The sequence below is a fragment of the Phyllostomus hastatus genome, unplaced genomic scaffold (genome assembly GCF_019186645.2).
Source record: "Phyllostomus hastatus isolate PE091 unplaced genomic scaffold, TTU_PhHast_1.1 phas_contig_29, whole genome shotgun sequence".
Taxonomy (NCBI): Eukaryota; Metazoa; Chordata; class Mammalia; order Chiroptera; family Phyllostomidae; genus Phyllostomus; species Phyllostomus hastatus.
Window position 1 is genome coordinate 10,572,940 of NW_025333835.1, and position 72,089 is coordinate 10,645,028.

A 72,089-nucleotide genomic window follows, 5' to 3' on the forward strand; every position below is an offset into this window, starting at 1 on the left:
CGACTTTGTAAGCTAGGCATCATGAAGGAAGGAAAGCCATGCCAGGACTGAGTTGTTAGAGATCTCATGGAACTAGGTGGACATTCCATCCTTATTTGGAAATCCAGATGATTTTATCAGAAAGTTAATCTCATTCTACACAATGTGGACCAAAATATCATTAAGGCTGAGCACCAGGGAAATTGACCATCATGAAAAATAGTCATTTGCTGTTGATTTAAATAACTGAGTTTGCGCACAATTTATTATGCAGACATAGATAACAGATACCCACACTCAAGTGTATGCTGTGCTCAAATTATTACATTGACTTCCCTTCTCACTCACAAATAAACCTGAAAGAATAAAAATAGCATCAAGTTTGTGCTGCCTGGAATACTTCAGGTAATATGCTTTCTTAAAAAATCAGGAAATATGTTTCCTGACCTTTTGAAAAACATTAAATTAATAGAATTTGAATGTATTAACAAACAGCAGAGCAAAGAGTGATGATTGAATAGTAACTCAAATTAAAAAAAATTGAAACTAACTATTGCAGGCAAGGAACATGCAGTAGAACAGCAACTATAAACACTAATAGATTTTTTAAAAGACTTTATTTATTTACTTTTAGTGAGAGATGAAGGGAGCAAGAAAGAGAGGGAGAGAAACATCAATGTGTAGTTACCTCTCATGTGTCCCCTCCTGGGGACCAGGCCTGAAACCCAGATATGTGCCCTAACTAGGAATGGAACCAGCAACCCTTTGGTTCACAGGATATCACTCAATCCACTAAGCCACACCAACCAGGGCAACACGGATAGATTTTAATTCCTTCCTGGTCTATTAAGATCTCATTTAGAAATCTTTTTGAGAATTGCATTTAATATTCCAAGATGCCAATTTAAGCAACAACTTTGCTATGTACCTTCAGGGCATGCACTATTAGGGGAGAGTGGAGGACTGTTTTGATTTTGTAACAGCTTAAACTCATTTGAAGATATATAATTTTTTCATCCAACTTTATACATGAAATATTGGGTTGACCTAGGTTTAGCTCTTTGGGGAATTGCATTTTCAAATTTAACCTTGACCAACTCTAAATTCAAGTGATTTTTATCATTTTCCTTTCATGTAAAATGTTTTGTCACTTGGTTCTGGGGTCAAATTTCACCTTTTCTTTCTGAAAGTTTCAGATGTTGTTTAAGGGGAAAAACATTTTAAGCAACTGTTCTGCTATCTAAAGATGTTTCTATGTTATAACAAATTTTCTGTATATTTCATTAATGAATTGTGAAGTTTAAAAATTATGATTACAAGGTATTCACTGAAAAATCAAGTTTTCATTTGGGTATGAAAAACAGTTACAAACAGATGGAGTAAGGAAGTATTTAACAGTATGTGTTCAGTGCATCCAACCTTAGTTCAAAGGTAAAAAATAAATTAAAAGCATCAAATACCTCAGACAAGAAGGAATATGACAAACAAAAATGATAAAAAGGCATTCTGATAAAGAGTTAAATAAATTATAACAATTTTATATCAACAATTTTAAGAATCTAAACAAGTGGACAGTCCATTTGAAAGGAACTTTTACCAAGTTTGTATCAGCTAAGAAGAAAATGTGAATAGTTTAATAACCATAAGGAAATTGAAAAAATAACCTAGTTTATTTAAAAAATCTCAAAAGGTCCATGGAGTTTACAGGCGTATGGAAAATCTTGAAGCAAGTAAGATGTAAATTCTGTTGTATAAAAATTATTCAGAGAAGAAAGAAAAAAAGAAAATCTGAAAACACATTAGATTCATGTGGTTAAAATAACTCAGAGAAAAACTGGAAGATTTATTGAGGATATGCAGTCCTACATTGCTTTGTTTATATTCTTAACAATAAAAGCCCATTAAATCTCGTCAATATGATAGTGTTTAAATAAAATATGATACATACAAACTATGGAAACTATGACAAGATTTAACAAAATGATGAAGACCTATAAATAATAACATGAAACAATACTCAGACATATTTTAAGAGTTAAAGTCCCAAGCAGCATATTTAGAATGAAAGCATTTGTATGAAGAAAAAGAATTATGAACATCTGCGATAATTGTATGTACATAAATTCACAGTAAGAAAACTCAAAGAAAAAAAGATAAGTGAAAAGGGAGTGAAGGAGAAACCTTTCTTCTTTGAATTATTATGTATTGGTTGATTATTTTATACTGACAATATGAGTAGGCAAAAGTAGGTTTACAGTTGCAATACAAATAATATAATAACTAATAAATACTATAAGCATAAACTTTTGCATATTCACAGCTATAACCCCATTTTACCCACACTTATAAATGTATGGGCAACCTGTATATAAAAGTTACTGAAATTAAAAGCAAGAGTACCAATTCTATATAAAATGACATTTATATCAACTTCTCTCAATAACAATATATTGATTTATACTAATCAGTTTTGAAGTGTGTCACAAAACAGTTATAGAATAAAAATTTTGAATAATCTGTTTTTTAAAAATGACATAAAAGTCTAGATTTTCTCTGTTGTAATGTTCCTCTTCCTCACTTCAGTTCAGTTACTTGTTTTTAAACATGAGAGAAACTGGTGGCATTACACCTAATATTTTAGAATGTTTCATGGGTTTGATATGTAAATGGAGTCTGTAATCATCAAAAGAGGCTACAGAAAACAACAACTCAAAAATATTAGTGGATTAAAATAATATAAAAAAGCTATTTTTTTCTAATTTATAGTAAGAATTTGACAATGGTTAGACAGAGGTTTCTGTTCAATTGTTGTCACTATGAAACAGGGACCTAGGGAGAAACTACCATCTTGAATGCTGTCAATCTTCAGTTTGCAAGGAAAAGAGAGCCCTAAGAGATCTTGCACTGACGATCAAATACAGTAGCTTGGAAATGACACATTTTGGTTTGTTCCCAAGCTCTTGGACATACCATATTCAAACATAAAGAGTCCAGGAATTGCACTTTTATTATTTGCCCAGAAGATAATATTTGTTAAATAATAATAACAGCATGTACTTGTATATTGTATTTGAAAGTTGGTAACTGCTGATCTGTATAATCCATAGACATTTAACCCAATATTTGGTGTGAACATTTGTATATATAATATTCAATTTGATTAACATTTTAATGGGATTAAATACTATATAATATAGAGATAGGCAGACTGGGAATTATAACTTTGACATTTTAATTTCATGATTTTGGACGATAGAACATTATAAATTAACAATGTTTTCTTTAAAGAGAGGTGAGTTTAAATAAAAAATACTGTTTACTACATTAATTTAATATGATTACTTCCATAAGGTCCTAAATATGATATGTGTCCAAAATTGTGATTATAGTGGTGAGAATGGCACCACTATGTGGACTGGTTTTACAAACATCTAATTGCCACATGTCTTTTATATTTGTCAAGTTCTTGGAAATATTTAAATTTAATAATTATCATCATGTGAGTTAAAATACAAATTGGATTATCACGTTTTTATGTGTAAAACAATTTAATCTCTGACTAACTTGTTCCAAGTCCCTTATAGTGACTCCGATGTCTCACGTTAAAGAAACAGAAGAATGTGGACTCAAAATCTGACCAATAGTTCTTACTACAGACTAAAAATGAAAACAAAAGAAGGGAAAAAAGGAAACTTGTGTAGAGCATAAATAGCTGAATCTTGAAAAAGCTTAAAAATACATTTTATTAATCAATATTGAAGTAAACAACATTCTGATTCCACATCAGTAATGTTCTGAAGACTTCCAATTTTTAAAGCATGAAGTGTGAGGATTTTGTGTTAACCTGGATTTACATGTAAATCATGTTGAAAATAACTAAAAATATCATACTGAGAGAACTGTATTCCTAATCTCATATTTTGTTTATTTCTTTGACCTTCCACATTATAAATGTACTTATGAATATTTCAGTTGAACTATAGTTGAATAGTTAATTGCATTTTCTCTCAAATTGATATTGATAGTGCTTTTTTCAATCCTATTCCTGGACTAGATTAACCTTACCAACGAATTGCCTACAGAAATTGCTCTTTACTGTGATTTCTTTAGACACAATGTTTCCCAGTGTGCCCACTACCTGTCTCACTGGAGTCCAGAGATGCCCAGAGTACTCATCTTTTTTTCTTTAAGGACTAAATGTTCTTGGCATGTCACTGCCAGTAGTCTCATTTCGATCTCTTGTTACTGTTTCATTGGCATTTCATAATGAGAACATCTTATAAAAAAAGAGACAGTACTCAAAGTTATATTCAAGATGTTGATTGAAAACCACCATTCCATGGCATTTCTAGCCTGAGGCAAACATTCAATCTATTTTTGAACAGTTTCCATGTCCCTGCCAGTAGGTGAGTGGATTCCATTTCTATATATCATATATTGAAACAGTAATTACTGTATATTTTAAATGGATAGGAGTTTGAAGCATATTTATTTAGATCATGATAAGGAAGGTATATTGAAATAAAATATCCTGAAGACATTTGTTAAAAATTTTATGATAAAACTCAAAGCCATAGGATGTCTGTGTAGATTTGCAGTTCAATACAAATCCTGGCTATGGCAGTTTCTGTTGTGCGTGGGTCACCGGCCAGCAGTGACCACAGAACGCTGCGGATGGCTCGCCGAAACACACGCGAGAAAAAACACCACATGCACAGAGACAAACTAGTTTCTGTGGGGAAGTAGGGACGGAATGGCCACCCCCCCTAGTGGGGAGCACGCCGATTTACAGTCCATACCTGATTTTATTGGGCTCATGCTGCATAATAATTCAGGTAAAGTACAGTACTCATTAGGGGAAGTAAGGAACTATAGAAAACAAAGAACTCTGCCGGTCTATCGAGTTGGGGGTCAAAGAGCTGTAAGACTGAGGAACAAACTAACTTCCTCCTAAGACCCTTCTCATTCAACTGAGAGCATTCTAAACAAAGAAGGTTTTCACAGTAATTTACATGTTCTTTCTTAGGCCTGATCACCCCGGGAAATCCGCACTTCTCAGTACCGAGCTGTACCACCCTGTCATTGTTTCAGGCTTAGGTGGAGCAAGGGAACTAAGGCCACCGAGAGATAAGGAGATTTTCTTCCAGACGCTGAGAACTCAGACTTTGTCAAAGCCGAGGAGTGAGGGTCCATCACCCCCCTTTTGCTGCAGCCCCCCAAGTCCTTCTTTTGGGGGGCCTCCCAAAGTGATCGTGCCTGTCTTAGGTCCTTCCCCCCGTGGGGAATCTTACCCGTCTTTGGCTAACCGACCAAGCTTTTTGGGGGTTCAGTTATGAATAAAGCAGCAGAAGCAGCATTCCTGCCAGGAAGATAAGCTTTTGTCTCCTTGCTGGCTTACAGTTCCAAGGGCGTTCCCTTAGCCTTAGCTAGGCGGGGGTTTCAGCTTCTGATACCAGTCAGGGCGGTTCCCAACAAGTTTCAGCCCAATCAATACTAACAACCCATTTCAGGTAGAACATCCTTAGCTCAAACTATGATACAGGTTCTGCTCTAGGATCCCATTTTATAGAGAAGGAAAATGAAACTCATCAAGTTTAGGTCATTTCTCTAGAGTGTGGCAAATTGAAGTCAGGCAGTCTATCTTCAGAGGCACCGGCAACCATTGCATCTATACAGCATGTCATTTCTCTTATTGCAAAAAAGCCATAAGAAGCAAAATACTGTGACTTTGTCTCAGTTTGCTCTAAAGTCTCCTAGCCAAGGCATATTGACATTTTGAACCAAACATTTTGCTCTAGATGGGGTATCTGTACTGTAGGATGTTTACAGTGTCTCTGGAAATGATTGATAGATGCTCATAGAAACCATCTGTGGTTGTGACAGCCAAAATTGTCTCCAGGCAAAATTACACTTGGTTGAGAATCATTGGGACCAGTTTAATAAAATCTACTATTGTATATAATTAATTTCAAATAGATATTTTCTTTGAAGAAAATACAGTATTGTTTCAGGATGTAATATAACAAAAAATAACAAATATTACATGTATATTCTTTCCTGACATATATAAGAAAAAATATAAAGGACTATAAAAGGAAGAAACTATGATTCATATTTATTATATGTACAAGATAATTTATCAGTCTGTTGCTTTTTTATTATAGATAATGTTAGTAAGTAACTGACTTTTTAACATTCTTTATTGAATGGATAACTTTCTCCCTGTGTTAAGATATATTTGTGATTTTGTCAGATGGTTAGTGACCCAGAATCCCTTTGAGTTTTGTATATTATGTGAAAATATATACCTAGAAAACAAAAATAATTATTGTGCTTATGTATGGTTTATTGAATTCTATATAATTCTTATAATTTTATGCTATATTAATATTCAACTTCTAAATATTTTGGTATTATTTTCTATTAATTCACAGTTAAGGTTTCTAGTAAAACAACCAATCCAATAAAAATTTAACAATGGAGAGCACTGTATATTAAGCATACATTTTAAACATGTTTTTTACCCTCTACCACCTGACAAATTAATGTGTTGACATATTTTTGTTTTATTCAGAGACTTTTTAATATCCATTCAGAAGTAGCTATTTCAGGTCTTTTCTTAGTAGAGATAGGAATATATGCAGACATGCAAGTACTAAACATATATAAGAGTAAACAATGTGTCATTTAGAATTATTGTGGTATGATTTAAATGAGCTAGAAATTTGGGTAAAGTGAGAATGAGAAAATAAAGTTGGCAGTCTGAATTTAAACTCCAAACTCTGTTCTTTTAGTTGCCAGCCACTGAAATCTCTGTCAAATTGTTACACCTTTAGCTGGGCTGCTTGGAATTCTATCCCCTATGTGGAAGGTTAGATTCTGCCAGATTATTGGGTATGTACACAGTTTATACTCATTGTACACCCAGGTTTTGGATTGCCTTTCTTGGCTCTGTTCTTTAAGGTTTCTCCTCCCTCAGTGTGCAGAGGCTGTGGGAACCTCAAATTCAGTGCTCTGGTTATTCAGGCTGGTAGGACTGCAGGTTTCTTCCTAAAGTTCAGTGTTCGTGATGTCAATTGGCACCATCCCTATAGACAAAAATCTATACAAAAGAAGAAAAAAACCCACCTTACCAAACTCACCAGTGCCTTCATTTTTTCCAGTTTCTATGGTTTTTGGTTGTTTTTCATTGCTTTAAGTAGTTTTTCTTTCTGCGTTTTCTTTTTAAATTTTTTCAGTTCCTCATTGTAATGACAGTGAGGGGTTTGTTTCTTAAAATTACTTCTTCCATGATCAAGAGCCTATCTATGAACACTTCAGGATTTTCAAGGTGAAGTACAGGCTCTAAATTTCAAGTTTTATAGTTTTTTTCAGTCTTGCTGATTTAAGAGCATATTTAACTCTCCTCAGTGTACTTACTTTTGGCTAATGGAATTGCATGCTTTACTGATCATAAGCTGTAGAGTGTATTTTATTTGTGCTAATTTGCATAATTTGCTGATTAAACTACATATTTAATCCATTGACCTTTACACTTCTACTTATACAGGCATATAATCAAGGCATATACTTGCTGGGTGACGTTTATATCTTATAAACTTATTTATTTCTTTTGACTTCCGAAATACTGGAGACAAAGCCCACATGCTCCCCACTAAGCAGGGGTCTAATGCAGTCTTCTTTGAAAAATGCATACTTTGGTTAGATTTGACAATTCCTCTGTTCTTTGCCTTAAGTTCTATTGCATTAGTCTTTTTTCCTATTTTTCTCTTAAAAAAAATATTTTTCTCTATATTTTAGATTATAATCTAATACTACTTCATTTTGTTGCTTAAATTATTACAGTTTGGGTATCCAGAGTTCTCAGCTCATGTGGATGGGTGTGTGTGTGCACATGCATGGTGTTATGATATTCTGTGTTTTTCTGGGTTTTTATAGCTTTTGCTTGGTCCTTTACTTCTTTAGTTACCTAAATGAACTAATTCTGTGAGATCTATTTCACCCTGCATTATGCAGCTGCTGATGTCTTCCTGAGGTTTTATCACTTCCCTTTTTTGACTAGATTTCTGGAGGATTCTCCACAGTCAACATAAGACACAATTGTCAAAATTTTGGTTGTGTTTGCTTCATCAGTCTTATTTTTTCCCTTTAGCATTTGATTTTTGTAGCTTAACTATACCTGTAAAAGATAAACTCATTTTTTTTCTAAGATTATTTTATGTTTTAGTTGTTGATGACTACAACATAATTAGAGTTAGAGAATTGTTCTTCAGTTATAGGCAAGAATTTGTTTACTTAGTCCAGGCTCTCTTGATCTTTATCTATTTCCTATTATTGGATTATAAATGTAATTTACAGATAAATAGAATTCTGTCCTTTCTTTTGTATGTAGTTGTATTCCTAGTATGTAGGAGAGTTCTCATTCATAACAGATGCTCAATTATCGTTGAGTGAGTGGGTTGGCATGTTTCATTATCCATTTCTACACTATTTTAATGCTGTGTGCTTCAGACACTTATTGAAAATTACTATATTCAGTAATTTAATTATTAATGTGATATTTCAAATACTAGACTTTAAACAATGTCTTTACCAAGTACAAAATACACTATATTTTTATTGTTGTTCAGTTACAGTCATATGACCTTTTTCTCTATTGCTCTCCCCTGCCTTGTGCCACCCACTCCTATAGCCAATCCCCCTCATTGTATTTTTGTGACTTCATTTTTTTAACTTCTAAAGAAAAGTATCTTAATATCAATGGCATAACATTTTTAGCCCTTTTAAGGTTCTATATACATGTGGATGTTTCAGTTCTTGGATAGCTGCCTTTTATGTCCTGGAGGAGCTGCTGTTTTGACTAATATGAGTTTTATTTGACAAGGAGAGTAAGCTGGTATAAACTATAATATGCCACCTGAATTTTCTTTAAGGGAAGGCCCTATCCAACTATTAGCCCTTACTGAAGATGTGTTTGGCTGAAGGAAAATTTCCTAACCAAACTCACACCTCTTTTCAAGGGGTGGCCCACATGCAAATGACTGACAAATGTAGGAATATAAGTCCTGCCCCCTGACCCCAGCTCAGGACTATTCTGAAGTGTTATCCAATCTCCATATGCCTGTGGGTTTAGTTAAGAACTTCATTTAAACTGCATCAACTTCTGCTTCTATTTAATCCTGTTCCATCCTCTTATGTTTTGTACATATTGAAGGCATATACCCAGATAAACATCCTGAATGACAACATGTGCCTTAGAGTGTTCAGGGTAACCCAACATTTGAAAATGCTCATTTATATAGTTAAAATTGGTTAAGTAAATATTTTCAATTTTATACATGTAATATTATGCAGATTTTAAAATTAATTATATATCTCCAACTTTATTGGTATATTTATTCACACACCTATATCTGTATAATATCTACATCTATCTGAATATTTATCTACATCTATGTACCAATATTTATTATCTAGGAAATGTAATTTTGATTAAAAAATAAAATACATGGTGTGATTACAACATAAATAAAATTATGAAACCATTGGTTAGCAAAGAAAGACCTGTCGGAATAAATATGTAAAAAAAACCGTTGGTTTTCATGAGTGAGATAACATAGAACTTTTTCCTTTTATATATCTTTTGCTTAGCATTTTGTAATGATTATGTGCTATGTTTTTAATGAGAAAAAGGATTCACAAAGCCATGATACAAATTTATAAATGACGATGATGGCATTGATGATGATGTTATTGATGATGATTGTTTGGCTCAAAATTTTTGCCCCCCCCCAATTCGAATGATGAAACCCTAACCCCAGTGTAACAGTATTTTGAGATAAGGCCTTTAAAAATGTATATAAGGTTAAATAATGTCAGAGACTGAAGCCTTAATCAAAAGGATTACTATCCTTATAAGAAGAGGAAACTATATCATGGGAGTTCATACACTTAGAAAAAGCCATGTGAGGACACTTTGAGAAGGCATTCTTTAATTTCTCTATACAAAAATAAATAAAAAAAGTAAAATAAGGTTCTAATCTAGCATTCTAAATTGTTTTTCTATTTAGTGATTTATGCTATGCATTACATGGTTTTTATTTCTGGCATTATTTACATAAATAGACAAATGACAACAAAAATACTAGGATACTACATATACATATCCATGTTAGGAAACAAAAACATTTAAATAGTCTAATTTAAGAACAAATTTATGGTAGAAACACATTTTTTTCTAAATGATAATTTTAAATAAATATTGTGATTTTTATTTTTATGTTAGGGGTTACGTGTATTGTTATAATATTTTAAGCTTCTTAAGAGATATTTCAAGGATGTCTGAAAATGCATTACCAGAGTGCAATGTAGGAAAATAACAACAATGGAACCACATTCTAAAAAGAAGTATTCAGAAAAGATGTAAATTTCCAACGGAAACAAGAGTACCAGGATTTTATTATATCAGGCTGTATCAAGCTTACTATAAAACTAGTTTTGAAGGTACACATATCAAATGTAAACAGTAAACCAATTTCAGACTATTAACAAACTGATATTTAAATCAACCAATTAATATATGTCAAGCCCCTGCTATTTGTAATACTGTACAAAGGCTACATAGAATACCATCACATTCTGTGCCATCATACCATTTAAAAGTACTTTGGCAACTTTATGTTGGTAAATGTCAAGACATTTATCCTATTCCAAGAATATGGCTGTGACAATGAAGATATAGAGGGGAAATTTGTTCTAATTTATTCAAGACAGTTATTTGATGACATTGTAGAATAATGGCAACATGAGGAAAAAATGCCACATGTTTTAAAATGAATAAATCAGCCAGCAGTTTGGTGAAATTGAACAAGAATTTAACATAGTTATATTAATTGAAATTAATGCAGGAAGGATATGAAGTAGACATCACTTTGTTGCTCTTTTCTTATGCCTGACTCATAACCCCTGGCAAGGGACCATGTCCTTCAGTAGAGGAAGAGTCTCTTGATAGCCCAAAAACCCACTTCCATAATTTTATTGCTCTAAGTAAATCCTGTTAAGCTTAGTCCTCTAACAAAGTGATTGGTTGAGGCAGGAACATATGTTACGATTCTGGCCATAGAGATATGAGAGAAAGGTGCTTGATTCTTCCTAGAAGTTTTATCTCACTGTTAAAGGAAAATATAACTAAGTGATAAACCCTTTTGGCCACTCAGCCATCCTGTAAGGAAGGAGCCCTAGGCACATCATGAAACACAGGAAAATGCCAGGGGAGAAGTTCATTAGGGATAAAGATGTTGCCAAGCCTCTGAATCAACCAATCTCTGAAGTGCCTGCCTTTAGACTTCCTATTATATGAAAAATATGCCTCATTGTTTTATCCACTTGGTATACTTTCTTTTAACAGAAGACAAATATCATAATTAAAATGTTCAATAATGCTCCTACAATACCCTTCAGTGAGCAAATTATTTCTTTAACATCGTGCTGAATTCAAAAATACACTTAGTAAGAGTAGAAGATAGTATCCACATTAGAAAAAATAATCTGATGGCCAATCAGCTAAATCCTACACAAAATTGTAGCCAGTATTATATATAAGAGATTTCACATAAAAGTATGAATTTCTCTGTTTTCTTAGAAAATGTAATTCCATTTCATTGAGTGACTTTTTGTATGGCAGTTTGGGAAGAATATAGTTAAAGTGAGTCTCTAAAATCCTTCCTCTATTCTTAGGGAACCCACTTTTTCACCAGAGCTTTGTATAAGCATTCTTGTTTCTTCTCTATATTCTTATTTAACATGATTGGTTATACAAATTAAGCCAAGACTTAGACTTATAGGATGCAGCTGGATTAGAAATGCAAATTATTAAGTGTTTGGTGCGGGCAAGTCCCATAGGTTCTCTAGGTGTATGTCATTCAAGGTAAAAGAAAAAAAAAGAGCCCAAACCTAAATGCCTTCCTTACATTAACCTGTACTTCATGTAGTTCCCATTTGTTACTTTGAAATGGAACTATATCCCAGAGTGCCAAAAGAGGCTTGAAAATCTGGAATTTTTTTAGACTGATGGACAACTTTGTGGCTGTTTCTTGGTTGTTTTCATTGTTTACTAATCACTAGAATATATCAATGTTGGGAGAAACTGTGACTTATGTGAATCTATTCTGACAATTCAGCCATTTCTGGTGATATATTGTCAGCTGGTGGGAAATGGTTACAGGCTGAGTTTACCTTTTCATTGCAGCAGCAATCATGTGCTTTGCGTTTGCACATTTTATTCTAAAAAAAAAAAGCCCCTTATACTGCCTGTTTAAAATATTGCTGCAAACATGATTGATAATTGTGTGGAAAACATTATAACCCATAATATCTATGAAAATGTTAACATGATTGACAATTTTTGGTAACATCATAAAAGTCATAGCAGTATGAAATGACATACTCTAGTGTTTTGAGGAAAATCTTAAAATATTCAATGTACACTATCAAGTTAGCTAAGTGTTAATAACCGTGGGGGATAGTATTAACTTTGACATGTTCCAACTACAACAAAAACACAACAACAATGACAACCACCAAAAAGACAGCAAAATTATGTCAACAATGCTGTGAAAACATAAAATTTTAGTGTTTCATTATAATATACTGTGACCTCAATGTTCTTTTATTGTTTGACTTATACATAAGTAATAGAAGAATTGATTAACAATAAAAAATAAAATATGATGTTTATAGCAAATCCATAGTGGTCTCTGAAAATCAGATATATAAATGTAAACTAAACAACAATTTTGAAGAATTATACTTTATACAGAAATAGAAAATATAGTAAAATAAATGTTGAAATATGTTGCTAAATTAAGAGTCATGTTTGTGAAGATGATAATCTTTGATGGAACAAAACATTAATTTCATTTAATCTTTAAATGCCTCTTTGGAAGTTATATTTATAGAACTTAATCAGGAACACATGAAAAATTGAAATAAAATATTGTTCATATGACATTATCATTATTATCATTGTATAAATCTACTAAGGAGCAATAATCTATCATAACAGAAGACCACAGACTATATGGATTAAATGACAGAAAATTTGTTCTGAGAGTTCTGAAGGATAGAAATCCAAGATGGAGACCCCAGAAGAACTGTTTTTTCATAAGGCTGCACTCTAAAGTTTTATCAAAACCAAATATTAGTTCAATTATGTTAAGAAATCAGTGGTGTCTAAATGGATTCAGTGCATTGTTAAACAAAATAATGCAAGCTTTAAAATATCTTAAATTCATAGAGAAACTTTTATTTTCATTCCACTATAATTTTGTTGCGTACCTGCAAAACATTTTTAACTAAATTATTATAGCTCACACTCAATTTCTGCAATATGTTACTAAAATATATCTAACCTTTTTTCAGTTTGTTTTATGTCCTAGTGTATATTACCCAAAATGTTCAATAACCTAAAGATGCATATTTTGGAAATCCAAAATTGTAACAATATTTGTTTATGGTTCAGGACAGCTTATATTGGGTACTGTACCTTACTTAATTGATTAATGTTGAGCTCTTGGCCAGCTTTCAATCACTTCCTCTGCTACCCAGAAACAAATTGGGCCCTTCTGGTGCTGATTCCCAGGTGGGTGGATTTGTGTATATTCTAGGACGCTGTGGGTCTGTCCAATGAACTCTCCTGTGAGGCTGGGAGTGTCTCCCATAGGCTCAACACCCACATATTTTTTCAGTCAGAGGTTTTGAGTCTTTATTTCCCTGTGCTGGAACCCTGGGTTGCTCAGTCTGTGTACCTCCTGAGTTGTTCCTCCTGGTTCATCCCTACGCAAATGTGGGAACACCCACTCTACCAGCCACAGTCTAGCATAGTCTGCCTGCTTGCCACCACCCAGCGTCCCGGGTCCTCAAAATAGTAATCAATATTTTAAAATTTTTCCTCAGTTTTTTACCCATAATAAAAAAATAAAAAAATTATTCTATCTAGGCCTAATATAAATTTGTTTATATAAGTGACTTTCTTTTCTTTCAAAAAGCATTACTTGTAAGGGTAGAAGCCCTGGAAGAGTTTCTCAAAAACTACTTAGACCTTACAAAATAGAGTAAAATGTTTTTATCACAACTCATGATTCATAAATCCAAGTATTTCTTACTATATTTCCTGGCCCTTCTGCAAATATTAGCCTATCATTAGGCTAGCTCTTTAGTTCTTTGATTATATTTACCACTCACTTTTATATTATATTATATCATATTATTATATAATATAAATATAATAATTGTTATATTATATCATATAATTTATATATTAAATAATTATATAGTATAATACAGCATAATAAATACTACATTGTAAATAAATTATATAATAAATTCATACATTATAAATAAATTCATATAATAAATTTATGTGATTGTATAATTACATATAAATATAGTATAATATTATATGGTTTATATAATTATGTGAGTGCATTATATAATGTAATATAATAAATATAATATGATATAATATAATAAAGTGAGTGGTAAATATAAACAAAGAACCAAAGAGATAACCTAATGATAGGCTGATATTTGAAAAGGGGACAGGAAATATAATAGGAAATACTTGGATTTATGAATCATAATAGTTGTGATAAAAAAATTTTACTCAGTTTTGTGAGGTCTACATAGTTTTTGAGAAACTCTTCCAGGGCTTCTACTCTTACAAGTAATCCTTTTTTAAAGAAAAAAGAAAGTCATATGTAAAAACAGATTTACATTTTTATATTATATATTACATATTGTATTATATGTGTGAGTGGTAGAGGGTTTGGGAGGGATGAATTATTGTTTAGGCTATAATTCTATATTGATATTTAACTAAAAATTATAACCAATACACCTAGATTTATTAAGACAAAAATAAATTTTGGAAATACTTCTTAGAGGACAAAAATATATAACATACCTAGAGAAAATAAATATAAGCATTCATTCCCTCAGGCAAAATATATATACAAGGTAGGGCAACAGTAGGTTTACAGTTGTGAATACATGAAACACAGAGCTTATTCTTATATTGTTATTTATTAATTATTTTATTATTTTCCATATGAATAACTAGTCTTCTCAGGGGCATGCAGAGATTGAGCAAAATAGAAAAAGGACTCATGGACATGGACAACAGTGTGGTGATTGTTGCAGAGAGAGGGGCAAAAGGTAACTAAATGGTAATGAAAAAACATATTAAAAATTAGAAAAGAAAATCCTAATTAAAGCCAAAGTTGTGGGGGGACTCTGCCTGCAGCCCCCCACCCCCGGGCACCATGGATGACAATAAATCTACTAAGACATGATCTGCTTGGGGAGGATAGGTGACCGATCTCTCAAAGGAGAAGGGCCAAAAGCCCTTTCCTCAATGGGCTTTTATTGGGTTCTTTTGCACAAGAATACAGGTAAAACTCATTAATCATTGTCAGACAGTAAGGATCAAACAATAAATAACAAAGAACTCTGAGGGCTTATTTTGTGTCAGGGTCTATTAGCTAAAGGGCTATAAAACTTTGGGAAACAAACTCATTTCCTGCTCAGAACTTTATCATTTAATTGAGAGCATTCTTAACAAAGCAGGTTTCACAGGAGTTTATGTATTCTTTCTCAGGCCCAATCATCCCCAGGGAGCCCACCCTTTCCAGCACAGGGCTGCACAGCCCTCTGTCATTTTTTCAGGATTAAGTCAGGCATGGGAAGTAAGGCAGCCAAGAGATTAGGAGACTTCTCACAGGCCGAATGAGGACTCAGGCTTTGTCAAAGCCGAGGGGCGAGGATACATCACCCCCTTTCTCCATAGCCCCTCAAGTCTTTCCCTGGGGCCTTCCATGTGATCGTGCCTGTCTTAGATCATTCTCCCCTTGGGGAATCTTACCCATCATTGGCTAACCAACCAAGCATTGGGGGCAATTATGGATGAAGTAAAAGGAGCAGAAGCAGAGCTCCTACCAGGGAGATAAGCTTTGTCTCCTTAGTGGCTTATGGTCCAAAGGTCACTCCCTCAGCCTTAGCCTTGGGGGGATTACAACTTCTGAAACCAGGCAGGGTGGTTCCCAACACAAAATCAGCTTAAAATTGTAGTCTGTTTCCTTTGTATATTCAATTTATTTGAGCCCTTGAACAATAACCAGGGAGAAAATACAAAAACAAGTAAAAATACAATAACAATGTCAACATTTCACAATAATTGAGTCACAGTATACTACAGAAGTGGAGAGATAGAAATGGTCCAAGATACTATCTACAATGTTCATGATCAACAACTTTTTACTGGTAGCCCTGGTGCCATAAAAAAAATATTTCTTCTGCTACTGCTTTGCCTTTATTTACCCCTTTTCCTATACACATAAAATTATTTTTTCCTGTTGCCAAATCATATGAAAAATTCAGGAAAAATGTTAATCACATTTGGAATAAATTTAGATAATTAACTTAAAGTCTAGATCCAAAGACATAAATAAAATTCATGTGGGGGATGGGCAGAAGAAATCTTTAAGGAGCAGGTCGCCTCTCCAAAGCAGAGGAAATTGTTACCTCTGAAAATGCCAAAAGTAGATTTAAAAGGAGACGTGTGTCATATGCATTTTTATTCCAGAGATAGATGAAAAATTAATTCTACAATTGACAAATGATAGTCACGGTGGTAGAAGTTGTGAAGGCTCAGTATTTATTTCTGAGCTTCTTCTAAGGAACTCCATGTAGGGTACTAAATATTTAGTGAAAGTGAGCATTGATTGAATTAATGATAGATAACTATTATCCAGAGCAGGCAGGTCACCTAGTGAAGCGTATGTCTGTTCCAATGATTATAACTATTAACTCAATTATTATATTATCATACTTTGTATTTCCCCCAGACTTTTCTGGTTCTTCTGTCTTCTGGAAAGCTTCAGTTTAGAATCTATTAATATGATATAAAAGAACAAAATAGAGAAATTATTTTTTCCAAGTAGAAAATGTTAAAGGATGAAGTCTTATCAAGTTGTTGAGTATTTTTCAAAATATAACACTCTGATGAAAGGAGAATTGGAGATACTTTTTTAGCAGGACTCCATCTCTTCATGCTTTCTTAGTTCTGACCAATTAAACTCAAGTATGAAAACCAGAGGCTTGAGATGACTAAACAAAAGCATGTGAATTAAGAAATAATAACACTAGTTATATTTTAATTTTAAATTTATGACATTGTCAAAATATTTCAAATAACATTGTAGATGGCATTATTTGATTAATCTATTCCAAAGCTATAAAATAGTCACTTTTGAAGGAAAGATGCAGATAGCAACATTTTAATGCAGAAAAGAAAAACATTTTTTTTGTGCCTAGAAATAGGTTCAAAGTTCCATATCATGGAGATGTTTCTTTATTTCAGCTTTAGGAGCTGCAAATTACATTTAAAAACTGTTTAGTAATGTATAAAAACATAGCAATAAAAAAAAAGATCTCTTGTCCCTGATGTTTTGAAAAACATATGCAACTTGTTACAATCAAAATGACAACTTGGTTCTCCCCAAAAATTGTTTCTTTTTGAAAAATTAAACATGCAGTATAAGATTATTTTAGTATCCTTACAAGATAGATTGATTTTTTAAATTTGATGCCACACAATCCACTCTTTGAAAAATAAAAGACTTCAAAATGTTTAGTACAAAGTAATAGAAGATGATAATTTTTTGTGTGTGTGAAAGAAAAGAACACTTAAAACATTAAAACAGCATGGAAGTCATGCCATTGAGATAATTTAGACTTTAAACATACACACAAGAATAAGTGACAGCCAAACTTTGTGTAGTCCTTTGTTTTCTTGTTTACTTTGTCTATAGATTATGAACTATCAAACTATGAAGTCAGTTATCTCTCAGGTTTTCCACAATTTGGTATAATTGTGTAGCTTTATATAATTCTTAATATCCTTGTTATTATTTACTTTACACTATCAACTCACAGAGTGAGTAGAATTTCTGTTCAGTTCCTTTAGTTAGGTACTGACAAAACATCCTATGATGTAAATACTAAGTACATGGCACTTGATAAGGCAGATAATGTTTTGATTTAAAATAGCCTGCAGTATAATGTATTCCATTTAGCATTTCTTATTTGTTTTCCTTCTCTATGTAATACAGTATTATGCATTACACTTTACATGTATATAGTCAATATAGAGACACAAGTAGACAAGTAGCATATTCTGAATAGTATACAGAAAATAAAACTTTCTGCATCAGATGCAGAATGTAATCAAAGATAGAAAATCACTGCTGTGTTGAACTTTTCTCCTATGCTATGTACATAGACATAGCATTTCCTTCTCTTAAAGAGTGAAAAATGTTACAAATTCAACTTCCAGCCAAGATGGAAGTGTAGGTATTTATACTTCAGCTCTTCACACAACCATAAAAAGGACAACAACAAATTTAAAAACAAAAAAAACAAATAGAACTGCCAAAAAATTGAATTGTATGAAAATCTGACAACCAAGGAGTTAAAAAAGAGACATTCATTCAGACTGGTAGGAGGGATGGAGATGGGCAGGCAGGGTGGAGAGGATGTGCAGTAAGCCAGTGGCTGGTGAATCAGGCGGTCCCACATTTTTATCCCCATGGCTAAACCAGAGGAAAAACTGCAGAGTGACACAGACCATGTAACCCAAGATTCTACTGCAGGGAAATAAAGCCTCAAAACCTCTGACTGAAAAAACCTGTGAGAATTTCTGCCACGAAAGAAACTCCCAGCCTCATATGGGAGTTCATTGAAGAGACCTATAGGGTCCTAGAATGTACAGAAGCCCACACGCTCTAGAATCGGCACCAGAATGGACAATTTGCTTGTGAGAAACAGGAGAAATGACTAAAAACCAGCAGAGAGCAGAGCAAGTGGCATTGTTCCCTCTTAAACCCTACCCCCACATACAGCACCATAAGTAGCATGTGGCTTGCCCCACCCTGGTGAATACCTAAGACTTTGCCCCTAATAACATAACAGGCATGCCTATACAAAAAGTTATGACACAAATGAAAGAACAGATCAAAGCTCAAAAAAAAATACAACCAAGCAATGAAGAGATAGCCAACTTATTAGATGCAGAGTTCAAAATGCTGGTAAACAGGATGCTCATAGAAATAGTTGGATATGGTCACAAAATAGAGGAAGAAGTGAAGGCTCTGTAAAGTTAAATAAAGAAAAATATACAAGGAATCAACAGTGAAGGGAACGAAACCGGGACTCAAATCAATGATTTGGAGCAGAAAGAAGAAGTAAATATTCAACTGGAGTAAAATGAGGAAATAAAAACTCAAATACAATGAAGAGAGACTTAGGAAACTCTGGAAGAACCTTAAACATTCCAACATCTGAATCATAGGGGTGCCAGAAGGAGAAGAGGAAGAGTAAGAAATTGAGTTTATATGAAAACATAGAAGAAGAACTTCCCTAATCTGGCAAAGGAAATAGACTTCCTAATCCAGGAAACTCAGTGTCCCAAAAATACTGGACCCAAGGAAGCACACACCAAGACACATCATAATTACATTACCCAAGATTAAAGATAAGAAGAGAATCTTAAAAGCAGCATGGGAAAAGGAGACAGTTAGCTGCAAATGGGTTCCCATTGCACTATCAGCTGATTTCTCAAAAGATACCTTGCAGGCAAAAGGGTCTGGAAAGAAGTATTCACAGTCATGAAAGGCAATGACCTACATCCAAGATTACTCTATCTTGCAGAGCTATCATTTAGAATGGGAGGGCAGATCAAGTGCTTCCCAGATAAGGTCAAGTTAAAGGAGTTCATCATCACAAAACCCTCATTATATAAAATTTTAAAGGGGCTTATCTTAGAAAAAGAAGATGATAAAAAAATGTGAACAGTAAAATGATGAAAAACTCACAACTACCAACAACTAGACCTAAAAATAATAAACAAAAAAAACTAAACAAACAACTTGAACAGGAACAGAATCACAGAAATAGAGATTGTATGGAGGGTTATCAGTGGGGAGGAGGTAGGGAGAATAGGAGAAAGGTACAGGGAATGAGAAGCATAATTGGTAGGTACACAATAGACAGGGGGAGGTTAAGAATGGTATAGGAAATGTAGAAGCCAAAGAACTTATATATATGACCCATCGTCATGAATGAAGGGTAGGGGAATGCTGCTGGTAGTAGGGGTGCAGGGCAGAGGGGAATAAAAGGGATAAAAAAATGGGACAACTAATGGCATACTCAATAAAGTATATTTTGAAAAGTATCACAGATTCAAAGCAAGGAAGTAAAATTTCTTTCAAATATTTTAGATAGGTTCTTTTTCTTAGTTAACAGCTTCTGCAGTTAAGAAGGGAAACAGACATCTCTTAGCAGTCTTTTAACTTACATTAAAGTAAAAAAAGACTCTACATTGAAATTAGGTTAATCTGATTTTTAAGTGATTATGTTTTTTGCATCTTTTTATACTGGCTTAATCAAGGTCACAGGAAAACTGGAGTAGTTCTTAAATGAGGAGCTATATAACTTTGTCCTTAGGCTATTTTCTGTGGTCAATATTTGAATGTGATACCATGTTGAATATAACAAAAATATAGGAAAAAGAAGGAGACTCTTGTATTTTTTATTCATTACTATTCTATGGCTAATCAGCATAAATCAACTTAGATGAATATGAATGCTCTAATATTTTCATAGAGCAAGGTCTGAAAATGCTCATGCTTTAATTTTTCAGATAAATTACCAAAACTATTTTATATATTTTCTTTAATAAATATAATTATATAATGTTAGTGAATAGATGAATATTGGGTATGATATTTAAATATTATATTATATAAAATATCTGGTAGATATCAAAATGGCATTTCAAATGCACTTAAATTTACTTTTGTGTAAATTTTATGTGGTAAAATTAGTTCAAGATATATGTGTCTCAAATCTGTAGATAATAAATTATTGATGTACATTTTATTGCACCCAAATGGCAACATTTTATAAATGATAGCACTCTACAAAAAGCTAATAGTTTTTCTTTTATGGGAGATTTAATTAGGAAACTCTCAATTCAGTGATAAATAGCCACCAAATCTGTTCTCTCAATAAATCTCCAAAGGCCTCCTGGGTTCTGCAGATGCACAGACTCATCTAGGTCCTTCAGGGAAAATTCTGTAACAGATTTTCTCATTTCTGATTTAAGAATACTGTGAAAACCACTGCAGTTTGTGTCTTTTGATCTGATTGTTGTTGAAGACACAAGTTAATATTCTTGATAGGGATGCTAAAGGATTACACCCAAAAGACACACTGAGATTATTCAAAAAGCAGGTAGGATCTAGCTTAGCTGTGATAATAGACCCTGAACTAAAGAGAAGAAACTTGCTCATTATTAAGGTGTTTCTCATGTTCCTGTTTTCATAGAAAAGTAGAGCTTGATGTCTGCAACTAATATCTATTTTTAGTTAGTTAAATGAAATTAATCTGTCTCCAAAGAAAAGTGATTGAAAGAGAGAGAACAAATTGTTAATTTAAATGTTTAATTTACAAGGTCTGTCCAGAAAAAGTCCAGCCATTGTCAATGTAATAAGAGTGGTATGCACAACATTAATGTCATCTGGCAGCCAAGGAGAGTGGACTGGAATGTACATGCTTGAACAATGATGACTTCACTGTGCTAGTCACTGGGCATGGTAGACAATATAAAGTAAGTATATGTACTATATGGCTGATGCATTCAAAATGTTGGTAGAGCAAGAAATCTGCATCAAATTTTCTATTAAGCTTGAACATTCTAACATGGAAACTATTTAGATGATTCAAAAGGCCACAGCTATGGGCAACTGGTGATTGGCAGCTTCATCATGACAATGCACCTGCTCATGTATCATATCATATGCAGAGTTTTTTTAAGAATCATTAAATCATTCCGGTGACTCAGAAACCCTACAGCCAAGATTTGGTGCCCTGTGACTCCTGCCTTTTCCCAAAACTTAAATCACCTTTGAAAGGGAAAACATGTAAGACCATTGATGAGATTCAGGAAAATACAACAGGGTAGCTGATGACAATGGGGAGAACTTGTGAGGTCTCAAAGTGCCTACTTTGAAGGGGACTGAGGTTTCATTATCTTATGTAAAATGTTTTTTTGTCTCTTGTATCTGCTTCAATAAATGTGTCTATTTTTCATATTATGTGGCTGGATAAGTTCTGGACAGACATCATATCTTTGACTTTTATGAAATGAATATTATTATATACTTTACACATATATATATATTTTTTCCTAAAACAAACTAATATAATTGGTTGTATATTATTATTTTAATATTTATGTAACTCCTATCTACTTATCCTGTCTGATCTTCTGTCCACAAATTTTAATTCAATTTAATGATGTTTAAGATCCAACAAAGCTCTGATGACTATGAAAATGCTTCTCTGTACACTTGGCTTTCTAGGCCAAGTCTTCATTTCTTTTAGCTTCAGGTTTAAATTTCTTTTAAAAGGCAATGGTTCTGGAACCCAGCAAAGTAAGATTTACTTAATCTCTTACTGTGAGAGAATAGGAGATACTTTGTGCTACATCAATGAGGAAATGGGATTCAAAAGAGAGAGGCTGAGCATGTTACAGTTATGAAAGAGTGATTTTAATTGTATATATTGTTTTGACTAGGGCTGGCTTGAAATTTAAGAAGTATCATATTCTACAAAATTAGCATCAGATACAAAACCATGTTCCAGCTTTAAAGTTACAAATTAGTCAGACTAATCTATAATTTTATTTAGTAATTGAAGCAGTGTTTAAAAGCTTGATATATTTTGTGAATGACCTTTTTTAACTAGATACTTTCCTCCCCCCTTCTCTCTCATCTGTTTCTCTCCATGACTGCATAAATAATTGCAAATGTGCCTCTCTATTGGCAAACATAGATGTAATTGCATTGCCATGGCCACCTCTTCCAATGTTGCCATGTGCCTTTCTCAAATATACTTTTATGTTATAAGTTAAAGATGGTGCTAAAAAGTCATGCAGAATGCATCAGACAGATAGATATTTATTTAATATATTATTATGGCTGTCTCACAGCCTGTACCAGCTATTAAACATAACTCACTTTTTCTTAATAGCTTTATAAAACTACATTTTATAGGACTTCTTAATTTATTTAATCAATTCAAAACTGTTAGCTCAAGATTTTACCAATATGAGAAACCCTGTATTAAACATCTTCCTAATATATCTTAGCATACTTGACTCATATCTTGGTGGGATAAATTTAACAATTGGAGCCAGTACCTCCAATTTGTATCAATATGTATTAATAAACTTCGATGCATATTATCAGAATGTACTCCAAATTTCAGTCTACTTTACATATCTTCCAAAATTGTTTGTAACCTGACCACCTCTTATACTTAATCCTTTGTTTTGTTTGTTTGCAGTTTGTTGTTTTGTTTGTGTACATTCTAAGTCACATATTTTTTTTAAATTTTCTTAAATAAGTGCACACTACTTTGGAATAAATAAAATAATATGAGTTTTCGTAAAGAGTAACTTAAATGTAGAACTCCTTGCTGGCCATCTAAACCATAACAGGCTGCAGAATTAACAAAAAGCCCAAGCCATTGACATTGAGAATCTAATGGACAGACATCCAAGGTGGAGCTGAACACAGTATCTAAGATCTCTAGAAAGTCTGACACAGACTCCCCAGCCAACTGTAGCCCCAGTATAGCCATCTGACCAATGGCTGGGAGCTTCCTCTAGTAGCAAAGTATATTTTATGCATACTTTTTTTACTGATGGAGACTGAAGAAAGATATGACATCCTTAAAGGTCAGTAGGAAATTAAGTTTAAAAAAGTGCTGGATTTAATAGATATGCAAATTACAGGAAACCACTTTCATTCTTCTGGAGACTTGCTGCTAATTACCTATAGTATTGCAAAAATAGAAGGAATTGGAGAAGGAACTAAAATGTTACAAATGAATTGCTAAAATTATTTGCAAGACTAAGATTACATTTCCTTATTTTTTTCTGTTACCTATAAATTTATTTACAACTTTTAATTTTTGATTCCTTGTAATTTTTTATTTGTTTTTAGCATTCTATTGGTATTTTAATTTATCTTTACTATATTTTATATACATTATTATATTGGTTTCATGTATACAACATAATAATTTGACATTCAATTACCTTACAAAATGATCACCATGTTTTAAGCCTAGTAACTATTTGTCACCTTACAAAGTTATTATAATGTTCTTGAATATATTCCCTATGCTGAACATTACATTTCTGTGTCTTATTTACTTTATAATGAAGTTTGTAACTCTTAATCTATTTCACCTATTTGTTCCATTCCATCACACCCTCCTCCCCTTCATCAAACAAGATCACATTCTCATTGTTGTACAATTCTGGACTTTAAAAATTCTGTTGCTTTTTTTTCCTTTTTGACACAATATTTGTACATTTTAACTAGGTTACTAGGTGGTTCTTTTTTATTTCTTCATTAATTTGTGTTGTAGTGGTAAATTTGCACTATAGTGTGAGCAACCTATCCTCTTTATCTTTAATTGTGTTTTAAAATATATTTCACTCTCCAGAGCAATTTTGGGTTCACAGCAAAATTATAACACAAATACAGAGATTTCCCCATATGCCATCTGCCCTCAAATATGCAAGTCTTTCCACTACCAAAGTCCCACACCAGAGTAGTAGTAGTAGTGCATTTGCTACCGTCACTGTATCTGCATTGATGTATTATTATCACTCAAGCCCAGATCCCATTGATTCGGACAAATGTATAATGACATGTATTCATCTTTGTTGCATCATCCAGAGTAGTTCTAAGGCAGGGGTGTCTAACCTGCAGCCAGCTGGCCAAATATGGCCCAGGGTGGCTACTAATGCAGCCCAACACAAAATCGTAAATTTACTTAAAACATTATGTGATATTTTTGTGATTATGTATCACAATGTATTTAATGTGTGGCCCAAGCCAACTCTTCTCCTTCTGGTGAGGCACAGAGACACCAAAAGTTTGGACACCCCTGGAGGCCTTAAGGCTCCTCCATGCTCTACCTATTCATTCCTTTCTCATCTTGCACCCTGGCAACCACTGATCTTTTACTGTTTCCCTAGGTATGCTTTTCCAGAGGGTCAGAGAGTTGAATTCATATAGTATGTAGTATTTTCAGATTGTCTTATTTCACTTAATAACATACATTTAAGTCTCCTCTATGTCATTTCATAGCTTGATCGATCATTTCCTTTTAATGTTTAGTAATCCATTTTCTGGATACACAGGGGTTTATTACCCATTCATCTAATAAAGGATATCCTGGTTAATTCCAAGATTTAGCAATTATAAATAGAGCTGCTATAAACATTCATGCACTGTTTTTTTGTGGACATATTTTTAACTCCTTTGGGTAAATAGCAAGTATCATGATTGTTGGATCACATGGTAAGAATATGTTTAGTTTTATAAGAAACGGACACACTGTCTTCCAAAGTGGCAGTAACATTTTGCATTGCTACTAGCAATGACTGAGAATTCCTGTTGCTCCACATCCTCTCCAGCATTTAATGTCAATGTTTTTGTTTTTGGACATTCTAATGGCTATATAGCAATATCTCATTGTGGTTTGATCTTACATTTCCTGATATTGAACATCTTTTTGTGGGTATATTTGCTGTCTGTGTCTCCTTTGGTCTGGTATCCAGGTCTCTTGACCATTTTTTAATTGAGTTGTATTGTTTCTTATTGTTCAGTTTTAAGAGTTTTTAAAACATATTTCTGATAGTAATCTTTTATTACATATGTCTTTTGCCAATATATTTTCCCAGTTTGTGGTTTGACTTCCCATTCTCTTGACAGTATCTTTGCAGAGCAGAATTCTTACATGTTAATAAAGTCTAGTTTGTCAATTATTTATTTCATGAGTTATGCCTTTGGTGTTATGTCTAAAATGTCTTAATTATGGTTTTTTTCTACAAATATTGAACATATTTAAGTGGTCAAATCTATCATTTTGAAAAAAGTCTCCCTGGCTGGTGTAGCTCAGTGGATTGAGCGCAGGCTGCGAACCAAAGCATCGCAGGTTTGATTCCCAGTCAGGGCGCAGGCCTGGGTTGCAGGCCATGGCCTCCAGCAACCGCACATTGATGTATCTCTCTCTTTCTCCCTCCCTTCCCTCTCTAAAAGAAAATGATAAATAAATAAAAGAAAAAAGTAAATTAGACTTATTTCATTCTTTAATATGCCTTCTCCACCCATCTGCTATAAAAATATGCACACATATTTTTGGGGGGCACATTACAAATGTTAAACCTTTAAACAAAATACAAAATAAATTTTATAAAACGTAGAATCAGAATTCAGTTTTATATTTAAGTATATCTACTTATATGAAAACTCTGGGGAAAAATCCATGCAATATTTACATCTTTCAATTCACTACAAATAATATTTACTGGGTACCTAATAGGTGTCAGTCACTAATCTTGGTGCAAAGAGTATTGCTACAAATAATCCATTATATTTATGCAGTTTACAATTAAAAATTTTAAAATAAAGTATAGTAAGGTAAATAGAGGGTCATGGTGGAGTGTATTTGAGAGAAGTTTTCACTATTAAAATAAGAGTGAAGCAAAGATATACAGAAAGTTACCATAAACATAGGTGGAGGAAGAGCTTTCTCTGCAGAATTATAAAGTTCATAAACTTTAAAAAAATGTGTACTTGGTGTAGTCAATGAAAAAATTAAGGAGACCAATGTAGAAATAGTTGAAATAAAATCAGAGATGAAGAGGGATTGGGGATATCAACTATTACCTTTTCATCACTGTAAGAATTTTTAATTTTACTTTGAGTAAAATAAGAAAATATTGGAGGATTTTCTAGCAGAGGAGGTGCATGGTTTAAGTTAATTGTGTGTGTATGTTGGTGGGGTAAAATGTATTCTAAAAATTATTAGAGGGAGTCGAGTATATATCCTAAGTCATAAATGAATAATACAGAGTTGCTAGTACAAAAATAAAGAACTCATCCTATATATTAAACACTAATTTGTAAACACATTCATGTTGATTATATTAAAATGTCTTTTATCCTTAGTAGTAGTTTTTTTTATTAATATCACTTGTGTAAAATTAAGTTATTTCCTTTTTTCTTTTATCATCTCAGCATGGGTTAAAATGGTAGAGAGCTTCTTGAAAATTGATTCTAATCTTGACTGAGATCCTCATATACTCACATCAGAAAATTTGCTAGGCAATGATTGAATTCATATAGATTACTAGTTTTTTTTGTTTTTTTGCATGAAGCTAATGACTTTGCTGCACAATGTATGATCTCTATACAAATGATGGAACGTTCATAATGAGATGAAAGGATCCAGGATTGGGAGAAGCAGTGGAGGGTGGGAAAAGCCATGATGAGGGAGCCTGACTCACTCAGGAATTCCAGTTTTCACATTTCCTGCTTCCTCCCAATGATTTCCCCACCCAACGTGGTATCTGGGACTCAAAGCCATGATCACATTTTATTTTTACTCACAGAGGGTTTTATTTAACATATTTTGAATTATGACTTTTATTTTTTCATAAATTTAATTTATTTTTTCGTCCTATAATATACATAGTCAATTTTCTATGATGTTCCCATTCACTGATGTTCATTGAGGCTTTATTTTTTCCATAAAAGTATATTACATCTAATTTCAACAGCAACACAAAACAGGTAGATAAATGTGTGTAGTTGGTCCGCTTTGCTCCTCTTCCTATGTTTTTATGCGTGCCTATATGCACATGACCAGGTTTCCATGAATGAAACGTGTAGCAAAGCTTATGAACACAGACACTCACAGTTCATGAGACAGAAGAGCACTGGATTAAAAACACATCATTAATAGCATCAAATTGTCATTTTCCAAGGTTAGAAATATCTGATAAAATGACCACTACTGAAATTACTAAATAATTGTAGTTGAAGGTCTCTCAGATGGCATTTGACAGCATTTAAACCTATTGGTCTAGTTCATAAAATCAGGTAGAATATTGAATTATCTTTGTATATTTTAATCATTCCATATATTAAGTCAAACATTTTTCATGATGTTTTAATTATCAGAATATGTTAAAATAGTAAATATGTAAATAGTTATGCATATAAAAGTAAAAATATTAATATTCTCAGATAAGCAAAGGAAAAAGATAAATTAGCGGCAAAATGGCTATAAGATTATCATTTATAAGGCACTTGTCAAACTTAAGAGATTAATAACTAAAATAATACTTAAAATTACTTGAAATCTTACTGTTAAATTACTCTAGCTTAACTGAGCCTTTTATTTCCTACAGATGACTAGTCAAATATTTAGAGAAGACTCTACAAAGCTACATGATTCCCTTGTTTCTCTTTAAAATATAGTTTAAATAAAGTAGAAATACCATTTTACTGATAGACCTCAAAAACCTGAAAATTACATGCAATCTGATTGAAAATTATGATAATAAGAAAGAGTTTTTCCAACTAACAGATTTACTGACTAGTGTAGTTTAGATTAAAAAAATATATTACTATTTCTTTTGGCAGAACCCAATGGGATGGGAATGTGAATGCCTTTTTCTTATAAAATAATCAGTGTATGATTGATTATACCTGTCCATACATGTCTGATAAATTTAAAGTTATGGTATCTCTAATTGCAAATCCAATACTTGATAAATGTTGTTCTGAAATTTAGTGACCTTTTATAATAGAAACGTATTTCACACCATTCCCTGTATTGTTGTTACTTATCAGAATATCCATTTCCACTCATTTGTATATGTGCTGCCATTGGGCAATATGCCATTACTCTTCAACAAGTGGACTTAAACAACTAAATTTATTTTATGTAGCTAAAAAGAAATACAGAGGTAAGACATGCCAGATTCCTCTGGTTCACAATATTCATTGCAAGTAGAATGTTCTTTTGGCAAGGAGAGTCTGAGTAGAACAATGTATAATAGGTTTTGGTTAATAGTGAACTACAAAATGTCCTAGACCTTAGCAAAATCTCTGAATAAAACAAACTTCACAGGTTAATTCATGATATGAACCCAACAGAAATTAATTAACAATTGTGTATGAGCAACTATTATGCTGACATTTTATGCAACCATGCAAATCTATGCAGTATTGTCAGAGTAACAAGTTAAATTGTACAGGTAGACTACTTATCTACAAAGATTAATGAGCAACTTCAAACATTTAAGTTGTTTTTAAGTAAATGTTATGCAAATATGCTTGAATCAAGAATGAAAAACTAAACAAATATGCTAAACTTTCAAATAACTGCTAACATGATATGTTAATATCATACTCTGTGACCTATGATAAGTAGAAATCATGAATGTGCTCACATATTACAAAGACTGAATAAATCTACATATTTTAGTTCTCAGTTTTTAAAGGAAGAAGTAAAATGAAATATAAATAGATAACTCACATATTGACATTATATATTATTTCAAAAATATTATTTTTACAGCTCTGTTGTTATAATTGGTATGCAGAAAACTGAATGAAGTTTATAAAATGGTATATTTTGACACCCACATACAACCATGAGTCCATCACCAAAATGACAAAGAAAATATTCTTCACCCCCCAAAGCTTTTATGCCTTTTTTAATCAGTCTTTTATGCCTCTCCCCACATCCTCCCAACACCTTGGATCTCCCAGATAATCTGTATTTCACCTAATGTTGCTATAGATTAATTTACCTTACAAAAAATATTCAGGTAAGTGAAATTATACAGGATGTATTTTTCTTATCTCTTTTCTATTTCACATACTTATTTTTCTATATTAACATGCTGTTACATATATTAGTTAGTTTTCCCTTTTTATTACTGAATCATTTTCTGTGTTATACATAGTATAATTTGTTTATCCACTCACCATTGATTAAGGTATTAGTTTTAAAAATAAATGTGCTATGAGTGTGTATATACAAGTCACTCTATGGCCATATGTTTATATTCCCTTCAGGTAAATATATAGGATTAAATAAGTATGCTATTTGGTTTTAAATAGTTGGGGATTATCAATAATTTTTTATTGGTTTCTAGTTGAATTTCAATGTGATCAAAGAATATACTTTAAATAACTTAAATAATTAATTAAGCTTTAATTTATGGCCCATAATATGGTTTGTTTTAGGAAATGTTCCAGGTATACTTGTAGAAAAGGTGTATAAGGCTGATGTTGTATGGAGTGTTTTGCAAATGTCAATTAGATCAAGATGGATAATAGGATTATGTATGTATTTTATATGATTATTCATATTCTGCTCGCTTCTTTGATCTAGTATTGAGAAAGCTGTATTAAAATTATCTCTATAATTAGTAATGTGTATATGTATTTTCAGTTCCTTTAGCTTTTACTTTATGTAGTTTTAAACTCTGTCATTAGACACATATCTATATAGGATTATTATGCCCTCTTTATTAATAAAAACATGTTTTATTGTGGAATTACAGTGTTCATCCTTATCAATATTCTTTACTCTAAAATTTATGTTGCCTTATAGAGTTCCTTCAGCATTTTTAAAACTATTTGCTGTTACAGTTGACATTTAACATCATTTTATATTAGTTTCAAGTATACAGAAAATGGTTAGACATTTATAAAATTTATGAAGTGATCCCCACTGATAAGTCTAATACTTACTTGGCACCATACATAGTTATTACAATATTATCGACTGCTTTTTGCACTGTACTTTACATACCATGACTATTTTGTAACTATCAGTTGTCTTCTTAATCCCTTCACCTTTTTCACCCAGCCTCACCATTGTCATAAAATCACTGTTAGCCTGATATATCCTTCTCCATTCTTTTATGTAATGTATATTTATACTTAATGTCTGTTTCTTGGTCGGCAGCATGTAGTTGAGTATTTCTGTTTTTTAATCAATCTGACAAACTGTTTTGAAATGGGTTTTTTAGACCATTTATATTTAGTATGTTTATTGATATATTTGGCTTTAAATATATCAACTTGTTCTTCCTATCTTTTTCCTCCCCTCATCTATTTCTGGTTCCCCTTCCCCTACTTTCTGCCTTGTTTTGGATTAACTGATTAACTTAGTATGTTTCATGATTCTGATTATTTCATTTATTGGTTTGTTATCTATTACTGTTTTATTGATTGCTAAGGTTTATAATTTACATATATAACTTGTCACCATCTATCTTAAAGGTATCTTATTTTTTCTGTGTACAAGATTCTTACATTATTATGTTTCTACATCTCCTCTCCTAGAATTTATATTATTATACTTATAATCTTAATTCTTCATATTTTATATTTTCTACACAATATTGCATTATTTGTAATTAAAAAGTAATCATCTTTTAAAGAGATTTAATTACTGTTTAAAACCTTATATACACAGTTACTATTAATAGTCTCATTTTTATATACCTAGATTTCTATCTGGTATAAGTTTACTTCTGCTTAAAGGGGTTTCTTAATATTCTTTATTGTGCAGATATGCTGATAGTAAATTTTTGGACTTCGTCATGTCTTAATAAGTATATCACATTGTTTTTGAGCAATATTTTCACTGAGTATGGAAATTTATATTAATGTTTTCTTTTGAGTTCTTTAAAGGTACTGCTCCACTATCATCTCATTTGCATTGTTTATAGAAAATCAGTTATTATATTTAACTTTGTTACTCTGTGAAAATGTTGTTTATCTAACTTTTTTTTATTTTTTATCACTGATATTTAGCAATCTGCTTATTATGTTCCTTGGTATAGTTTTAGTATTATTTATTTGTGTGCAGGTTAGAGGTGGATGGTTGTTAAACTCCTTGAATCTGTGTGTATGTGGTTATCATAAAACTGAAAAATATGTTGGCCACTATTTTTCAAATATTATTTCTATTCCTACAATTCTCTCCTTTTTCACAGAAATTCCGAGATATGTATGTCGGGCTACTTAAAGTGTCCTGTGGCTCACTGATGATATGCTAATTTAAAAAAAATTATCTTTTCTAATTTCTGTTTTACTGTTATGTGTCAGAGAACTCTAATATCTATTTATATTTTCAAATTGACTAATCTTTTACTTTTCAATGTCATCTTTTGTTAAAAAAATACCCAGTATATTTTTTATTTCCAACATTGTAATTTTTGTTTACATTTAATTCACATCTTTTTAAACCTCCCATTTTTCAACATATTCAATCTCCTTTAACATATTAATCTCAGTCTCAATTGTCTTTATATCCTTGTCCACTAACTCTCACAACTATGCCAGCTCTGAGTTAGTTTGGATTGATTGATTCTCACTGAAGGAAGTCTTCTCAGCTCTGTCTTGATTTCCCCATTCCTGTTCTGCATCCTGCAGTTCATGCAAGACAGTAAATTAGGAAAATTGTAGGTATTACCTGATGTGTTTCCCATTTCTTATTTATTATTATTCTTGGCATGGAATCTATTTTCTTGAAAACCATTGTTTCATATATTTTTCCAATTTTTTTAGTTATTTGAGGAAGAAGGCTAAAGCTGTTTCCTGTTACTCCATCTCAGTCAGAAGTGGAAATCATGCCTTTTATTTTTTACCGAACTCAAGTTGAATTAAAAGCTTTGCTATAGAGAATATATTAATTTACCTAAAAATCTTTAACAACTTAGTTTCAACTATAGCAACTTTGTATTGATATTTGTTATTGGCAACTCCTTTTTTATCAATTCCTTCTGATGTCAAAATTTTTTAGAACTGTAAAGAACTAAACATCAATCTTTATTGTAATGTATTTCAACATTCAAAAAGATGAGTAGTTATAACATTATTCCAAATACCATTTCCCCAAATAATAGTGGCTTAATGCATATAAATCATTTTGTTAAGAGCAGGTGGAAACTTTGCCCAAAATATAATAAACATTTTTCATGGATATTGAAGAGATTCTAAGATAGTCACAATGTCAGAGATAAAGATCCTGAATAGAAGGCAATTTTTGAGATATAAGATCAACTCTGCAGGACTTTTGCTCTTAGAGCTTTCTTATAACCAAGATGCCAAACAAACTGAGCAAAAGTTGATTGTAAAGCTGAATGTTTTTGTTCAGCAGTCTTATAACAGTAAGAAACAAAAGTTGACCACAAAAATTCACCAAATATATGGTTCTATTAACACCTGTTTTTCACCTGGAATTTATGCTGTCTCATACACAGAAATAGGAGGGGATTGATACTCACCCTCTAGTTAGTTAAGTTCCTGATTGGAATTTGATGATCTTACCCTAATTAAGATCCCTGCTAGAAAATAATGTATTTTTTTTCCTAAGGGTAAATGATAGTATCTAAAAGTTCTATTCTTTTTCAGATATAATAGCTGATATCTTATAAACATTTTGACAACCATTCCAAGATAGAAGACCACAATGTAAAAATAAAAGGAAAAAATAGGACCCATAATAAATGATCTTTATATTGGAGTTTTCAGATATAGAATTTAAAAAATGATTAGTACATTCCAAAAGATAGATGACAAGATGGAGAAACTTATTAGGAAGGTAAAATCCATAACAAAGAAACAATAGAAACACTAAATATGAAATTTCGAGCAGTAGAGACTGGAACTAGCATAAAGAGAATTAAGTAATAGGTAAATAGAAACTAAACAGACTGAAAGAATTAAGAAATTAAAATACATAAAAGTGGAAGAAACCTGTGGACATAGTGAAAGATCTAACTTCTGTTTTGAAACTAGAAGAAGAACATTAGAAAAATGGGTCAGAAGCAGTAGTTAAAGAGATAATGGTTAGAAATTTTCCGAAATATTGGAAAGGTATTGCACCACATGTTGAAGAAGCCCTGAACATACAAAGCAACACAATAACCTAATATTAAGATCTCATAAAATCAACAATAAACATACAAAGAATACAAAATAAAAATAGGCAAATATGTATTTATAGTAACATCACAAAACATGAAATAAAATGACAAATAAATATATGAAAAGAGCACAATCCTTCATCATCAGGAAGCTCTAGGATGTGGAGCAACTGCATATATAAACATTATTGCTGGGAATTTAATTGGATACAAATACATTGAAAACATTTTGCTATACATAATAAAATTCAACATATGCATTCTTTGAATCAGCAATTCCACTCATGAGTATATACAAAACGGGTGTATACGTGCATGCATGTGTGACAAAAGAAACATTTAAGAATATTCATTTACAAAGACCCCAAGCTGGAAGCAGCTCAAATCTCCTACAACTGTATATGAGTACTGATGTTTGGTGTATTTTAAAACTGAATATTATAAAGCAATGGCAATGAATAGAAGATTGCTACATGCAACAACATAGATGTACTTCTACGTGTATATATATATATATTTTTTTTAAAAAGAAGCCAGATACAAAATAATACATAGTGTATAATTCCATTTTCTTAGTTTAAGAACAGACAAAATTAATGAATAGTGACATAAATGAGGCTAAAAGCTAACTTTGGGAAGTAAAAATAGGAAAGACTAGGAGAAGGTGTGGGAGGATATTGAATGCTGGGAACATCTTATTTCTGAATCTGCATGGTGTCCATACAGATGTTACCTTTGAACTAAAATCATACAATTTATTCATTTTATATAAATGTATTATATTTCCATACAAATTGCTTAAAATAAATATATTACTTTTATGTTTTCTATTTCCATGAAAATTTCTGAAAAACAAATATCATTATCTTATATCTTTTCTGTGGCTCCTTGATCATTGATGTATACACTGCCCTGTCCTTTCATTATGATCATCTTCAGTAAAAGGTAAAGTAAATTAATATTTTAGGAAAAAGTTTACATGTATACAATAGTTGGATGAAAACTTTTCCATGGAAAATGAACAAAGTCTCTATAAAAATTTTTCAGGTTTTTTTTGCTTAATCCCTTCACATTTTATAGCCAGCCCCCTATTCCCTCTCATCTAAAAGCTGTCAGTCTCTTCTCTGTATCTCTGAGTAATGAGTTTGTTTCTATTTTGTTTGTCAGTTCCCAAATATAAATGAAATCATATGGTATCTGTCTTTTTTCTGACTGGCTTATTTCACTAATGTTCTCCAGGTCAATTTCCTTCTTTTTTATGGCTGAGTAGTATTGCATAGTATAAAGGTACCACAGATTTTTTTTTTATCCATTCACCTACTGAGGAGCATTTGGGTTGTTTCCACAGCATGGCTATTATAAATAACACCAAAATGAATGTAGGGGTGCGTATATCCTTTTGAATTAGAATTTCAAGTTTCTTCAAATATAATTTCAGAAGTGGAAATGCTGGGTCATAAGGCAGTACCATTTTTAATTTTTTAAGGTAACCCCAGGAGGGAGGGAGGAAAAGGTAAATGGGGCATAAATCCTGGTGGAAGGAGATTTGACTTGAGTGGTGAACACAGATGAAGTGTTATATACAGATGATGTGTTATAGAACTGTATGTACACCTGAAACATATTTTATTACCAATGTCACCCCAAATTTTTCAATAAAAATGTCTTGTTTGTCTATTATTGTATTTTTCTGAACTAGATGTAAAAATGATGGGAGTATAAAAGCAAAAAGAGAAAAGGTGGGAAGGGGGATGCAAGGAATAGAGAGAAAGTTAATAAAGATAGTGTAATACAGAAAACAGGTGTTAACTTATAGTAGGGAAATTGAATGAATTAAGAAAGCATTAAAGAAATGAGATAGGAAAGCCAGAAAATTTTCTATTCAGTTATTTTTAACTAAAATTAAGTACTACTTATATTTTTTATAGTTATCTATGCAGCTATAAACTCTGTAATGATTACTGTTTTTCATTTTATACATTGTCATGTGACACTGGCTTGTAAATAAATCTAATCAGTAAATCACTTCTACTATCTCATAGTCCTTTTTTTAAGCTGTTAAAAGACATGGAGGAAGTTTAATATTTTTGTTTTTTTCTGTTTTATTATATTTTTTCCATTATTATTTATCCAACTTATACTCCCCCCCACTCTGCAATCACCACACTGTTGTCCATATTCATGATCCTTTTTTCTTTTTGCTAGACTCAACCACCCACTAAACCCACCATAGCTGTCATCCTACTCTCTATGTATGTCTGTCTTTATTTTGATTGTTAGTTCAGTTTGTTCATTAGATTTCAAATATGAGTGAAATCTTGAAGTATTTAACTTTCAGTGAAATAAATTTGCATTTCTGTAATGATTAGTGATGTTGAGTATCTTTTCACATGTCCACTGGCCATCGGTTTGTACTCTTTGGAGAAGTGCCTGTTGAGGATCTTTGCCCAATTTTAATTAGATTGTTTACATTTTTGGTGTTGAGTTTTATAAGTTCTTTATAAATTTTCAATATTAATACTTTATCAAATGTATCAATAAACATGTTCACCCATGCAGTGGGTTGTCTTAATTTTCTTGATGGTTTCCTTTTCTGTGTAAAAATCTTTTTCATTTGATGCAGTCAAATTTGTTTATTTTTTCTCATTTCTCTTGCCTTAGTAGGCATATCAGATAAATATTGCTACCGGAAATGTCTGAGATTTTCCTGCCTATATTTTCTTCTATGATTTTTATGATTTTGGTTCTAACATTTAAGACTTTATTTTATTTTGAATTTATTCTCGTGTGTTGTGTAGGAAAGTGGTCTAATTTCACTTTTCTGCACATATCTGTCCACTTTCCCAACACCATTTATTGAATAAACTATTTTAATCCCATTGTATGTGCTTGCTTCTTCTGTTGAATACTAAATGACTACAAAGGTGTGGGTTTATTTCTGGGCTCTCTATTCTTTTACATTAATCTATGTGTCTGTTTTTATTCTAGTACTATACTGTTTTGATACTATAGCCTTATAGTACAGCTTTATATTAGGTAGTGTGATTCTTCAAAATTTTTCTTCTTTCCTATGATTGCTATTATTATGTGGGGCCTTATAGGTTCCATATAATTTTTAAAAATGTTTGTTCTAGTTTGATGAAATAAGTCCCTAATATCTTGATTGGAATTGAGTTGAATCCATAGATTGTTTGGGTAGTACTAATATTTTAATGATGTTAATTCTTACTATCTATGAGTATGGTAATTGCTTCCACTGATTTGTATCTTCAATTATTTCTCTCTTCAGGACCTAATAATTTTCTGAGTACAGGTCTTTAACATCCTTGGTTCAATTTATTCTTAGATATTTTATCCTTTTAGCAATCATGAATAGGAATGTTTTCTTAATTTCCCTAACAATTCATTATTGGTATATGAAAATGAAACTATTTTCTGAATATTAATTTTGTAGTAGAATTATGGAATGCTAGTAGAATTCCACTTTCTTTGTGGAATCTTTAGGGTTCTCTATATACAGTATTATGTCACCTGTAAATAATGACAGTTTTATGTCCCCCTTTCTAATTTGAATGCCTTTATTTTTTCTTCTTCTCTCATTGCTATGACTAGGGCTTCCAGTGCTAAGTTGAATAAGAGAGTTAAGAGCAGACATCCTGTCTTGTTCCCAATTTCATGGGGAATGGTTGTTGTTTTTGCTCATTGAGTAGGATGCTGGCTTTGTGTCTTTCATATATGGCCTTTACTATGTTTAGGTATGTTCCTTTTATTTTCACTATGCTGAGAGTTTTCATCATAAATGAGTCCTGGATTTTTACCAAATGCTTTTTATTTCTCTTGATATAATCATGTGGTTTTTTCTTTCATTTTCTTTATGCTGTGTATCATATTTATTGATTTATGATTATTGTATCAAACTTGAATTCCCACAATAAATCTCACTTGGTCATGGTGTGTGATCTTGTTGATTTGGTTTGCTAATAGTTTGCTGAGAATTTTAGCACCTATATTTATCAGGGTATTGGCCTATGATTATCTTTTTTTTTTGGTAGTGTCTTCATCTGGTTTTGGAATTAGGGTATTGCTGGCCTTCTAAAATGAACTTCGGTGTCTTCCCTCCTCTGAAATTTTTTTGAAATAGTTTGAGAAGGAGAGGTGTTAGTTCTCTCAGAATGTTTGGTAAAATTCATCTGTGAAGCTATTGGTCCAGGGCTTTAACTTTGTTAGAAGTTTTTTATAGCTTCTTTAATATCATTTAGTGCAATCTGTCTATTCAGATTCTCTGATTCTTCTTGTTTTAGTTTTGGAAGATTATGCATTTCTAGAAATTTATCTATTTCATCCAGATTGTCCAATATGTTCATATATAGTTGTTTATAATATTTTCTTACAATCCTTTGTATTTCTTTGGTGTCAGGTGTTATTTCTCCTCTTTCATTTCTGATTTTATTTTATTGGATTCTCTCTCTTTTTTTCCTGTTGAGTCAGTTAAAGGTTTGTCAATCTTGCTTTTCTTTTCAGAGAACCACCTCTTGGTTTCAGTGAACTTTTGTATTGTTTTCTTGACTCTATTTTGTTAATTCCTACTCTGATCTTTATTGTTTTCTTCCTTCTACTCACTCTGAGCTTTGTTTGATGTTCTTTTGCAAGATCCTTTAAGTGTAAAGTTAGTTTTTCTTTTAACTTGGCTTTTTCTTGTTTCTTGAGATAGGCCTGTAATGCTATCCTTTTCCCTCTTAGGATTGCTTTCCCAGTGTCCTACAGATTTTGGATTTTGTGTCCTCATTTTCAATTGTTTCAAGGTATCTTTTGATTTCTTTCTTGATCTCATTGTTGACTTATTCATTGTTTAATAATATGTTATTTAACTTCCATGTCTTTGTGTTTTCAGTGTTCTTGTTCCGATTTCTAGTTTCATAGCATTGTGGTCAGAGAAGATACCTGATATTACTTTAATCTCCTTAAATTTATTGAGACTCATTTTGTGTCCTAACATGTTTTATCCAAAAAAGCGTTCCATGTGCACTTGAAAAGTATTTATGTTCTGCTACTTTCAGGTGAAATGCTCTGAAAATATCAGTTAAATCTATTAGAGCAAGTGTGTCATTTTAGGCCACTATCTTCTTGTTGATTTTCTGTTTGGAACATTTATCCATTGAATATAATGGGGTATTAAAATTCCCTACTATAACTATATTTCTGTAAATCCTTCCCTTTATTTTGATCAAGATTTGTTTTACATATTTAAGTCCTCCTATGTTGGGTACATAAATTTACTAGGGTTATGTCTTCTTGTTGGATTGTTCCTTTTATCAATATGTAGTGTCCTTCTTTGTCTCTTAGTATAGCTTTTGTTTTAAAGTATGTTTTGTTAGACACAAGTATTGCTATCCCACTTTTTTTCCTTTACATTTGCTTAAAATATCTTTTATCACCCCTTTACTTTTAGTCTGTGTGTATTTTTTGTTCTGAGGTGTTTTTTTTTGAGGCAGCATGTAAGGAACTGTTTCGTGTGGCTTGGAAATGTAGCTCAGCCCCCACATGGAAAAACAGTGAGTAATGAGTCGGCAGACAGTACCATGCCCATGGAGAGGTTTTCCCATGGGGAATCAGGTCTGCATTGTACCTTTACCGCTATGAGGTTTGCTTTTGCTAAAACTCCCTCACCCTGAATTGAGGCAGAAAGGGCTTACTGCAGCTTCCTAAAATATGAGCTAAACCTCCCAAGTATGGAATATAAGGAGTACAACCACTTTTCCCTTTACATTTGCAAATGTCTTTCTTTGATGTAATTAGCAACATCCTCTCCCTTGTCTGTAAAAGATAACCACCTAATTAGAACCTGTGCATAGTAAATGAGGACTCCCCTTGATGTAATGTACTCAGAAAAACAATAACAGCCTGTCCAGGTCGGGGTCAGGGCCCTCTCACTCACTTAGAGAGTGGCCATGCAGTCCCTTTATCTCCACGGGATTTCTGTAGTATGTGTGTATTTGTATCACAACCGCAGCTCATGGATCCTGCTGGCCAGGATCTGCATCAGTAGCATATACATGGGTCTTGTTTTCTTATCATGTGGCTACACTATGTCTTTTGGTTGAAGCCTTTTGGTTGATAGCTTTTAAGCTGTCTACGTTTAAGGTGATTACTGGTAGATATATTTTTATTGCCATTTTATTTTAAACTATTTTTCTCTTTTTTTCTTCTTAAAACAAGCCCTTTAACATTTCTTGCATTGTTCGTTTGGTGTTAACAAACTCCTTTAGCTTTTTCTTGTCTGGGAAGCTCTTTATTTATTCTTCAATTTTTAATGGTAGCTTTGATGGGTAAAGTTGTCTTCGTTGTGGGTCCTTGCTTTTCACCACCTTGAATATTTTATGACAATCTCTTATGGCCTGAAATGTTTCTGTTGAGAAATCAGATGGCAGTCTAATTGGAGTTCCCTTGTAGGTTACTCACTGTTTTTTCTCTAGCAGCTTATAGGATTCTTTCCTTGTCTTTAGCCCTACAGATATCATGGATGATCTGAGAGAAACAAACAAACTTTTCTAATTATTGTTACAAGTATTGGTTGCATGAGTTCAAGATCATAACTAGCTATGCATTTGTACATGACTAATGTTAAGTCATAATGTTAAGCCATCTGTTTGGTTATAACATATGTTTCATAAGGTTGTGTGATATGGTATGTGATATTCAATAGTATATCAGATCAGAAGATACAAATAAAAACATGTTCAGTTCTCTACATGTGTGCATAAACCTTTATAATGAAAACTTCTTCAATTTAAAACAGAAATTGAAGGAAATTTTAGGAAATTTTAATGACAGAATAGATATGGTTCCCTCAAAAAACAGAAAAAGAAAAAAAGTATTAGGTGCTATGCATCCAGAATGAGTCAGTTATCAGTATATGTATGCAAGTGTTTGAGAAGTATTTATTCCTTAATCATAGCCATTTACTTTGCCTGACTGTTACAAACATTTTGCAAAGCTAACTATTGAAAATTCTGATTAGTTAATGTTAAAGACTTGTTTGTATTTTATAGCAATATCCATATTTCCATTATTTAAACAGAAATTTTTTATTCTTTGATTTATATTTCTTTGTTAAATAATTTATATATTGTAGGTGAAAATAAGTAAAAACAATGTATTTTGCTATACAAATATAATAAATGCAAAATTGCAGTGTTTTTTATTTTAACACATATTAGTAATAAATGTATATTTCAAATACATGTGACCTATATTCAATTTTTTAAAAAGATTTTATTTATTTATTTTTAGAGAGGGAAGGGAGGGAGAAAGAGAGAGAGAGAGAGAAACATCAATGTGTGGTTGCTGGGGGCCGTGGCCTGCAACCCAGGCATGTGCCCTGACTGGGAATCGAACCTGCGATGCTTTGGTTCACAGCCTGCGCTCAATCTGCTGAGCTACACCAGCCAGGGTTCTATTCAATTTTTTTGATCATGACCTCTGCTGGGTTAAACTTTGTCATTTTAATTATGATTTCTCTTGGTGTGGTCATTCTGGTACATCTTGTTTGGGAGTCTGTGCTTCCTAGACTTGTGTATCTTTTTTTCTTCACCATATTAAGGATGTTTTGGTTATTATTTATTCAAATATATTCTCAATCTCTGTCTCACTCTTTTTTCCCTCCTGGTATTCTCATGATGCAGATGTTATTACTTTTCATGTTATCCCAAAGAATTCTTAAGCTCTCCTCATTTATTTATTTTTATTATTTTTATTTTTACTGATTTGCTTGGGTGCTTTTTATTCTATCTTCTCTTCAAAATCACTTATTTGATCCTCTGCTTCATGTAACCTACTATTTACTACTTCCAGTGTATTGTTTATTTTGTATACTCATTCTTTACTTCTGATTGGTCATTTTTTTATGGTTTCTATGTGTTTTTTTTACAGAGAGGATCCTTATGATCATTACTTTAAATTCTATATCTGATAACTTGCTTTCCTCCATTTCTTTTGTTTCTTCTAGAGAATTATCTTGCTCTTTCATCTGTGGTATGTCTTTGTCTTCCCATTTTGGCTGCTTCATTGTATTATTTTCTACGTATAAGGTAGATCTGCAAAGACTCCTGTGACTGGCCCTGGGAACTTGTTAGGAACTATCAGCAATCCACAGCATATGGCTCACTCTACTGGGCCTGTTTTTGTGCAGAAAGAACCAGGCTGTGCATGAAGGCTGGCTTTTACCAGCACCAGGCCTGGGGAAGTGTCAGCTAAAGTCAGAGCTCCCAGAGATCCAGCTTCACTGTTAGAATTAATCACTGGAATAGCCTCCAGCTTTACTCAGCAACTGGCTTAGACTCTATAGGATGGGACAAGAGGGATTCTTGTGGGTGAAGCTATTGCTTCCTCTCAGGTTGATGCTACCTGGAGGGGAGTGCTTTGCCCAAGAAAGATGGCTTCTGCAGTATGGAAAATGACTCAGCATTAGGATCCTGGAGGGTGATCCTTCAGCAATCTCCCAAAAGTCCTTATTCCCAGAATCTCCTCTTATATCTCTAGTTCACTTTGCCCTCTCTCTGTCAGAGCCCAAGGTAAGTGACTGCAAACAATTTTTTTTTTGTATTGGCCCTTAAGAGACTCTCTGCATCTCTAGTTATGTCTCCCTGGAAGACAGAAGCTCCCCTGCTTTTCTCAGATAGATCTTATTTGGGTTCTTTTCCAAGTTCTGGTGCTATAGTCTGGGGAGCCACCTTGTGTTGTAGACCTCACACTTCTCAGGGGGAAGCTTCTGGAGCTGAAATATCCTTCCAGAACTTCAGTTGCCACCCATGGATGCCCAGACAACCCTCTAGCACTCCCTATTGATTTCATTGGGATGCAGTAGTTTCTTCCATATGTTCTTGGTTATAAGGCATCTAGCCAGCTATTGTTCAGTTGGTTATCAAAATTATTTTTCTTTAATTTGTTGTAATTCCAATATGGTCCTGGGAGGTTTTGTAGCTTCCATTTACTCTTCAACCATCTTGGGTCCTCTAAAGTCCTTTGATAAAATTTCTTTCAATGCCTCACTTTCCAGATGTATCTCTCAGCCCATATTTTTAATTAAAATTTTCTTTTGCTGGGGTTTATTTCTTACAAAGTTTTAATGAAATTATACTCAAACTTTGGAAAACTATCTAAATATGTCTAAGATATAGACATATTTCCCCTTGTATTTTTAAGCTGTGTATTTTTAAGATTTTTCTCCATGTGTTATTTTTTTCTGTGTTCATTGCACTATATTTCATGGGGAGTTGACATTCCTGTAAAATTTCAAAACCCCTAGCTTTTAATATTACTAATTAAATATATTCAAATAAATGTTTGTGGGATTTTTATATATGTTATAAAAGTATTAAATATACATGCGATTTAATGGACAAATTTAAGTACAAATATTGTATATATACCAATGCACATATAATACTTAGCAGTAAATATGAGGTCTGTTCAGAAGGTATCTAGCCATGTAATATGAAAAATAGAGACATTTATTGAAGAAGATGTAAGATACAAGAAACATTGTACATAGGACAGTGATGTCTCTGTCCCCTTCAAACTAGGCACTTTGGGATCTCACACAGTTCTCCTAATTGCTATAAGCTGCCCCATCATATTTTCCTAAGTCTCATCAACAATCTGAAATCTCTCCCTTTCAAAGCTGACTTTAGTTTTGAGAAAAGCCAGAAGTCACCAAATCAGGGCTGTTGGGGGGATGAATCACCTGGGTGATTTGATGTTTCAACAAAAAGCTCTGCACCAGATGAGATGGGTGAGTGGGCGTGTTGGTATGATAAAGCTGCCAGTCACAAGTTGCCCCTAGCTGTGACCTTCTGAATCATCCAAATGGTTCCCATGGAGGAATGTTCAAGTCTAATGCAAAATTTAATGAATATTTCTTTCTGTACTCAGTCATTTTAAATGTGATGACCACACAGAACACATGCTCACTCATTAGGGTACTACTGCCCCCACTGACTAGCACAGTGAATTCATCATTGCCCACGCATATGCATTCCTGTCCACTCTTCTTGGTTGCCATGTCAGATACATCAATGTTGCAAACCTTTATCATCATATTAACAATGCCTGGAGTTCTCTGGGACAGACTTTGTATATCCCCAATAACAAAAAACACCATGATATGTAAAAAATGATTTAAGAAAGGAAGCAATTATATCTATATTTTAACATAAAAGTTTTACCTGAAATATGCAAGAACATTTTATTGCTTCTAAGTGAATATCTAATTGACACTAAGAAATGTGTTCTACATATTTTAGTATTTCTAATAGCAGGATACATGTGACAATTACAACAATTATAATAGTCTCATGACAGAGTTGTCATTTTATGCCATGTATGACCTTGGTCTTACCTATTCATATTGTAATTATTTCAACTGAGTCATGTACATTATTGAAACTACACACGTCACATTTGATTACCATTTAAAATGTTTTTTTAAAAATGTTCAACTCTGTTTTGGCATTGAAACACAAAATGTTATTGTATATGCAGAGGCACAAAAGTAGAACTTTAGGGCATAAATAAGACATTAGTGAAGTAAATATTCATCATAGAATTGCATGGGCTGCAATTCTAAATTTCTTGAAAGCAACAATGAAATACTTTATGGGACTTGAGAGGGAAGACACTTTCATGTAGAGAAGCTGTCTTATTTTATTATTCCAAAACGTGCAAAAGTATTATCCATTATACTGTCCTTGGAAAAATATGAACAAGGGGAAATTATCAAATCCTTAGTAATATTTGAATATTTGAATGAGAGAGAGAGAAAGAAAGAATGAAACACTACCGCAAATGATTTATATGGTGTTTAGGTTATCAGCTTGTTAGAACTTCCTAGTGATTTTGTACAGAGCAGCTTAAATTTCAGGAACAAGAAAACAACTATGAATACAGTCAAATCAAATGCACTTATGTAACTCCAGCATCAACATTTGAAAAAATGGTGTTCAGTGGCTTGGAGGAAAAAGGTAGGACAATAAAGTACTTTCCTGAAAATATTACTGATAGCCAATGTGTTTCAAAGTGTAAATACTTGCATTATATGGAAACACATGAAATTGTTGACTATAATTAGAAAAATTAAAACAGAAGATTTGGCTAAGAATGAGAGGAAATTTTAAAAAAATTTCTATTCAATTTTAAAGTGTGTGTGTGTGTATATATATATACACATACATATATAATCTACATTTTCTCCAAACTAGTGTATTAAAAACATCTTATTCATATGCATAAGCTTATTTAATAATTGTTATACTTTTATCCAAAATAAAGGCAAATCTTTAGAAAACATATGCACTAAGACTCTTAGAGGAACACGCACTTGTGAAAATTTGCAAAAACAAGATAGGGGCAGAAACATGGGCTCCCCTTGTCTTTTGTATGTCATGACAGAACACAGTGATTTAGCCAAGCTGGATGTCAGAGTGCAGGAGGGAGACTCAGACTTTGGGGCTTTTAGACTCATAGTTAAGAAAACACACTTTGTCCCCTTGCAAGAAGCAATTTATAAGATTTGATTACACATGATACAGCAGAAGCATGGGTCCTGTTCTACATTGAAATCTCAATACTCATGGTTTGGGGAATATTGGTTCCTCTCCCAAATAATCATAAGCTTGTGATCTGTGCCTTGGGATTGTAGCAGAAAAAAATATGACAAGTCTGTCATCAGCATTCATGTGGGAAAAAGATAATTGTGTTATTCCTTAATGTGCATTTTTCTTCTCTTACATCATGTTGTATTTTATGATTAAATGCATCTTGGAATTGATAAAATGTGATGACTGAAGCAGTTGTCCATTTTGTTTCCCCATTGAGGAACATTTTTAGTTGTATGGCTACTGTTTTCAATACTGAATTATACTCACAGATATATCAGTACTGTTCTACACTTGTCCCAGAAAATAGTAATAGATGTAAGGGAGAATATATAATATACTTTTTCTCTTCATATATCACTGCATACAATGTAATACATGTTAGCATTTGAGCAACCTTTGCTATCTTTGGCTATCTTTTAAATAAAACAGGGAATGACTGAAGCCTACCATTAACAACATCAAACTTAATATTTATAAAATTAGTGTGTATTTATCTAAACTATTTCCCTATTATACACATTTTGAAAAATTGAAATGTTTTCTTGTTTTTAACATTTTAAAGATAATTTTATTATGCTGTTTTGACATTCTCAAATCTGGTAAGAAAGTCCTTACAGTGATTCAATCTAATTCTTTAATGTTTTCCTCTGATAATAAATAAAAATATTGATATGTTTAATAAGGTATGCCTAGTAACATCACTTAAATTACATTATATTTTTATCAGTAAAATGGTGTCATCTCTGAATCCACGATAAAAGATCTGAAAATATTAATGGTATTTTCTGAGGCTGCACCTAAATTGAATTAACAAATAAAAGAAGTATTCTCCTTGAAATCCCCATTATTGTTTCAAATAAAAGGAAACTGTTAATATCTGAATAATTTTCTCAAAATTCTTTTTAGCTCTGATATGATACATTGTCAGATGAGAGGATTATAGAACTTTTTAATCATTCACTCGTCTATTCATGATTCTTTGAAAATATAGTTTAGTCTTTTAAATTTAAACAGTTCAAGTTTTTCCAAACCATTCTGCCTTATATATATGTTACTAATATTTTGATGCTTTCTGTTCTTAACCTACAAAATCCAGTTTGGTCATTCATTACCACTGAATTCTTTGGGTAAATAGATAATGGTATTGATGGTCTCACATACTTAAAGGCAGGTGAGAGCACACTTCCTTTTCCTCACAGTGAGACACCACTTATCGCAATAAAAACAAATCTAATATTAAATTCTGCCATAAATAAAAACAGATACTAACAATTTTCCTTAAAAATTATGTTACTCTATTATTAAGCTTAATGAAAACTCAGCTATCTACTCTAAAAGTAATTTTTAAAGATTACTATAAGCAGATGTGGAAACACTAAATTTTAAGATTCAGATAATCTTCCACGCCAGCCATGTGATAGAATCCTCTGTTCATGGTCAAATTGGTCAGGGTTCTAGGCCTGTGACCTAAAACCAGAGAGTGAGAAAAGTTCAGTGTTTATATTTTCTAGCATGCTCAGTATTTTAAATTTTCTAGTTATATTACCAGCCCCTGGGATAGATATGCTGTGAATAATTACAGCAAATGGTTGCTATAGAATCTTTCATGGATATTACTTGTCAGTTTCATAAATCTGAAGAGCAATCATCTTTGTCAAACCATCATTTGGAGGACTTGGGGGAATTAAGAAAACCTTGTTACACAATGCTTTCATGTTCTTTAAATATCATATTTAGGAGAATATCTGACTAAATCACATTCACTTATTAGTTGAGCTAATAAATTATGGCAGCCACAACAAGAAATTTTTTAGTGATGACATAGAAAAGACCTTACCTAATAACTGACTGAGTGATACAACTCATGAAATATCACACAAACTCAGTCTTGACAGGAAAATTTTCTTTGCTGTCAATATTTAAACCAGTATTTACCTCAGTCAGTAATAAGTGCCTCAATAGGAGTGTCAAATGACAATTCTGCATTTAAATATAAGTGGTCTGGAGAATTGTAGGAAAATAGTACTAGTTATATGATTGGTGAATCTTCTTTAATATCCCCTGAAAAAAATAAGAAGAAAAATTGGACAGAACAACTAAATTAGCAAAACTTAGGGATACATTATTCCAACTGCCAAACAAGACTGGACTGAGAACTACACTAGGTAACTATAAGAGAAGGAAGCAGGAGACATAAGACTTCTGGTTGTTCTTTAACAACCAGGGGAAATTCTACAACCACCAAAAAGTACTTACTAAAAAGCATAGCAGGTGAAGATGATGACAACAGTTGGAACTTAGGTGATTGTATGGATCTAATACATGAGTGAGTACAAGGGGGAGCCTTATAACTGGAGACTCCCAGAGTCCTATACTTTCTTCCTTTTTACTAAAACCTCAGAATTAGAAGATACTGCTGATGGTAACATTTAAATTAATTAGGGCAAGGTCATTAGAGTAAAACAATTATGAATTAAGGAAAATTGTGGTAGAGTACAGCAGAATGTCTCAGGAAGTATATCATTTATTCTATTACTCTGCAAAACCAAGAAGAGAGGAACATTAAAACTAAGGATGCCAGAAAAATAATCTTAATTCAATTATTTCTCTAAAACAGTGATTTTCAACCATTGTGCCACAGTGCACCTGTGTGCTGTGAGAAATTTTAAAACATGCAATGCCTAACTACTTATGAGCACTAACTTCCTTCCCCTTCTATTGTAAAATTTTAAAAAAGTGACAACAGCCATACAAAAATAGCCATCCACTGTGAATGAACCAGGTGTACCCATTTTCTGTCAGATCAGCAAAAAATCTATTTTTGGTGTGCCACCAATTTTAGTAATTAGTTCATGCATGCCATGAGATGAAAAAGTTGAAAATCACTGCTCAAAAAAGAACAAAAACACTTCTTCTCACATTAAAAAACAGTAAGAGAAATGTATTCTGATGTAATTTCATAAAATTTTAACAAAGGAGAAAAGATAATGAAGAGAAGAATAACACTTCTCTGATCAATTAAAAAATACTAAAGGGTATACAATTATGGGAAAGAAAGTTTTATAATGTAATAAAATAAATTAAGAAAATATAGAAGCAATAAAAACAAAAAATACAAAAACACATAAATTGGTTGACTGGGTAAAAGGAATATTTGAAAGAAGATGTGACATAACTCAGGAAAATAATATAATGAAATGTAAACATTTATAACAAATATCGTGACTAAGCCAGAAGAAACTCAGAAATACACAAGTTTCAACAGCACAATAATTGAGAGTAGTAACATTTTAAACATTAAGCAGCATTATTTAAAATAGTCAAGATTTGGAAGCAGCCCAAGCATCTATCAGTAGTTGAGTAGATTAAAAAAAAAGTGGTAGTATATTTCCATAATGGTATACTACTTGGCCATGAAAAAGAAGATCTTACCATTTGCAACAACATGGGTAGACCTGTAGAGTATTATAATACATTAAATAAGCCAGTTAAAGACAAACAAGTATCATATTTCACATATATGTGAAATCTAACAAAATAAACTAACAGAATGAAATAAGCTCATGGTTAGATACTGATACATGTAGGTGTCAGGGGGGGGGAGTTTGAGGGGCTAGGCAAAAGGGGTGAAAGGATTAAGCAAAAAAAAAAAAACCCTCAGACACAAGGAAAGTATGGTGATTACCAGAGGGACATATGGTTGGGGAGGTAGAAGAGAGTATGGGGGGATAAATGGTAGTGAAAGGAAGCTTGACTTGGGGTGGTGAGCACAGAATACAATATATAGGTGATACATTATAGAACTGTACAACTGAAACCTATATAACTTTATTAATCAATGTCACCCTACTCAATTCAATAAAAAAGTAAAATCTAAAAAACAAAACAAAACACTAAAATACAAATGATATTTTTGGGATTGGAAAAAAAAAAAGAAACTGATCCGAGAATGACCCTGACCCCTATAGATGCTCATTTTGATGAATCAGCATATTAAAGTACAGAGCTGGAAATCTGATGAGTATTCTATTGAGATCCTACCCAAGACTGCCCCTAAAATTTCTGCCTTTAGAAAACAAATAAAAACCCTTAACACAAATGACCCCGTGTGCACTGTCTCTTGTAATGCCTATGCCTCCCCGCTTGCTTCCTCAGTTGTATGTCTTTGTTTTCTTTCTCCTAAGGTTGTAAGATTCCAAGGAAACTTGCAACCAGGGAAGCAGTGGCAACTTGTTCTGGGCTAACCCCCTGAACCTTTCTCCAAAGTCCCACTTTTTGCCTGTGTAACTTGTCTCCTGTATCCATGAAGCCCAGCTGACTCCCTTATCCTGCCTCTGTGGCTTGCTTTCTACAGGGTCAAGGCAACTATACCTAGGCTCAACTATTTTTCGTGTTTCCAAAGTGCCATGGAGCTCTGCCTAGGATCAATCTCATTGCTATTCTCTTGCCTCTTCTATCATAAGCCCTTCCTTTATTTTATTTTCCCCAGCTTTAATAAAAACACACTAAAAGTAACCTGGACTTGTTTTGTGAAAACTTTCCTGCAAGATGTTAAGAACTCCCACATTCCAGACTATGTTGGGGTAGGCCTACCTTGGTTTCCCCCAATTCTGGTGACATCAATATGTGATTTTTTAATTTGTTTGTTACTCCCTTCCACTAAATATAAAAGTAAAGATAATTGTGTCCTTGTTTCCCCTTTTTATTGCTTCCTCTCAGTTCCTAGATAGGACCTGGAACAATGTTAACATTCAATAAATATTTTTTGTGTTCCCCTTTAATTTTTCTTCACATTTATATTCATATATATTTGCAATTATCTTGCATATAAAATATTCATATTTTTCTGTTAAATATTATATTCATTTATTAATCAAACCACACAACATTTATAATGATAATTTTAAATGACTGCTTATTATTCTTTTTGAGTGCTATAAACACTGCTATTTCTGGACATACAATTTATTTCTATGTTGTATATTACTATACTAAGATTTATAATAAATATATAATTTAGCATCTCTTTGCATATGATTTTACCTTTTTAGCACTGTTTATTATTTTTAGCACCGTATATTTTAGAATAAATGAAATGACAAAATCAATCGATCTAAATATTCTTATGAGCTTTGATTCAAAGCAACCAATTCCTCTCAGAAAGAGTTTTACCAATTTAACTGAGGTGATATAATGCAAATTTAATTCACTCAAAGCATTCATAGCTGAGTGGATGGTTTTCTTACTTTAGCACATGTCCTCTCAATTATCTCTACCAATGAGGGCAGAGAAACTTCTATTTTATTTCCCCATTTGGTGGGTGACAGTGGAGTCATATCAGGTATGGAAAAAGTCATACCTAAGATACAGCTTTCATTTACTTAACTACTGCGAGGCCTTCAGCATTGAATGCAAGATAGAGTTAGAGCTCTTAAGAGATAGAAAGAAAATATCATCTGGACACTTTTCCACATGCACAAAATAGCTACCAGATGATAGATAATAAGTGGCAATTACACAGATAACTTTCTGCCTTGAGATGCCCCATGTAGTTTCATTATTTGGAAAAAATTTCCAAGCCTTGCAGCTTTTCTAAGAGATACGAGATAGATGTTTTCACTTTTTTTGTCCTATAGTTCACAAATTTTCTTAATTTTGGTTGATGTTCCAAGAGAATACCTACCAGGCCTCCCAGTTAAGAGCTGATCAAATAAAGTGTGAGCCTTTGCAAAAATAAATGAATGAATGAATAAATAAATAAATGAATAAACATTAGAATAAATGAGGAAAGAGCTAAAACATATTAAGAAAAAAGAGAAAGTTATGAGATAAGCAAAAAAGTTACAATGTATATATAAGAATATCTGAATAAGAAAACAGAAGAGAATGGAATATAATGAATATTTAGCCACAATTTAAGAAAAAATTACTGAAATAAAAATGAATTTGAAATTATACAATAGCATGTACTATATATCTGGAAAAAATCAATTCAGAATAAAAGAAGAAACATGAGATATATTAAAATAAAAGTTATAAACTTAAAAAATCTATGAAGTATTCAGGAAAAGTTTAAATCATTTGTAAGTGATAAAATCAAACTGATTGTCATCACACTTTTGACAGAAATTTATACTAGAAAAAATGGAGTAACACACAATGTGGGAAAAGAGAGTCTACAGTTGTGAGTATGTGGAACACAGAGTTTACTCTTATATTATTATTTACTTTATTAATATATTATTTACTTGTATTATTTGTCTTATTGTTATATTTTATACATTTACTTATAATTTATCTTTTAGACAATGTTTTTTCCATACAAATGACTGCAAACTTACTTTTACCCATCTTGTACGGAAGATACTCAAGGAAAAGAATGTCAGTAAGAGATACTATATAAGGGTATGAAGACCTTAAAACACAACAAATGCAATCAAATATGCAAAACATATTGGGATGGTATTCTTATGAACTTTTTATGAAGAATTTTGGGAAGAATAAAATTTTGTCAAGAAAACGACTAATGGCAATTCCACATAAGTAATGATGACAAACATTAAATGCACAGTTATCTTTAGAACAAAGTCTCAATTATGGCTACATGATAGAAAATAGATTATATAATTGTGGTAGTTTCTGCTAATTGCATTTATAGTACAAAGTTTGTCACAAGACTATAGATATAGTACACTGTGAAAACTGTTGAGATAATAAACTCCACACATCAGATTATTGGGAAGTACCACAGACTTAGCTGTTATATGTGCCTTGTGTTAAACTTCAATGATCATCATTAACAGGTTTATATTGGGAAATAAGAATATCAATCTAAATTTATTTGGTGAAATATTGGAGAAAGGCCTTCTTAAAACATATGCTTATCTACACTAGGCTATTCCTGCAATTGCAGCCTGCTAGGTTAAGAAACAATGTACAAAAGGACTTGGATTAGTACATCAATATTGGCTTCATTTAAATGGATAACTTTTTAGTCAGCTCCAAAATACAAACTAGTAGAAAAATTTTTAAAAATTCAAATGATTTTATATATCAGGCATTTCTATAGCATATTCTCCTGAAGTTTTCTAAAGATGATTACATGCCAGGAATAATTACTAATTTTTAGCTAAAGAATTCCCAAATCCACTTAAAAGAGCACTCTGTGGCTACTGTAAATGGAGGGAAGTTACCTTATGTGGGAGGCAAAAGACAAAAGAATATCAGGATTAGAGTATGACCAATTTACATATAACAATTCATATTCTAAAAAAATGACAAAAAAGTGTTTAATATTATGAAAATGCCCAGGCAAGAATGACTTTGGATCAATTGCTTTGTCAATTTGTATGTTATATTAATAAGGGTTGTCATATTAGTAAGTGTTGTTAGTAGGGTACTTCAGATGATAAAGAAAAATTTAAATAACAACATGAAGTAAACAAAGAAACAATTCATATGTTCATTCCCAACTAGCTATAGTGATATGATTAATCACCAAATTATTAAAATAATAAGTTTAGAGTAACCTAAGTTATTTATCACTCTAAAGCAGAAACATGAAGATGTGGAAAAATTATGATTACTAGATAACAATTTGGGGGACATCTAAGTAAAGAACTAAGCATTATCATTCTTTCCAGTAGGAAATGTGTCCCCATATAAGTGAATAGCCCTGCACAATCAGCAGAAGCTCTACTTTAGAGACAAAAACTTATTACTATAGTTTAAACTAGAAAAGAATTTTTTGAAGTCATTACTCCGCAACTCCAAATGTGACCACAAACTTAAGCAAGAGTCATGAATTGCTACTGGCAGCTGCTGAGTGCAGCAGAGTGGTGGGTATCCATGTGATGCCAAAGTACATTTTGAGAAAGAAAAAACAATACATTAAGAAAAATCATATTGTTTTCAGTTTTCATAACTGGTCAATTTTAGTGTCATACTGGGTGATCAAATACAATGCAACATTTATTATAAAATTAATAATTAAATATTGTGTATAAAACAATTTGAAGAAAGAAAAGTTTAAATCCAGTATTCTAGTTTTGATCTCTCAATTTACAAGAATTATGGGAAATTTAGGGTTATTTAAACTTCATGAAAATAAGGCAATCAGATGCATCTGCTCCTTTCAGCAAAAGAGAATAACATTAACAGAAAGAACTATTAAAAATTGAGAGTCCAGAGGCACATGACAACCAAATGTGACTGTTTCTGAATTAGGGCTTAGTTTGGAGACATAAAATATAAAAATATTTTGAGGGAAAACTAAATTGGAATTTAATTATGAATATTATATTATTTCATAAGATTTAATAAGTTCATGATAGTAATCCTTAAATGATAAGGGGATGTTTTACTTTATCTAGAGAATCATACCAAAATATTTAGAAGTTGAAAATTATATTGTTTATTATTTTATTTTTGAAAGGTTAGCTTTAACTGTAAATATGAATAGAAATTAGTTTTAATATATAATCTAGATTTGAGTACCTCATATGTGAAGAAAACTAAGAATAATATATACTAAAGGCATTTTTAGATAGGATTAAAAGACCTGAGTCAGAGATACTTCAACTATCTTAATTTCTGATCAGAGTATAGAACTAATTAATTAGCATAATACTTATACATATTTTCCTCCATGTTTGACATGGTTTGAAGGGAAATATTGTTTAAGGACCCTTATCTTGCATAAATAATGTTTAACAATAGATCAGAAGCCGGCTCTTTCAGAATAATGCCCTGGGCTTGGACACCATCAGGTTCTTTATGTTTAGTCAATAAGGTTTCCACACAGTCAAAATTAAAATACAAGATAAAGTCTGCCTCTAGGATATTTTCATAATAACTTCAAAAACCTTCCATACAAAATGCTTTGCACATGGTAAAAATGACAGATTTAAAGCTTTATTAAAATTACAGATTATACAATAGTTTTTTGCCTTCTTGTTAATGCACGTTCAAGTGTGTCAAAAATGTTATTCTAGATTGGCTTCCCCTTAGTAGCACATTTAGGTAGGATCTAGATGAAGGCCCTTTGTCGGATACCTTTCTCTAGTTATGTGATTTTGTTGATGTATGACAAAAGATGGTAATAAATGTAATTATCAAAATGGACTTAATTTATAACATTCTCAAAACATGAATCATTTATTTCCTTTGTTCTATTATTCTATTTACATTTTTGTATTTTAATTGCTGTTCAAGTACAGTTTTCTGCCTTTTACCCCCATCCCAGCCCACCTCTCCAGCCCTCCCAACCTCCCTCCCATTTCCACCGCCCCCCTTGTTATTGTCCATGTGTCCTTTATACTTGTTCCTGCAAACCCCTCCCATTTTCCTCTGAAATTCCCTCCCCTCTCTCCTCTGGTCCCTGTCAGCCTGTTCTCATTTTCAGTGTTTTTTATTATATTTTGCTTATTTGTTTGTTTTGTTGAGTAGGTTCCCCTTAAAGGTGAGATCTTATGGTATTTGTCTTTCACTACCTGGCTTACTTTGCTTAGCTATTCCTTTTACATTTAAGTGCTCTAAAGTTTCCAAACCTTCATGCTAGTCAAACTCCCTACAGTCTTGCCTTATTATTATAATAATAGATTATATTTTTACTTACAGAACTTTCTATAACTGATCCATTCACAGCTTATTATTTTATTTACCACAACAAACATTTGCTTCCTTAATTGTTTCAGAGCAATATACCCTGAAATAAATTCTAGAACTAAACATGTGTGAAAATACTAATTCTGGGTATTACCCATGAAAAAATATTCAACCTTAAGCAAGAGTAATTTTAGAAAAAAGTTTATTCCTGCTGTCCATCTAAATATGAAATATGTTAGTAAATCAGTTCCAATGTTAATTCCAGTTTTTGCTTTAAATCAATGGTGTACTTGTGGAAAAGGGTATAAGGAAAATAAATGGTAATGGGAAAAATACAATAGAAGTAAACTATTAAAATGGGGTACTGGTTAGCCAATGTCACCATAACATTTAGAATGTCTTGCCAGTGCAGTAAAATCAGCTTGGTCAGTAAAAGTATTATCCTGATAGTAATTCTGTCATCCCCAGGAAAGCAAATCATACTTCTGGGAATCACATCTCATTTTCAGCCAATGTTGAGTGGCTAATAGGGTTGTGTATCAATTTTTCAGACTGAATACATTTTTTCTTCCTAATTAATCATCTAAATGAATGCCCAGGTTTCTTCACCTTCAGTTCTGACTATGAATCAATTTCAAACAGAAGCTTAATGAGAAAGAAAGCAAGAAAAGATTTGCCTTGGAAAGAAGTGACATACAAAGGGTCAAAATAATCAGCGCTGTCCTCATTATGGCTATTTGCATAAATGAAAACTAAATAATTTTTAGACTAAAAGAAGTTCATTATTCCATGCATTAGTCTGTTGTGCTTGGTGAATTTTGTTAGGATTATTAAATAATTCACTTATTCATATGCAGAGATAACTACCACTATTTCTCCCAGATTTCTTTCTGATTTGTGACACTCATTTGCAAGGGTATTGATATTTGTGGTATAATTTATTATCATATTTCATTTGAATAAAAACTCCAAAGTTAATAGCATTGGTGTTCTAATCAATCAGTTTATCAATCACATTATTTGATCCAGCCACATGTCTCATCATTTTCTCCATTCCTATTCAAAAATTTAATTTGCTTAGGACAACATCTGAGGGAAAGAATTAATAATTCAAATGTTACCATGATACTGGCTTTCAGCACTTAGTTTTATTAATATGATATAATCTCTTGTATCATTCCTTGAGGTAAGTAGAGAAGGTTCTACTTGCCATTTGCCAAGATTTTGATGAGAAAGATGAGTTTCAGACTGGTTATAGCTTTTGCAAATGATCAGACAATTTGTTAATGACAATGCTAAGACTTCAACTCAGAAATTTTTAACTCATATCTAGTGCATTTTAAATTACAATATGCTAGTTGAAACTTCATATATTTTGTCTTGAGAATAAACTTGTATTTAAATATAAAGGAAGTTAATAAAAACTTATTATTGAGCACCCCATAATGCTCTCTTCAAAAGTTATACTAAATCCTATCAATACTTCTCAAAGGAGGAAATACAGAGGGCCCATAGACCCATGAAAAAAATGCTCAACATCACAAGCCATTACAGGGATGCAAATTAAAACCACAATGAGATACCACTTCACATCAATCAGAACGGCTATCATTAATACGTCAACAAACAACAGGTGCTCATGAAGATGTGGAGGAAAGGAAACCCTAGTACACTGTTGATGGGACTGTAGACTACTACAGCCATTATGGAAAATAGTATGAATTTTCCTCAAAAAAAACAAAGATGATATTCCCTTTCAATCCAGTGATCCCACTTTTGGGACTATACTCTTAGAATACTGAATTACCAATTCAAAAGAACTTATGCACCCCAATGTTCATAGCAGTGTTATTTACAATAGCCAAGTGTTAGAAACAGTGTAAGTGCCCATCAGTGAATTAGTGGATCAAAAAACTGTGGTACACTTACACAATGGAATAGTACACAGCAGAAAGAGAGAAGGATCTCCTACCCTTCAGGACAACATGGATAGAACTGGATAGCATTATGCTAAGTGAAATAAGCCAGACAGTGAAAGACAAATACCATATGATCTCACTTATAAGTGGAAACTAATCAACAAAACAAACAAATGAGCAAAATAGAACCAGAGACTTGGAAATTAAAAACAAACTGACACTAGCCAGAGGAAAGGGAGGAGAGGAATAAGAGGGGGAAGAAGGAGAAGAAGCTAGCAAAGGAACACAAACAGAGGACTCATAGGCATGGACAATGGGGTGAGGATTGACTATGGGATTCATGGGGAATGAGGCTGGGGTGAGCAAGGGGGAAAAAGGCAGGACAACTGTAACTTAACAACAATACATTTAAAAATATATAACATTGTTACCAAAAAATAATAATCATTCAAATTGTTAACGCTAAGCTTATTTTATAATCGTTATATATTCATTGTTCTAAATATTTTACTGAAAAATTTTTATTGACAAGTTTTTGCTTAAACTTGACAGTGATAATATGATACAGGTAGAAATGTCACTTTTAATGTGAAAAAGAGAAAACAGGTTTAGAAAAGTTGTGCCTTGCCCAAGTTTACGTGGCTAGGAGGTTATAGGACTGCAACCTGGATGGTGACCTAGATTCAAGAACTCGTGTTTATAATAATGGTGATGATGATGATAGATAATCAATTTAATGATTGCAACACCTATGAGACAAGATGACAATGATATTAAAAACAATGGTAATGATGATTAAGAAATAACTAATGTGATGTTAGAAGAGACAGTACTTGTTTAATGTATTTTGGGATTGACCACTTTCCTCCCTTCTGACCATGAATAAATTACTTAAGCTTTAAGTTCCTTATTTGAAAAATGAATAAAGTGACAGTTATTACCTCATTGGATGTTAGTCAGGGTTTGCATAGGTTATCTCATGAGAGCTTACCACCACCCATGAAGTAATTTTACAGACAGTTGGAAAAAGTAAGCCTTTGAAAATGTAGTTAATAAGTTTGCCCATGCTCTCACAGCAAATATGTGAACAAAATTTGGATCCATAACCATGTTTCTGTGTCAGAAAGTTTATGCTTTTGTTCTTTCCACAGGGCCACACAGTTTTCCTAACAATATACATAATAAAACACAATATCACTGATTATACATTTGTAGAATTTTTAATAAAATTTCAGTGCTGATTATTTTTAGTCAACTATAAAAATACAGAAATTACTCTGCCAGAAAGCAATGTGTAACCAATTCAAATGATACCTATGCTTTTTTAGAAATTACACACAAAAGCCTTTTGACAAAATGGTTGATTTTCCCCAATACACACATCTGGCTATCTTACAGCTTTTTAAAATAAAGAAATGTAATTTTTAAAGTGTGAATTTACAATGTGTGGTGGTCATGAACTCTTTTCCATATTTCAAAACTAGGCAGCCAGACACAGAGGTTCTCTGGGCAATTGTCCCAGTAATTCATGTCACAATACAGTACTGATCAAAAGTGTGGACTGCCAAACTAAACTCCTAATGTTCTATTTCAATCCTGTAGATTCTATTGTGGCTGAATTTGGAAGAAAGGTAGGTTGGCTTACTATCACATTTCTCGCTCAACTCTGCAGTGGAGGCAAAGAGCCAGACTTTGAGAGAAATCTGTGGGGACTTTTAAAAATTCCTTTATCCTATGTAATTGCTCATAGAAATTGAACCCCTCTGATAAATGAAAGAAACAATTCGAAATGGGATTGTTCCATCTGTTGACTACATGTAGTCAAGAAGAAAATTGGTTCATATTTTAAATAAAGTGAAGGCAACCTGACTAAAGCTAATAGCATTCAGCTGGTTTCAAAATACTTTACAGCAGGACAAAAAATTCCAATAATTAAAAGTTTACCTACTTTTTCCCTTCAGGTCTAAATTGAAGGATAAAGCCTAAGCTGAAATACATACATTGGTTGTCAATGGCATGATCAAGAGAAACGTAATGAGAAAACACAAATACCTGCATTGTTAGCACAGGTATACTAATTCATTTTGAGCTACTGTATTGAGCTTATACACTTATATACAGAATTCTTAGGTCATATCTCCCTCTGTCTAATAAGTAGCCTAAACACAAGCAGATGTTTAATTATTTTCATGTCCCTAACTTTTAAAATTGCCCTCAGCATAATCTTAAATTATAGAACTGGAAACTAGTTTTTCAGCTTTTACAAATAGAATAATGCCATAAACAGTATCTGATTTTTTTATTATCACAGCTCTATTTCCTGAAAATAGGATTATAACAAGGATGGTGAGGGAACAATGGAACAGGAAAATATAAGATGTCATCAGATAGATACTATAGTGATGAAGAAGATAACATTACCAGGACTATTGTATCTCCTAATAGGCCTTGTGTTATTCATGAAGGACAGGAATGTCCTCAGTTATTTCCAGAAAGAAGTATACAGGAGTTTAGAAAATAGCTCCATCTCTTTTAATTTTTTTGGATGAATAATTTAAATTTAATAGTTTTCAAAATACAAATATAAAAAACTATTGAATCAAAGGTATCTGTATTTAATTATTCTGTTTTGTTATGAAATTATAAGGCATACAGAGTTAGACTCAGTTACAAAAAGAATGTACTCATTAAAGAAAATACTAAAAATATGGGTCTTACCATTTTTGTCACTATGAATGTCTTTTCCATATCTAGTATATTGTTTAAGTCTATATATTAATTGCTGACTTGTTTTCTTAATGTTAAATAGGGTAACTTAATTTAAATTGAGAATTGGAATCATAAGAGCTTCTGTTATAGACAGCTTTTTTACCAAATTTACTCTATTATTTTCTATTTATTTGTAAGGTTAATTAGTTTTCAGTTTGAACCACACTAATAAAATTTAATTTGTGATGTTTTTTCATGAGTGTTTTTTTATTATTCTAAATTGAAAAAATTCAGCCTTTTGTATTCAATTAAAATTCATGTGTTTTCCCCTGGCTGGTGTGGCTCAGTGGACTGAGTGCCAGTCTGTGAACCAAATGGTCCCAGGTTTGATTCCCAGCTAGGGCACATGCCTGGGTTGCCGGCCAGGTCCTCAGTTGGGGGAGTACAAGAGGCAACCAATCTATGTTTCTCTCAAACATCAATGTTTCTTTTTCTCCCTTCCTTTCTCTCTCTCTAAAAATAAAGACTTTAAACTTAAAATAAAACTCATGTCTTATATTACTGAATTACAAATATATTTTGTTATAATTTTGTCCCAGGGTAATAGTTGACAAAAAAAAAAGAGAGAGATCAGTTGTTCCAAAAATCTGAGTGAGATCAGTTTTGATTAACATCAGAGATTCACTCTGAGTTTTTGTGGTTTTTTTTAGCTGAAAGATGAATGTGTGGTGACAGTGATTTTTAAAAGTATAGTAATAAAAGGTATTAAAATATATTTTACTCTTTTAATGTGAGCCATCCTGAAGGGCATTACGTATCCTATTTGGAATGAGGAGTTTTAAATATAGTGTCATCTTAGATATACAGTTAGTTGGTATTAGCAAGTGGGGAGAGTTTAACACAAAAAGTTTGAGTTGCAAAAAAGCTTATTAAGAAAAAAACGGTAGTTTCCAAACGACACTTTGAAAGAGACCAAGTGATTATGTAGATATAAATATATTAGGGAAGCATTATACTTAGCACAGGAATGATCAAAGTTATCAAATGTCCAATCAGGGAGCAGTAGGCAAATACGCATGCTACTTACAAACAGAGGCTTTGAGGATTTAGGGAGTGATAATTCATGTTAAAGAGAAACAGTAGCAACAGATGAAGAGAAATGCTAAACCAACAAAAAAATTGTTCATATTTAAACATCACTATTATATAATGTGTGGTTATGATGCACATTTCATATTATGATACACTAGAAGAAGCATGACCAAATAAATAGATCCCTTTATGGACCTTGAACTAATAGTAATGAGCCAAAACTTTGTAAATTCTCATCTCCAGCTTGAGACTCTAAGAAAAAATAGAGTTGCAAAGGTTAAAGATGTATTTAAATGAGATAAACAGAGAATTTCTTACTAGTAAATCATATATTTTAGAATTTCTTCAAGAAACAATGAAAATGTTGTTTAAATTTTTAAACTAGCCACCAAAATGCAAATGACCAGCATCCTGAACAAAGTACACACTGGTAAGAAAAAAGGACAATATAATAACTTTTAATTTTATTGTTCACTTTACTTTGGTAATTCTTGGGACCTAGTGATTCAAATAATTGATTTAAAAGCAATATATTTCTCATAGAAATATTAGAATCCAAATCTAATATATTTAAGGTATTCATTTAAAAGAATGAATTCACATTTAAATATATTATAAATGATGAGAGGAGATTCTACATTCCTTTAAAATTATACATTGACACATCACAAAACATTGCATTTATTTTCATCCATATTGTTATTCTTTCTCAGAGCCTTACATCTCCTATATTTTGGTTCTGTTAATAGTTTACCAACTACTCTACAAACACCCTTATTTGGAGATGGCATCGTATAATATTCACTTATAAATATCACAAAATAAATAGCTACATTATGCACTGTGTTGAGCATACATGGGTTTAGTGGTTTAAAGCAAATATTATTTGTGTTCCTCATGGTGAAAAGTATGTTTCCAAATTAAAGAAGAGCCTACTTTTTCAAAAAAGGTACAATTCTTAATTGATAGAACTGATTTTTATGGATTCTTAAAACACGCTTGTAAATGTTACAGAGGCAAACATGAGGTAATTTGTACCTAAAATATAAAATTGAAGAATATACTCTTCCTTCTCCATCAAACCCACAATTCTAAGAAATTTGTAAATCTCACATGCAATATATAACTGTGTTTTATCCAAGCAAAGCAAGACCTTAATCCTTTCCAGTCTAGATGTTGTTTGTATCAACTTAACTTATAGTTTTCTACTGAGAGGCCGAAAAGAGAAGCTTAAAAATCAGAATATGAATATAATAGATTGGGTTATGTATTCTGATGACAAAATATCATTGCCTCTTATATGTTTATTTCTTTATAAACTTAATTTTTACTGTCAGATTCTTGTTTAGCAACCATCTTATTTGATTGTCAATGTCAAATATATTGCTTTTAAATTTTATTATACTAGCTTTAATTCAAGCAAATCTAATAGCTTATACTTTTCCATTCTATATAAACCATGTCAGGCAATCTATAATATATAACATAATTTTGCTAATTATGTGTTATCACTTTTACATTTTACAGCATTGTAGACTTTCTATAGTTTGAGTATTTTCTTCATAATTTCTGGACTAGTTGCTTTATTTTCCATACTGAAGAGACAGTTAAAATACCAACTATGTATCTTTCTCCTTTCTATCTTCACATCATTTATACAAATTACCTGTACCTACTGTTGCTTTCTTCACGTTAACTCTAAGACCCAGACTGGGGATTAATAGTATAACAAACTTTCTTTTTCTGTGATTGTGTATATGTATGAAGGGTGGGTCATCGGTTAAGGGTCAGAATTTTACTATAATTATTTTTTTACTTAGCAAATATTTACTTGGGACATTATTCATCATAATTCCAACTCTTTTACTGCTAGTTTTATTATACAAATATGTTCCTTAACATATGAAGATAGTTTATATATCTATGTGTATGTTTGTGGTTGTTCATGATGCACACAGGTGTATCTATATGTATTTCAGTGTGTTCATTTCTTTCAAGTTGGTATCACCAAAACAAAATAAAAACCCATATACACACAAAAAGGAAGAAAAAAACTAACATCTGTTTTTAAGCAAAACCTAGAAGGGAAAAGGATTATCTAGAATGAAGTCCACAAACCACATACTTTGAACCTACAAATTATAGCTGATATTTGTTAATTCTTAGTGGACTTCTCTCTCATAAATGTCAAAAAAATGTAATCTTCTCATTTAAATAAAGTTTACTCCTCATTATTTACATATTCTCCATGCAAATTTAATATTTCTATAACTTTTTAATAAAGAAATTTTCATCTTTGCGCTTTTGAAACAAACACTAACTTATTACATTTGCTACCTAATATTTCCAGTGTCTCACCAGAAGTTTCTCCCTTTCAGAGAGAACAGCCATTGCAACACATGACCATTTCATTCAAACATACAGCAAACATAATTGTGGAAAAAGCAAATCTTTGTGTTTCTGGTAAAACATTTAATATTGATGAGGATCTTTCTTTTCTTTAAAGAAAAGAAGATAATAACTTGGTGTTTAATTTATAATATTAAATTAGATGAAGTTTTACAAAACACTTTGAAAATTTATATTACAATCCAAATAAAATAAGAATTCAGTAACAATTGTTTCTACCATAAACACAATATGCTTCTTGATTTTGATAATATAAAAATACAAATAAAATGCGATAGTTTTTGTTTTTTAGCACACCGTGTTTTAACAGTGAAGGTAAATAAAAACAAAGTCCTATAGTATATAATGAGTGCAATACAAGTTTTATAGATGCTTTCATATATTTCCGCAGTAGTCAGAGAAGTCAGGAAAACAATGATCAATTATTGTGAATCTCTGTAGTATGTTGTCTTATAATATCTAATTACTATTATCAATATTGTGTAAGTGAAAGAAACAAGAGGAGAGTTAATTGATTCACTTATTATTTCAATTTTAACACTTTATTTAAAAATATTTTAAAGTTATTACTAGGGGTCAAAATATACGTTAGAAGTTATGGACACATGAATCTAAGTATTTGATTCTGGACATTCAATAATGTCAAGGAACATCAAAGGATTTACAGACTACTATAAATACAGTGTAATTGTATATTATATATAGGACAGAAAGAGATTAGAAATAGTGCAAGCTACTAGAACTTTCATCAAGGCTGATACTTGTGCAGATCTTTCTTCCAAACTACTTCATCTCTAAAAGAAAAGTGATGTTAAACTTGGTTCTCAAAAGTGAACACACAACTTCAGGCAAAGGGAGTAAATAAGATGTTATAATAGAAAAATGTGCACATATAAGCCAAAGAAACACATTAGTACATATTATATTGTACCACAATAACATGGTACTCAGATCTGCTGCTGAGGGAAATATATTTGATAGACAGCCACAGCTGCTACACTCTGAATCCATTAAGGCGTTTTTGCTGAGGCTACACTTGTCACAGGCAGTTTTCCACCAATACCTAAGCACAGCAGGCTTAAACCTACTAGATATGAAAACCCTCTGTCATAAGACTTTGATTCAAAGAAACACAGTTGTCCAGGCCAAAACCTTCCTAGAACTGTACTACAGTGTAAGACGCTCCCCAACCCTCTGCACCTCCGTCTCCTTCACAGAATGCAATGCATTCCAACAGCTCTAACACAAAATAGAATGTTATACGCTTCATTGGCACTTAGCAAATTTTGCCTTTGACAAATTTGGCGGTCCTTTTCTATTTGGGATATCAAAGCAATACCAGTCAAAAGATAATTTGTAAAGAGAAGAAATAATAGTGAAAACAAAACTGAAGAAAATAAAACAACCAATAAGAAACTGAGGCATAAAATTCCTTTTTGTCCTTTCTTGTATCCATTCCAGTTTTTAGTCCTGTAAAGCCAGTCTATTTGAAAGTCATTCGCTTTCAATGAAATGAATTGGCTATGAGAACCGTACACAAAGATCCAAATATATGTTGTGCTGAATTTTCTCTACATATTCAGGGACTTTTTTTTCTACAATTAAGTTAACGTGTTCTCTGATGCCAAATATACTTTTATATTCACTTGTATAAATAGCTTAAAGAACATTTGGATACTACACATTCCTATAATGTCATAATAATTAGATTTAATGTATTATCAGAGTGTGAGTATTTAAAGTTAATGGCATTTTAATGTTTTTTATATTCTCAGTGTGAATATCAATTACAGGAATTTTTACCTTTTGGGACGACTGAGAACCCCCAATTTCCATCTTTCAACATACCTATAAACTCTGGCAACAAGATGCAGAGCCTTTAAAAATTGTACTTCTAAAAATTTCCACCATTCTGCTCACATGAAAAGAACATTACCACATCCATCGATTGTGACTATATGGGCTTATAAATAGTTTTGAAAAGACTTAATTGCCTCAAAGCATCAGACTCTGGTTGTTTTCTATTTTTTTTCTTCTTTTTTTCCTTATATTAGGTATCAAAAAGTAGGGAGAAATACTAACAGCAATAACAGAAATAGGCTATATACCCAATAGCTAGCCATATAATTACTTGTCCTTTCAGTTTAACTTACAAATAATTCTTAAGCATATATATATTTTTACATATATATTATTGTTTGCTTAGTTCATTTTGTTTCTGTTATTTTAGGTTTGGTTGTTGATAGTTGTGCATTTGTTGTCATTTTACTGTTCATATTTTTTATCTTCTTTTTCTTATATAAGTTCCTTTAATATTTCATATAATAAGGGCTTAGTGGTGATGAACTCCTTTAACTTGACCTTATCTGGGAAGCACTATATCTGCCCTTCTAAATGATAGTTTTACTGGATAGAGCAATCTTGGACATAGGTCCTTGCTTTTTATGACTTGGAATACTTCTTTCCAGACCCTTACTGCCTTCAAGGTTTCTGCTGAGAAATCAGCTGATAGCCTTATGAAACTCCTTTGTAGGTAACTGTCTTCTTTTCTCTTGCTGCTTTTAAGATTCTCTCCATTATGTTTTCACATAGATTTTCAATGTCTTGCTCTTTCTCTTCTCCTTCTGGCACCCCTATGATTTGGATGTTGGAACGTTTAAAGTTGTCTCAGAGGTTCCTAAACCTCTCCTCATTTTTCTGAATTTTCCTTTCTTCATTCTGCTCTTCTTCAATGTGTATTTATACCTTCTGATCCAAACCGTTCATTTGAGTCCTACTTTCCTTCCATTCATTGTTGGTTCCCTGTATGTTTTTCTTTATTTCACTTTTCATAGCCATCACTTCTTTCTCTGTTTTGCATCCATGCTCAACCATTTCTGTGAGCATCCTGTTTACCAGTGTTTTGAACTCTGTATCTGATAGGTTGGCCATCTCTTCATTGTTTAGTTGTATTTTTTTTTCTGGAACTTTGCTTTGTTCTTTCATTTGGGCCATATTTTTTTTTCTCAGAGGGCCTGTTATGCAGTAAGGGGCAGAGCTTTAGGTATTCACCAGGGCAGGGCAATCCACTTTGCTGCCTTGTGGGGCTGTATGTGGGGAAGGCGTCTGAATGGGGACAATACAACCTGCTCAGCTCCAAGTCTGCTTTCAGTGACTTCCCCCATGACCCTCAAGAAAATTGGGCCCTTCTGGTGCTGATTCCCTGATTGGTCAGTTTGTGTACATTCTAGGATCCAGTGGGCCTCTCCAGTGATCTCTCCTGTGAGTATGGGAGTTTCTTCTGCTGCCTCAACCCCCACAGATTTTTTCAGTCAGAAGTTTTGAGGCTTTGTTCACCCACTATGGAGCCCTGAGTTGTGTAGTATGTCTCACTTCCCAGTTGTTCCTCTGGGTTTATACCCCACAAAAATGTGGGACCACTGGCTCTGCCAGCTACCACCTCATCCAGTCTTCCAGCTGTCACCTTGCTGAGAGTCCTCTCCACCCTGGCTGCTGTCTCCCATGCCCTCCTGCTGGTCTGGAGGGCACGGAAGACAGCAGCATGAATGTTTCTTCTTTTTTTTTAATTTTTTTTTATTTTTTAATTTTTTTTATTTTTAATCATTGTTTAAATACAGTTTTCTCCTTTTTACTCCCAATCCATTCCCCCCCTCCCACCCCTCCCCACTTCCCTCCCATTACCACCCTCCCCTTAGTTTATGACCATGTGTCCTTTAAGTTTGTTCCTGTGAACCCTTCCCACTGTCTCCTTAAATTCCCTCTACTCTCCCCTGTGGTCACTGTCAGCCTGTCCTCTATTTCAGTGTCTTTGGTTAGATTTTGTTTGTTTCTTTGTTTTGTTATTTAGGTTCCTGTTAAAGGTGAGATCATATGGTATTTGTCTTTCACTGCCTGGCTTATTTCGCTTAGCATGTTTTCCAGCTCCATCCATGCTGTTGCATAGGGTAGGAGTTCCTTCTTTCTTTCTGCTGCATAGAATTCTATTGTGTAAATGTACCATAGTTTTTTGATCCATTCATTTACTGGTGGGCATCTTGGTTGCTTCCAGCACCTAGCTATTGTAAATTGTGCTGCTATGAACATTGGAATGCATAGGTTCTTTTGAATTGGTGTTTTAGTATTCTTAGGATAGAGTCCCAGCAGTGGAATTGCAGGGTCAAAAGGCAGATCCATTTTTAGTTTTCTGAGGAAGTTCCATACTGCTTTCCATAGTAGTTGTACCAGTCTGCCGTCCCACCAGCAGTGCACTAGGGATCCCTTTTCTCCACAACCTCTCCAACACTTGCTGTTTGTTGCTTTGTTTATGATGGCCATTCTGTCTGGTGTGAAGTGGTATCTCATTGTGGTTTTAATTTGCATCTCTCTGATATCTAGCGATATTGAACATCGTTTCATGTGTCTTTGGATTTTCTCTATGTCCTCCTTGGAGAAGTGTCTGTTCAAGTCCTTTGCCCACTTTTTAATTGGATTCCTTGTTTTCTTAGAGTACAGTCTTGTAAGTTCTTTATATATTTTGGAGATTAAACCCTTGTCTGAGGTATCATTGGCAAATATGTTTTCCCATACAGTTGGTTCTCTTTTAATTTTGACACTGTTTTCTTTGGCTGTCCAGAAGCTTTTAATTTTGATGAGGTCCCATTTGTTTATTCTTTGCTTTATGTCCCTTGCTCTAGGGGACATGTCAGTAAAAAATTTTCTCCGTGAAATATATGAGATTTTCCTACCTACGTTCTCCTCCAGGACTTTAATGGTGTCATGTTTTATATTTAAGCCTTTTATCCACCATGAATTTATTTGTGTATATGGTGTAAGTTGGTGCTCAAGTTTCATTTTTTTGCACATGGCTGTCCAGTTCCCCCAACACCATTTGTTGAAGAGGCTATTTATACTCCATTTTATGTTGCTGCCTCCTTTGTCAAATATTAATTGACCATAGAGACTTGGGCTTATTTCTGGGCTCTCTGTTCTGTTCCATTGGTCTATGCTCCTGTTTTTATGCCACTACCAGGCTGTTTTGATTACAGTGGCCTTGCAGTATAGTTTAGTGTCGGGTATTGTGATCCCTCCTACTTTACTCTTCTTTCTCAAAATTGCAGCAGCTATTCGGGGTCATTTATAATTCCATATAAATTTTTGAAGTGTTTGTTCTATGTCTGTGAAATATGCCATTGGTACTTTAATAGGACTTGCATTGAATGTGTAAAGTGCTTTGGGTGGTATGCACATTTTGATGATATTATTTCTTCCAATCCATGAACACAGTATATGTTTCCATTGTTTGTGTCTTCCTTGATTTCTTTCCTGAGTGATATATAGTTTTCTGAATACAGGTCTTTTACCTCTTTGGTTAGGTTTATTCCTAGATATTTTATTTTTCTTTTTGCTATTTCAAATGGGATTTTTTTTCCTTGATCTCTGCTTCTGCTGTTTCATTGTTGGTGTACAGAAATGCCTTTGATTTCTGGATATTGACTTTGTATCCCGCTGTTTTGCCAAATTCATTTATTAGGTCAAGCAGTTTTTTGGTAGAGTCTATAGGATTTTCTATGTATACTATCATGTCATCTGCAAACAGTGACAGTTTTGTTTCTTCCTTTCCAATTTGGATGCCTTTTATTTCTTTTTATTGTCTGATTGCTGTGGCTAAAACTTCCAGTACCAGATTGAATAGAAGTGGTGAAAGTGGACAGCCTTGCCTTGTTCCTGATCTTAGTGGAAAAAAAATTAATTTTTGCCCATTGAGTATGATGTTGGCTGTAGGTCTCTCATATATGGCCTTTATTATGTTGAGGAATGTTCCCTCTATTCCCACTTTGCCAAGTGTTTTTATCATGAATGGGTGCTGTACCTTGTCAAATGCTTTTTCTGCATCAATTGATATAATCATGTGGCTTTTGTCTTTGCTTTTGTTTATGTGATGTATTACATTTACTTACTTGCGAATATTGAAGCATCCTTGCATCCCTGGAATGAATCCCACTTGGTCATGGTGTATGATCTTTTCAATGTATTGTGGGATGCAGTTTACCATTATTTTGTTGAGGATTTTAGTGTCAATGTTCATCAGTGATATTGGCCTGAAGTTTTCTTTCTTTGTTGTGTCTTTATCTGGTTTTGGAATTAGGATGATGTTGGCCTCATAAAGAGTTTGGGAGACTCCCATCTTTTTGGTTTTTTTGGAATAGTCTGTGAAGGATAGGGGTTAGCTCTTCCTTAAATGCTTTGTAGAATTCTCCTTTGAAACCATGTGGTCCAGGGCTTTTGTGTGTTGGGAGTTTTTTGATTACTGCTTCAATTTCTTTTGTTGCTATTGGTCTGTTCAGGCTTTCTGCTTCTTTTCCATTGAGTTTGGGAAGATTATATTTTTCTAGAAATTTGTCCATTTCACGTAGGTTTTCAAATTTCTTGGCATACAGTTCTTTGTAGTCATTTCTTACAATCCTTTGTATTTCTGTGGTATCTGTTGTAATCTCTCCTCTTTCATTTCTGATTGTGTTTATTTGGGTCTTCTCTCTTTTTTTCTTGATGAGTCTGCTTAAGGGCTTGTCGATTTTTTTTATCTTTTCGAAGAACCAGCTCTTGGATTCATTGATCCTTAGAATTGTGCTTTTAGTCTCTATGTCATTTATTTCTGCTCTGATCTTGGTTATTTCCTTCTTTCTGCTTGCTCTCGGCTGCCTTTGTTGTTGTTCCTCAAGTTCTTGTAGACGTAGGGTTAGGTTGTTTGTTTGGAATGTTTCTAACCTTTTTAGGTGGGCCTATATCAGTATGAACTTCCCTCTCAGGACTGCCTTGGCTGTGTCCCATAAGTTTTGGGTTGTTGTGAGTTCGTTTTCATTTGTTTCCAGAAACGTAGATTTCTTTCTTCCCTAATGTCATTCTTGACCCATTCATTGTTTAATAGCATGGTATTTAATCTCCATGATTTTGAGTGGTTTTGGTTTTTTTCCTTGGGGTTGGTTTCTAGCTTCAGTCCCTTGTGATCTGAGAAAATGCTTGGTATGATTTCAATTTTCTTGAAATTCTTGAGGCTTGTTTTGTGTCCTATCATGTGGTCTATCTTTGAGAATGTTCTGTGTACATTTGAAAAGAATGTATATTTAGCTTCTTTTGGATGGAGGGCTATGTATATATCAGTAAAGTCCATTTCCTCAAGGGTATTGTTCAATGCCACAATATCTTTGTTGATATTTTGTTTGGAAGATCTGTCCATTTTTGATAGTGGGGTGTTAAAATCTCCCACTATAATTGTGTTGCTGTCCCTATCTTTCTTGAAGTCCTCTAAGATTTTCTTTATGTATTTGGGTGCTCCTATGTTGGGTGCATATATATTTACAATATTTATGTCTTCTTGATGGATTCTTCCCTTGAGTATTATGAAGTGACCTTCTGGGTCTCTCTTTATGGACCTTTTTTGGAAGTCTATTTTGTCTGATGTGAGTATTGCTACCCCGGCTTGTTTTTCCTGTCCATTTGCTTGGAAGAGTTGTTTCCAGCCCTTCACTTTCAGCCTGTGTAGGTCTTTTATCCTGAGGTGGGTCTCTTGTAGACAGCAGATATGTGGGTCATTTTTTCTTATCCATTCAGCTATTCTGTGTCTTTGATTGGAGCATTTAATCCGTTTATGTTTAAGGTTATTATTGATAGGGACTTATTCATTTTCTTTTATGTACGTGTGTTCCTCTCTCTCTCTCTCTCTCTCTCTTTTCCTTCCCTTCCTTAAAGCAGTCCCTTTAGGATCTCTTGAAGAGCTGGTTTGGTCGAGGCATATTCTTTTAGACTTCTTTTGTCTGGGAAGTTTCTTATTTGGCCTTCTTTTTGATCAAGACCCTTGCTGGATATAGCAGCCTTGGTTGCAGAACTCTGGTTCTCATTACCTGGAGTATTTCTTGCCATTCTCTTCTGGCTTGAAGTGTTTCCATTGAGAAGTCGACTGTTAGCCTTATTGGGGCTCCCTTGTATATTACTTCCTTTTTCTCCCTTGCTGCCTTTAAGATTCTCTCTTTGTCTTGAAATTTTGCCATTTTAATTATGATGTGTCTTGAGGTGGGTCTCTTTAGGTTCCTCTTGATTGGGACTCTCAGTGTTTCCTGGATTTGTGCGACTTTTTCTCTCATCAAATTAGGAAAGTTCTCCTTCATTACTTGTTCAACTAGGTTTTCGATCCCTTGCTCTTCTTCTTCTCCTTCTGGTATCCCTATTATACGGATATTATTACGTTTCATATTGTCTTGCATTTCTCTTAACCCCTCTTCATTCTTCCTGATCCTCTTTTCCTTTTCTTGCTCTTTCTGGATGTTGTTTTCTACTTTGTCCTCTAGCTCGCTAATCTGATCTTCTGCTTAATAGATCCAGCTTTTCATTCCTTCTACTGCGTTCTTCAGTTCAGAAATTGTATTCTTCATTTCCTCTTGACCTTTGTTGAGAGTTTCTATTTCCTTTTTCATGTTTATATAGTTTGCAGTGAGATTGATGTAGTTTCCCTCTAATTTCTGAAAACTCAATGTGAGTTTATTGAACTTCCTGGTAATCATTGTTTTGAACTCACTGTCTGATAGTTGAGTTGCCTTTATTTCATTTAGCATTTTTCCTGAGGCTTCCTCGTTTTCCTTCAGTTGGGGGTTGTTTCTTTGTTTTCTCATTGTTTGTGTGTTTCTTCTTTTTTCTTCTTGTTTGTTAATTTGATCTGTTCTGATTCCCTGTAATTATGGTGTGAACTTCTGTGGTAGAATATTTGTGAGATTCAGTGGTGCAATCTCCTTCATGTATCCTGGTGTTCAC